The sequence below is a fragment of the Capra hircus genome, chromosome 8, assembly GCF_001704415.2.
Source record: "Capra hircus breed San Clemente chromosome 8, ASM170441v1, whole genome shotgun sequence".
NCBI classification, from domain to species: domain Eukaryota; kingdom Metazoa; phylum Chordata; class Mammalia; order Artiodactyla; family Bovidae; genus Capra; species Capra hircus.
In genome coordinates, this window is record NC_030815.1 from 22,579,336 (window position 1) to 22,651,424 (window position 72,089).

Consider the following 72,089-nt stretch of genomic DNA (forward strand, 5'->3'; position numbering starts at 1 on the left):
CCCTGCTATATCATTTGGAAAAAGCAAGAAAGTTCCAGAAAGACACCTATTTCTGCTTTATTGACTATGCTAAAACCTTTGACTGTGTGGTTCACAGTAAACTGTGGAAAATTCTGAAAGAGATGGGAATACCAGACCACCTGACCTGCCTCTTGAGAAATTTGTGTGCAGGTCAGGAAGCAACAGTTAGAACTGGACGTGGAACAACAGACTGGTTTCAAATAGGAAAAGGAGTCCATCGAGGCTGTATATTGTCAGCCTGCTTATTTAACTTACATGCAGAGTATATCATGAGAAACGCCGGGCTGGAGGAAGCACAAGCTTGAATCAAGATTGAATCAATCACCTCAGATATACAGATGACACCACCCTTATGGCAGAAAGTGAAGAAGAACTAAAGAGCCTCTTGATGAAAATGAAAGAGGAGAGTGAAAAAGTTGGCTTAAAGCTCATTGTTCAGAAAACTAAGATCATGGTATCTGGTCCCATCACTTCATGGCAAATAGATGGGGAAACAGTGGCTGACTTTATTTTTCTGGGCTCCAAAATCACTCTAGATGGTGATTGCAGACATGAAATTAAAAGATGCTTACTCCTTGGAAGGAAAGTTATGACCAACCTAAGCATATTGAAAAGCAGAGACATTACTTTGCAATTAAAGGTCCATCTAGTCAAGGCTATGGTTTTTCCAGTGGTCATGTATGGATGTGAGAGTTGGACTATAAAGAAAGCTGAGTGCAGAAGAATTGATGCTTTTGAACTGTGGTGTTGGAGAAGACTCTTGAGAGTCCCTTGGACTGCAAGGAGATCCAACCAGTCCATCCTAAAGGAGATCAGTCCTGGGTGTTCATTGGAAGGACTGATGTTGAAGCTGAAATTCCAATACATTGGCCACCTGATGCAAAGAGCTGACTCATTGGAAAAGACCTGATGTTGGGAAAGATAGAGGGCAGGAGGAGAAGGGGATGACAGAGGATGAGATGGTTGGATGGCATCACTGACTCGATGGACATGGTTTTGGGTGGGTTCTGGGAGTTGGTGATGGATAGGGAGGCCTGGCACACTGCGGTTCGTGGGGTCACAAAGAGTCGGACACCACTGAGCAACTGAACTGAACTGAAGCGTAAATTTGTTTCCTATCTAAGTCTATTTCTGGAAAACCCATCTTTTATCATTAAAATCACTATAATCTATAGATGAATAGTTTCCCTAAATTTAATGATTCTGCATCACTGCCTTCAGTGAGTATAAAAACTCTAGCAGTTGTTTGAGAATTACAGAAGTCTGGTACCCAACCTTCTGTGTCTTAGCCTAGACTTTCTCAGTTTTTATTCATCATTTAGTACTTATTAACCACATATCATGTACCAGATACATAGTACCTTGCCATGGCTTGGAGTTTAAGGAAAGAGATAACCTGTTACAAGTTTGATTGTGATGTGTGCTTAGTCACCCAGACATGTCCTACTCTTTGTGATTCCTTGGACTGTAGCCTGCCATCTCTGTCCATGAGGATTCTCTAGACAAAAATACTGGAGGGGTTGCCATGCCCTCCTCCAGGGGATCTTCCCAACCCAGGGATCGAACCCAGGCCTCCTGCATTGCAGGATTCTTTACTGTCTGAGCCACCAGGGAAGCACAAGAATACTGGAGTGCCCAACCCAGGAATCGAACCAGAGTCTCCTGCATTTTGGCAGATTCTTTACCAGCTGAGCTACCAGGGAAACTGATAGGGTAGTACTTTTCTGCATATGGAAACATGACAAGGGAACCTGATTTAGATAGAAAATGATCAAAGAATTACATTCCAAGGTAGAGGTGTTATAAGTTTAGTCAGAGACTCCTAAGAGTGCTTTGTGAAGGGAGAATGCCTGTGTTACTTCATGTGTGTCTTCACATTACCTAGTACAAAACCTTACGCATATAATACGTTTGATGAATTTGCCATGATGGTTATCAATTGTTGTGTAATGTACAAAGTACTTCCAAGGGATCACCTTTTATTAAGTTATAAAACACACATATGGAAACACTACAGTTGCTGCAGGCCGTCTGCTCAGTGAGAGCTCATTTCCTTGCCCAGGCATTTGGGGAGTGCTTTATTATATTAGCTACTGATGTGGTTAAGCTCTACCGATTTCAAGGGTCAGAGTCTCAGGTTACCTCAGGGAGAAGGGGTCCAGTGTAAGGGTTCATGACTGCAACTAGACAATGTCAAAGAGTCAAAGCAGCTATAAGGGAATGCCCTTTTCTTCACCTGTCGTATCCTGTGTGTATTGCTCATGGCTTCCTGTTCCCTCTGAAAGTCTACTCCCATTTTCTTCTTCAGTACACTTCGCAGTTTAGTCAGTTCAGTCGCTCAGTCATGTCTGACTCTTTGTGACCCCATGGACTGTAGCACACCAGGCCTCCCTGTCCATCACCAACTCCCGGAGCTTACCCAGACTCATGTCCATTGAGTCAGTAATGCCATCCGACCATCTCATCCTCTGTCCTCCCCTTCTCCTCCTGCCTTCAGTCTTTCCCAGCATCAGGGTCTTTTCCATTGAGTCAGTTCTTTGCATTAAGTGGCCAAAGTATTGGAGTTTCATCTTCAGCATCAGTCCTTCCAGTGAATAATCAGGACTGATTTCCTTTAGGATGGACTGGTTGGATCTCCTTGCAGTCCAAGGGACTCTTCAAGAGTCTGCTCCAACACTTTCCTAATTACTCATTTTTCTCTTTCTCATAGCTTTGGTTTAGAAGGGGCTGCTATGTGAGTGCCACCACCTGCTCCTACAGACTGTCTGCATCATAACCTTTTAGCTTCCCCTCCCACTGTTAATTGTAACAGGGTCTTCAGTATCCCAGTTCTAATTCCCAAGAGTGAGAAGCTGATGGGTTCAGCTCTCCTTGTACCTGACCACAACATAGGGTTCTAGTGGAGGCAGTTCTTGTGTCACATACCACTTCTGATCCAATCATCTCTAAATAAACACACGTGGCTACCTAGGACATAGACATTGTGGGCAGAGGGTCTCTTCATAAAGGGTGTGAGGAATGTCTGCTTATACTCACCAAATGCCAGGACTGAATATTATTAATGTATCTACATATGCTTAAAAGTTGAGAATTATTTTCCTACTCTAATATATCCTAATCACACTGACGGAAACACTAAAATAATTTTATTGGTTAAAAAACATATCCCTTGGCTTTCCCTTCCTCTATTTCTCCTCTATGTCATAATGAACTTTGTTCATCAAACCACCCATTTATGGGACTTCATACACTTGCAAGATTTAAGTATGCAGATACTCCAAAAAGTCTTAACCCTTAAAGATTCCTTGTCTTTCCTTTTCCTCATCTTTTCGTGATATAACCCACATCAATTCCCATTTTCTGGTGTTTGTCCTCTCTCTTACCATCCTTCATCATTGCTGTCAAGAATTTTGAATAAACTCTGAAGTACGTGTGAGACTGGAACTCTTCATGTTCTGCTTTAGATCAGATCTTCTAATGCTAAACTCAAAAATACTGTTCAGTGATTGAGTTAAAGAAATCATAGGAAGAAAAGACTTTTCTAGATTAAAGAAGTCAAGTCTAATATCTTGTGAATTTCCAAAACCTTTCAACCTTGATTTAATTCTGAAGTTATGTAATACAGAGTATTACATACATATCAGCAAATGGTATGCCCCATAGAAAAATAGCCTGTTTCTAATTTAATCTCATCTTCCACTTTTCTTCATGTGCTGAAAACATCCTTTTATGGCTATAGCCAGAAAGAGTTTAGCATTCCTTTAATTTTTTTAAGCATTAATGGACTGAGTGTAATCAAGTAGTGTGCTGATATGCAAAATCTTCTATGGCATTTCTCTTGCCTTTAGCTAATATTTGTAATTCCTTGTTAATGTATGTTGGTTTGGGGGTTTAATTCTCCAGTTGCTCTTAAAAGATGGCAAAATTACAAGAGAATCTGAAAGCTAAGAACTTAATTTTTCTCACAGGAAGGCCAAGAGGAGTGATGATTTAGAAAAACACTGATGTAAAAATCAAAACCAGTCTCAGGAATCAAGTGAAGAGTATCTAAATATCACTGCTGTTATTGACAGGCAGTCAATAAATATTTGTTAAAGTGACAATTTTCATTAAGTAGGTCATATCAAACCCTCACTGTCTAGATTTTGAAGAAGTAACAAGTACTTAAAAAACAAGTTCCTTTTAGGAGGAACATCAAGAGTGATTAATGACAGCACTGCCTTCCAGAAAAGTCTCAAAATTAACTGTGTAGTACTTACTGATACTTCAGCCTTTGAAAAGATGGCCAAGGATATCAACTTTGCCTAATGGGCCAGCCTCTTCTTTTCCACAGACAACAGCCAGAGTCCTCATTTTGTTTGAAGCACAGAAAGATGCCTGGGTACCTTTCTCTTTATTTAAGCTCAGTGGTCTTAGGCTATTGTTTTCTAATGTCTTTAAGGGAGAGAACATGTGGAGGAGTAATGGTGTTATTATAAGAACTTCATGAATTATTGCTATGACAACCTTAATTATACATTATGGACAAATCAGAAACCACCTTGAGATATCAAGATAAATGACTGCCCACACTACTGGTTTAAGACCAATTTATGATGAAGATGCTTACAATTTAGAAAACTCTGTTCATTAACATTGTATATGCATTGAGAAATGCTTGCCGTTATTTCATTTTAGCAGTAGCTCTCCTAGCTTTAACTGGCAAAATCTTTGTTCCATTGGGTCCAAGAACCAGTGGTCTTCTTTAGCTTGAAAATAAAAGTGAAAGTCACTCACTCGTGTCCAACTCTTTGCAACCCCATGGACTGTAGCCTGCCAGGCTCCTCTCTCCATGGAATTTCTTCAGGTCAGAATGTTGGAGTGGGTAGCCATTCTCTTCTCCAGGGGATCTTCCCAACCCAGGGATCGAGCCCAGGTCTCCCACGTTGCAGGCGGATTCTTTACCATCTGAGCCATCAGGGAAGTCCTTAATTATTAATAATTTTAAAATTAATGTCTAATATAAAATGTTTAGGCTTTCAGAAAATTGATTGCTTTTCTTATTTAGAAGAGTGGTTGTACCTATACTTAGTGAATTACAAAATGCTTTGTACCTATTGCCCATCTTCATGCCCTTGGTCTCCTGCCTTACTTCTACCCCACCATACATATCTGCACTTTTTCTTTTCACATCAGTGTGTGATTTTCTAATTATGGCTAAGTAGACATGAATTAGAGATGGAAAAGTTCAATTTTACTAAAATCTAAAATTAAGTACTATAGTTTTTAGCTTCATACCCTTCTTTGGGGATAAAAAAAGCAATATTTTTCGTAAACTGTGTGGGATGGTAATGTGAAAATACAAAAAATGTGGCCATGAGCTATGATACAAAATTATATGTTTTTTAAAAGTCCATGTGATGAATATGAAATAATGTGTTTCCTTGGTTTCTGAAATTCCTCCAAATAACCTCAAAGTTGTAGTAGTACAATATGTTATATTCAACTCTCTATCCCAGTAACAGCTGACTGGCAGTATTTCATAGTGTCCATTTTCCCCCTTCTATGATATAAGATGCTTTCTTTTAAAATGCTGTTTTCTGCCTTGTACATAGTATTATGAGTCCTGAGAAGGAAATCTAAAAAAGAGGCGATATACATATAAACATATAGCTGATTCACTTTGCTGTACAACAGAAACTAACACAACATTGCAAAGCAACTATAGTACAATAAAATTTAATTTTAAAAAGTGAAAAAATATGCATACTGATGCATACTAAAAAAAAATCCTAAGGACGTCAGAAACTGGTGTAACTGAACCATTTTGAAAGTATCAGTACACCGCCAGCAGGGGAGTCAGTTCATTTCAGGGTGATCTTAGTCTTGTTCTGACTTTTAGGATGGGTGAGATGAGCAGGAAGAGTCTCCATTTATATTCCCAAGGCTAATCAGTGGTTTCATTTTATGACCTGGCTGTATTTGCTACCCAGTCACAGTGACAAAGAGGACATTTGTTTCTGAGTCTGAAGACTTTTTATAAAACCTTTATTTCTACCCCAAAGGGGAGAACTGTCGCCACACAAGATGCTTATCAAAGACCCTGTCATTGTTCCAGTTTGCTCCACCCACGCCCCAGTTGCTACCTGTTGTTGGCTCTGTGTTACCATTTCTAAAGCATCTCGTCTTGAATTCCAGAGGGGCCACTCTGGGGAAGCAGTCTCCCCGTTTTATATCTTTAGAATGACCTTCCTCAGCTTGCATTCACATGTGACCCAAGGCCACACAGATTCGCTTTCCTGACTTACCAGGTTGCTTCCCTGGTGGCTCGGCTGGTAAACAATCCACCTGCAATGCAATGCAGTTTGACAGTGATAGATGGATGAAACTGAGATGCCCTCAGGAAGTTGATTATGAAGATAAATTGACCCAATGTTAATAAGAACTTAAGCCTAGAAAATTAAAATTGAATTTAAGTAAATCTGTTCAGTGTTTCTGCCTCCATGTTCTAGGCATAAATTTTCAGCTTTCATAAAGAACTTTGCAAATCTACTACTACACCTTTAGTGAGATTTTTAAGTTGCAATATCTTGTCTTAGTTTTTAGTTTATTTATTTAGAGGAGCACATTGTTTACTTGAGACAACACTTCTTATCTTAGCCTACAAAGAGTATTTTTACCTAAAATTCAGGTGAACTTGTGTTCCTGGCATGGCAGTTTATAGACCACTTAGATACCCTACCAACTCATTGGTCTTTTGATAATACTCTCACCAATCTAAGAATTTCCTGGAACCACTTTAGGTCATAACCTCTGCACTCATCATCCTTCCAGTCCTATACCAAAAGAAATGTATGGCTAGGTGGTCAGACTACATTACTCGGCAAACTCATTGATCTCTGGGCCAAGTAGACACCAGTCTTCATTATCTGCTTTTGGGTGGCTATATAAGGTAGTAGTATTGATTTCAGACAACTCTGTCTCTTGATAGTTGCTTAGAGCCTTGAAAAAATGTAGGCTGGGTTAAGAAGTCAAAGGGCAAATGTTCCAACTCTTTAGTATTTTATAGTCTCCTGGTTTATTTTTCTCTTTGCTCTACCAAGGAGTGAAGCCGACCTAGGTCTTCTTGAGACTCTGAGATTAATGAACCCCAAATGTGACAAAGCTCTGTGAGGTTACAGTGACTTCTCTGGTGTATGTCTCTTTTAATCCTTCAAATGTTGCTTCAGGAAAGGAAGAATTGATAAGCCTAGACTGAGATATTTGACATCAGAGGCCAGTGATATGGAATCTTAGTTCAGTTTCGATCTGAGGAAGAATTTATAATATTAGGTAAATATGAACTGAAGGGGGAAGAGGACTTCAGAAGGGCAAGAAATAAGTAAATATTAAATTGCTAATACTAGGCAATTTATGTATGTTACCTTATTTTAACTCTTACAACTTCCATGTTATTATTAGCATGCCAGTTTAACAAAAGAGGAGACTTACTAAGGTTAACTAACTCACCATGGACTGTACCTCTAGTTTGCTGGATTTCAGAAGCAGTCCTATTTCAGGGTGGGGCCTGACTCCACTATTTCTCTGTCTGACTCATTAACTCATTATTCTCCTAGGTATGGGTCAGACTATTTCCTTATATGTGCAGTATTTTTAATTGAATGCCAGACATTGTGATTTTATATTTTAGTATGCTGGATTTTTATGTATTTCTTATGTAAATGTCTTGGCTTTTGCTCTGTCAGGCAGTCATATTGATTGCAGATGAGTTTGGCTTTTTCTAGTCTTATTCTTAAGCTCTCTTGACAGGTCTAGAGTAGTCTTTACTTTAGGACTACTTTAGTTCCACGTATAAAAGTGGCTTTTTAAGGGGACTCTAATAGAATGCCTGATGTATTCTCCTATGTGGCTGGTGGAAACTTGAATGCTTTCCAATCCTGAATATGCTTTTTAGCTTGAAAGTTCATGGTAATTATTTTCTTCTGAAGATTGTACTTGTTGTGCTTTATAAGGTTTTACCTAACATATACATCCATTAGTAACACCCTAAGGCTCAAGAATATACCTCTCAAATTTTAGATAGTTCCACCCTGGTGGCTACTGTGCCCTGCAAATTCTAGCTCTGTTGAGCGCTACAAACTCTGATATCTCTTTCTTCAATTCAGATTGTCCAGAGAGGTTTCTTCTCCCTGCAGTCTAGTCTAGAAATTGCCTCCAAGCAAAAAGTGTCATTTGTTTCTCATCTCAAGGATCACAGTCTTCCACTACCTGTTATCCAATGACCAAAAATTGTTGTTGCATATGTTTTGTCTAATTTTCTAGTTGTTTCTGATGGGAGGGTAATTCTTGACTCTATTATTTCTTTATAACAGGAAGTACAAGTCCATGGGATTGAAAATGTTATTTAATTCTTTAAATCAAAAGTATTTTTTCCTTTTCATTTTTAAGTGGAGATAATAAGACCTCCCTCTCAAGCATATTATAAAAATTAGAATTTTTCTTTTAAAATTATATATACTTTTAAAATTTTTTCCCATTACATATTATTATAAGATACTGAGTATAGAGTTCCCTGTGCTATACAGTATGTCCTTGTTATTTACCTGTTTTGTGTAGTGTGTATATGTTAATCCCCAAATCCTGAACAAAATTTAGAAATAATATTAATGCATTTTCTTAGTGATGTACAGCATTTGTATTTAATATATCTTTGAACATCCTTGTTTGTACAATGGGGATAATAATAATACTTCATTGAATAGCGTGGATTAAATGGATTAATATTGGTAGTTTGCCTAGAACAATGTCTCCCTCAAAGTAAGAGGTATAATTGTTAGTTAAGTAAATGATTTTGAAAAATTGTGGTTGTGTTGCCTACTACTGGAAAGGAAATTGTCTTACCATTAATCAGCAGTGAACCCACTTGGCAGTCAGAGAAAATACAAGCCGTTTCTTTACTTTTCCCTTTGAGATACTTTTCAGTCCGTAGAGACCATCTTGGACAGCTGTCCAGGGTCCCATCCCATTCATTGCCCTCCTTCATTTTCTCTCGGGTTAAACCTCTCTTCCCTTCCCTGCCTAATTTCCTGGTTCACTTCTGGCCACAAGATGAAATGTCCTCAAGATTATGCCTCATACTTGCCTTTTTAAAGCTTTTCTCTTTGAAGAGCTTTGGGTACCTTTTACTGTTTATCTTATAAAAGCTTAGGTCATTTAATTTGTCAGAACATACACAGGACAAATTTCTCTCTTGTTATCTGGACCACTTCTCATAACTTTGATGTGTTATAATACTGAGATTCTCTTCATATTATTTTACCAAAAAATCCTGCTGAGGTTTGAAAGGGAGAGAAAGGAAGAAGGTTAAAGACTGACTACGTAAAGCTTTTTCAGAAGTGTTTCCTAGACAGTGTATATTCAGTAAGCAGTGGCTATTATTTGGATATTGCCTTATGTATGGACGCACAAGTAACAATGTTACCTAACCAAGTATTCAAACTAGAGAAAATCAGAAGTCAGTTGTGAAATAGGATCAGAGGGTTTTAGGAGAACTGTCCCACTCCTGAAGTTGATCACTTAGGTATATAGTCCGTACTCACCTATTAACAGTTCCAGGGTCCAATACTTCCACTACTCTCTTACTAATATCTTGAAATTATTTCATTGTCATTCAGTGGAATATCACCTGGCAAAACCCCAATCCTGGGTGGACTGTGGACATTCTCTGCTTCTGCTCAAAGCAAGGTAAAATTGATGCCATTATTAACTTAGGTTCAGCAGTCTACCTAGTGTAATAGTCAACTAATGGGATGTGTGTATGTACACAGTGACATACGCATTTGGAGGCTGGCAGATCCAAAATCTGTACAGTGGCCTGTAAAAGGCAAGTTGCTGATTCAATTCAAGTCACTGTGGAATTCTTTCTTGCTTGGAGGAGATTGATTTTTTGTTTTATTTAGACCTCTGGCTGATTAGATGAGGCCCATCCACAATATGAAGGACAGGCAGTCTCACTCAGAGTCCATTGATTTACGTGTAAGTCTCATCCAGAAATTCTCTCACAGAAACATCAAGGATAATGTTTGCCAAGTATCTAAATTCTGTTGCCCAGTGAAGTTAACACATAAATGACCACCACACCAGGTCAACATTACTCTCGTACCTGATCAGCTATCTCTTCCTCACATTCTTTGCTATCACAACCCTAAATCTTGTTCCTTCTCTTAAACCTAGAATAGCTCTCCTTTTTTTGAATTAAAAACACTTACACATCCAATTTTTAATTGAATCCCTACTCTATTCAGAGCTAGAAATATAATGTGCCAGACTTTTTCAATGTAAGCAAAACAAAGACTTGGCTAGTGCCTTCTTAGGGAGAAAGAAATTAATAAAATAATCACAAATCTTACAGACCATGATGAGAACAATGAATGGGGCCATAAGAGCATGTATATGGTGTGTGCATGCTCAGTCGTATCTGACTCTTTTCAACCACGTGGACTGTAGCCCGCCAGTCTTCTCTGTCATTGGATTCTCCAGGCAAGTATACTAGAGTGGATTGCCATTTCCTTCAGGGAATCTTCCCGACCCAGGGATCAAATTCGTGTCTGTTGTGTCTTCTGCCTTGACAGCCAGATTCTTTATTGCTAGCGCCCTCTGGGAGGCATATAAGCCCAGAGAAGAGGGGTTGGAAAATAAGAGGAACTTTTGAAGGCAGAAGAAATAGCATGTGCCAAGGCAAATATTGATCCCAAAGATGGCCCTTCAAGTGATCTAACCTCCCACTTCACCAAGAAACCGAATAGAAACCATCAGAATAAAACTCTGAACTTCCCCTTCCACACCTGCACACCTGTGTCAATGCCTGTTCTTTCCTCTTTCCTTCCTGCTGAAGACCAAGCCTGCCTTGAGCTCCATTTCCTCTCTCTCTACTGACTTCTTCTAGCCAACCACTAGTCTTTCTCACTTTAAAAACAAGTCAAAAGTTAGAAATTAACAAAACTTTTCAAGATTTAACATCCTACTCCTGCTTGTTTGTGGGCATTACTTACATTGTTTTTCCACTTCTTAAAAGCATTGAAATCTGGCTCCCACCCAGAATACCCTATTGAAAAATTCTGTTTATTAAAGTCACTGATGACTTCCAAGGCATTAACTCCAACATATTCTTTCCAGTACTTTATTTTGCTTATCCAGTCAGCAGCACTGGACACTGTTAGACCGTCCTTCTTTCCTGAAAAACGGCCTTCCGTCTACCAGTGTAGTAGTCACTCTTTAGTTCCCTCGTGGTGTCCTCTTGTACTCATTTCTTAAACACTGGTTCTCTTCAGGGGTTGATCTTATGCTGCTTGCTCTCCTCACTCTATGTACTGAAGTTCTTTAAACAGGAGGTCAATAGATGGGAACAAAAGATGCTCCCAACTGATCTTATTCTGATCTAAACTCTCAATTATTTTCTATTGTACTATATAATTTGATTATTGTTTCTCCCTCCTCAGCCATCCTAATCCAATTAAACCACATTCTGATGATCTTTATCTCTGCCTCACTGAATAATAGGTCTAAAGCAGTGATAGGAAGGCAAGCAATCAATAAAAATGTGTTGAATAAATTAGTATTGTGAGGAACAGTACATGTTATGTAAGTGCTTCTAGAACATGCAACCACTTGGTCCTTCTTTGGATTAATCGACATTTACTGAAAAACCATCCATGGAAGATAGACAGCATCTTATTTGCAGCTGTGATCGATTAATTGGGGTCTGCTTGGAGAGCTATATTGAAAGCAGTTACCTAGGGATCAGTGGAAAAGAGTGCTATAATCTATTAATCATGTCTAATACAAATACCATATTAATATTATTAATTTAGCACAGACCATGTGCCATACATTGAGACAAGCACCTTAATTGGATTATATCAATTAGATCTTACAAAAACTCTATGGGATGCCATTATGACAGTTGTCTTTACATTAGTATAACAGACACAGAAATGCTAATAGTTTGCCCAAGACCAACAGACAAATTAGATAAAGTTGGAATTAAATCTAATATGCCACATATTAGAGTTCATGGGCTAAAACATCACGCTATATTGATATATTTTTAGTGGCGAGTATAGCCCTTTTTTACCCTGCATTTTTGCCATTCTTGGCCTAAATTAAACTATGAAGAGGTGAAGAAAGAACAGTAAAGGTGATAATAATGTGTAAAAAGAAGGGTACTCTCCCCTATGATGCCTCAGTTACCACATTTCAAAAATGGGTTATTTAAGCTGGGGCTTCCCTGATAGCTCAGTTTGTAAAGAATCTGCCTGCAATGCAGGAGACCCCAGTTTGATTCCTGGGTTGGGAAGATATGCTGGAGAAGGAATAGGCTACCCTCTCCAGCATTCGTGGGCTTTCCTTGTGGCTCAGCTGGTAAAGAATCCACCTGCAATGCGGGAGACCTGGGTTGAGAAAGTCCTCTGGAGAAGGGAATGGCTACCCATTCCAGTATTCTTGCCTGGAGAATTCCATGGACCGTATAGCCCATGGGATCACAAAGATTCGAATACAACTGAGCAACTGAACTGAAGTTACCAGTCTGATGCTCTAATACTCTCAAATACTTTAACGTGTATTTCCTACAAACAAGAATGTTTCTCCAATATAACCACAATACCATCATCAAAACTGAGAAATTAGCATTGTTACATTAGTACCATGTAATACTCAGCCTTCATATTTAGATTTGTCCAGATGTACGTTAAAAGACGCTTACTCCTTGGAAGAAAAGTTATGATCAACCTAGATAGCATATTCAAAAGCAGAGACATTACTTTGCCGGCTTAGGTCCATCTAGTCAAGGCTATGGTTTTTCCAGTGATCGTGTATGGATGTGAGAGTTGGATTGTGAAGAAGGCTGAGCGCCAAAGAATTGGTGCTTTTGACCTGTGGTGTTGGAGAAGACTCTTGAGAGTCCCTTGGACTGCAAGGAGATCCAACCAGTCCATTCTGAAGGAGATCAGCCCTGGGATTTCTTTGGAAGGAATGATGCTAAAGCTGAAACTCCAGTACTTTGGCCACCTCATGTGACGAGTTGACTCACTGGAAAAGACTTTGATGCTGGGAGAGATTGGGGGCAGGAGGAGAAGGGGACGACAGAGGATGAGATGGCTGGATGGCATCACTGACTCGATGGACGTGAGTCTGAGTGAACTCTGGGAGATGGTGATGGACAGGGAAGCCTGGCATGCTGCGATTCAAGGGGTCGCAAAGAGTCGGAAACGACTGAGCAACTGAACTGAACAATAATATTGTTAATTGCAAATAAAGACTGTTCAGAATCACGCTGCGTATTCAGTTGGGATATCCTTTCATCTCACTGAGCATTCAACAACTCATCAATAACAGTTCAGGTTTTCCTACCCTGTACTGGTTCCCACAGTGGTTTCCTCCTGTGAGTCTCTGCTCTGGTGAATTCTTATTCCCTGTATTCTCCTGTCTTTCTCCATAATTTGAGGGAAAGCAATTTGCCCTGTGTCTTCCCTTGTATGGATTCTAAAAGAGTTATTGATTTATTGGCCTGTTCAGCTTTTTACTTACTATTGAGACAGAATCACTACTTCCTGCTCCTTACATGCAGAATTGAAAACTAGAAGTCCCTTTAGTTTCTTTCATTCTGTAGCAGTTCTTTGGGCTTTTTGACTTGTTTTGTTTTGTGCAGTGTTCCTCAGTTTGGTTTAAGTAATGGTGCTTCATGGTTAAAGTTATTTACACTTGACAGTAAGAGCACAAAGGGAATGTTGCATTGTTTGAGTTGCATCTTTTCTGGTCATCTATGATTTCAGTTTGTCCCATTTGGGGTTCACTTTGATCCTGTGAGTGAGGTTGTGGCTGCTGGGCTTTTCCACTGCAAAGTTACTCTTTCACTTTTTAAAACTAGTAAGTATTTACGTAATTATGTGAGGTAATGGACACGTTCATTAGCTTGAGTGTTGTAATCATTTCATGATGTACATGTATATTAAAACCACTTAAATCTATACAACTTTTACAAATAAAGAATAAAATTTTGTAGTACAGTACTGTGAAACTTTTTCCGTTGGAAACTTTGCTTTTCTCACCCGACTCAGCCTATGGCTTTTCATAGCAGCTGCCCTGCCCACTCCCTGCAGATATTTAGTCTTCTCAGGCTCCAACATCTCATGCCAGGTAATCTCTCCATTTGGAGACATGCCCCACCCTCTTTGAACTCTGCCACCCCACCATGCGATCTGGACCACCAGCGGTCCCTGCCCCCTTCCAGTGCAATGCTTCCTTTTTTCTACCCATTTTTTTGGCTTCAGAACGAGTTTTTTTCAGGAAGAGAAAGGGAAGCAGAGATTACATGCTATTTAAGGTCATTTCCAACTCTTTCATTCTATGATAGATAAAGTAATATGGTTAATTTAATTTGCAAGTTTATGCTCAGAAAATAGGGGTAGAGCAGGGGTCCCCAGCCTGCAGGCCAAGGACCAATACCTGCTGCAGAGGAGCAGTGGCATTAGATTAGAAATAAAGTGTACAATTTTCCATTCTTGTGGTGAGAATGGTCCTACTAAAACCACTTAAGAATCCATTAACTATTACATTCAAATAGTACAAAATCTCTGAAAAAGCTATTTGATCCTCACAGTATTAAGCATAATAATGACTGAGTAGCTTGTGAACCCCATAACTACATGTGAAAATGAAGGTGGGGGAACAATTGTTTTTGCTTTATCACAGGATTCTCTTCATATGTGTTCATATTCTGATATTACATATGTTAAAATTTCCTTTCTTATTGCTTCACAATAAACTATTCCCAAAAATTAAAAAAAAAGAGCACAATAAATGTAATGCACTTGAATCACCCTTAAACTATCCCCTCTACACCTGATCTATGGAAAAATTATCTTCCAGGAAATCAGTCCCTGGTTCCGAAAAGTTTGGGGACTGCTGAGAAATCACTGGGACAAATGACCTTTCCTGAAATCATCACTGAAACCAGAGCAAAGTGAGCCAGTGAGTAGTCTGGATCAGGGCTGCATGTATCATGTTGAGTCTGGTCAAAAGCACAAGAACAAACAGTAGGCAGAGAAGTCAGGATGTGTTTACCCATAGTCCCCAGAAAGGTGATGACAGTGAATAGGCAGAAAGCAATAAATGTCCATTGTAGTAATCAAGGCAAAACAGAGGGAAACATTTAACACTAACCAGTAAGTATCTCAATATAAGTTAGAGTGATTAGTAAGCTTATGCATTATGGGAACAATTCAGTTGGTCAAAGCAATAATGTGTTGTTGACCATAGTTATTAGACTACTAGATGCTGCAAACTTTATTTCTCTTGAAAACAGTGCAAGTTGATATTAGGCTATAAGTAATTGATCTTATACTGCCATGCTTTGGTTTAAATACCTTCCTTACTAATAAACTGTTTTGGTGTATTTTTAACTCAGAGAGGTAGTCAGGATTCTAATACAGCATAAATTTTTTTTTAATTTTTAAGGCTCATTTGTATTGGAGGATAGAAGCATTACAGTGTTGTGTGAGTTTCTACTATACAGGAAAATGAATCAGCTATACATACACATATATCCTCTCCCTTTTGGACTCCTTCCCATTCCGGTCACCACAGTGCATTAAGTAGAGCTCCCTGTGCTTTACAGCATGTTCTAATTAATGATCTGTTTTATACACAGTATCAGTAATATACATGTGTCAATCCAGTCTCCCAGTTCTGCCCCCTCACTTTCCCCCTTGGTATCCATACATTTGCTCTCTGTGTCTGTGTCTCTATTTCTGCTTTGCAAATAATATCATCTATATTATTTTTCTAGATTCCATATATATGCATTACTATACTATATTTGATTTTCTCTGACTTCACTCTGTATGACATTCTCTATGTCCATCCACATCTCTGCAAATGAACCAATTTCACCCCTTTTTATGGCTGAGTAATATTCCATTGTATGTATGTTCCACATCTTCTTTGTCCATTCCACTGTGGATGGACACGTAGGTTGCTTCCATGTCCTGGCTATTGTAAATAATGCTGCAGTGAACACTGGGGTGCATATATCTTTTTGAATTATTGTTTTCTCTGGGTATATGGCCAGTTGTGGAATTTATGGGTTATATGGTAGTTCTATTTTTATTTTAAGGTATGTCCATACTGTTTTCCATAGTGACTGTATCAATTTACATTCCAGCAACAGTGCATGAGGGTTCCCTTTTCTCTACACTTTCTCCAGCATGTATTGTTGGCAGGTTTTTTGATGCTGGCCATTCTGACTGATGTGAGGTGATACCTTATTGTATTTTTATTTATATTTCTCTAATAATTAGTGATGTTGAGCATCTTTTCATGTGTTTATTGGCCATCTATGTTTTCTTTGGAGAAATGTCACATTAGATCTTTAATTTATGGAAAAAGTGAATAAACAGAAACATACATTCAGATGATAAACTAAGAAGTCACTGACAAAGCCTATTTTTGTCACAACTACTCAAGTCTCCAGTTAGAGCATGAAAGTGTTATATGCGATACATAATTGAATGGGCACAGTTGTGCTCTCATAAAACTTTATTTATGAAAACGAGTAGCAAACTGGATTTGACCCATGAGTTGTAGTCTGCTAGCTTCTAATTTAGATCGTTAATATTGAGAGAACTTCAACTTCCAGGCGTGATAGATGACTCAATGCACCCTCCCACTTTAAGCTGAAAAACAAAATAAAACATATGATACAATAGCTTTCAGATATTGAGTAACAGGAAACATAGAATAATGATCCTTGAGAAAAAGGAAATAAATATAGTTAGCCCTGTTACTGCTCCTGCTTACTGTGTAGAAAATTTCTAGGCTGCAGCACGAGGAGGAGGAGGAGGAGAAAACCCAAACATGTCAGTGATCTCATTGAGCTGATTGTCAGAATCTGAAATTCAGAGGGGAAGAAAAAATAGGTGAACTTGAAGTTATAGCCGTTGAACTATCAAAAATAAAAGAGAAAAAGACTAAAAATAAATGAAAAAACATCATTGGCCCGTATGATACTACTGAATGGTCTGAGATATCTACAACAGAGTCCTAAAAAAAGATGAAAAATATTGGAAAAAGTAAGGTCTAAAACTTTTCTGATTTTGATGAAAATTATAGAAGCACAGATTCAAGAAACTCCCAAGTAGAAGACACAAGAAGAAAATTACCTCAAGGCACATCATAATCAAATTGCTGAAAATGATTACAGAGAGAAAATCTTAAAAGCTGTCAGAGAACAAGGAGAAACATTATGTACAGGGGAATAAAATTAAGAATGATAGCAATCTTCTCTTCAGAAATTATACAAACCAAAAGACAGTGGGACAATACCTTTAATACAGTTCTGAAAGGAAAAACACCTGTCATCTTAAAATTCTATACCTAGTAAAAAGTGTTTCAAAAATGAAAAAAATGTTTCAGACAAACAAAAGCCAAGAGAATTTATTGCTAGTCAAACTGAAATACAAGAAATATTAAAGGAAGTTATTCAAGAAGAAAGAAAATAATACCACATAGATTTTAGATCTATAAGAAGGAATGAAGGACAAAAAACAAGGTCATCATGAGTAGCATAGGGAACTATATTTCAGTATCCTGTGATAAACCATAATGGAAAAAAATAAAAAAGATTGTATGCATGTGTACAACTTAATCATTTTGCTATACAGCAGAAGTCAACACAGCATTCTAAATCAACTATAGTTCAATACAATTTTTTTAAAAAGGAATGAAGACCACTTGGAATGGTATCTATGTAGGTAAATATGTGATAATGGTAGGTATGGTTGGTTAGATAGTGAATATGTGAGTAAATATAGAAAACAGATTTCCAGAATCTCTCTACTATGTAATTGACTAATTTAAAGGACCAATATCAATGCATTTGAGGTTTAAAACATATGAAAATGTCTGACAACAATAGTACAAAGGGTGTAAGGGAGGAGATAGACATACATTGTAACATCCTTACTGCTGCTGCAAGTCACTTCAGTCATGTCTGACTCTGTGTGACCCCATAGACGGCAGCCCACCAGGCTCTCCCATCCCTGGGATTCTCCAGGCAAGAACACCTTACAGTATACTTTAAATGGTATATAGACTATAAACCGTAGAGAAGCTATTGTAAAAATAAAATGGCTAATAAACCAATGGTAGAGATAAAGTGGAATCACTTTTTAAAAATTAATCTAAAGGAAAAAGAACATATAGGCAATTAGAAAATAAATAGCAAAATGGTAGATGTAAACCCAGACACATTGATAATCACATTAAATGAAAATGGCCCAGACACTACAATAAAAAACTAAGATTGTTAGACTGGATAAAAAGTAAGATCCAACTATATACCATATATAAGAAACTCATTTTATTTATTTATTTATTTTTTTTACCTTTCAATATTGTATTGGTTTTCCCATACATCAACATGAATCCATCACAGGTGTACATGTGTTCCCAATCCTGAACCCCCCTCCCTCCTCCCTCTCCATACCGTCCCTCTGGGTCATCCCAGTGCACCAGCCCCAAGCATCATATATCCTGCATCGAACGTAGACTGGCGATTTGTTTCTTATATGATATTATACATGTTTCAATGCCATTCTCCCAAATCATCCCACCCTCTCCCTCTCCCACAGAGAGTGAAAAAAAAAAGTGTATAGGTTAAAAGGATACAACAAGATATACTATGAAAACACTAATTTAAAAAAAGCACAAGTATATAATATACAAAGTTGATTTAAGAATAAGGAATATTACTAGGGAAAAGAGGGACATTTTAAAATAAAAGTCAATTCATCAAGTGGACATGATAATTCTAAATGTGATGTACCTAACAGAAGAGTTTAAAGATATATGAAGCAAAAACTGATAGAAATAATAACAGTAGGTAGACAAGTCTTCTTTTGATTGAGATTTCAAGGTGTCACTTAATAGCTGATAGAACAAATGATAGAGCGAGCATAGAAAATTTCAACAACACTGTCAACCAAGTTGACCTAATTACCGTTTATAGAACAGTTCGGCCAACAAAAGCAGAATATAATTATTTTGAGTTCTCATGGGACGATCGCCAAGATAGAACATATTCTGAGCTATAAAATACATCTCAATCAATTTAATTTCTTTAACCACAAGAAATTCAAGTTAGAAATCAATAACAGAATGATACCTGGCAAATCCTCTAGCATTTGGAAATTAAACAACACAGGTTTACATTATTATAGTCAATTGGATGAAAATAATGTGAAAGTCTTGAGTGCAGATTAGCAATTTTTCTCAACTCTCCTTACAGTTTTGCTGAAGCTCTGCATTAAAGATTTATAGGTTTATCTTGAGATCAGGTCAAAAATTTATTGTCTTGATGAAGTAACTGGAGTGTTATCAAAACAGGTATTAGTCTTTTTATATGTTATAAATTACCATAGGTCTTTGTTGAGCGAGAGAAAGACCAAGACATAGAGATAGAGAAAGAAGGGGGAGAGGGGAGAGAAAGATGATGAAGAGAAAGAGAAGAAGTGGGAGAAGAAGAAATTTTTTAAAAACACTAGTGGAGTTATTGCCACAATAAAAAATATTCAGATATAGTGAGATCAGACCCTTTCAGAAGCCCAGAGCAACTCAGCTCAAAAGAGCCACAAGAAGATAAAAATGTTTCACTTTTAATTCTTCTGTTCTATCTATAAAAATATTTTACCATAACTTTGAATCCCTAGGAAGAATGTGGCTGATTTAGTATTTGTTAAGTGGAAGTCCAGTACTTTGGCCAGCTCATGTGAAGAGTTGACTCATGGGAAAAGACTCTGATGCTGGGAGGGATTGGGGGCAGGAGGAGAAGGGGATGACAGAGGATGAGATGGCTGGATGGCATCACTGACTCGATGGATGGGAATCTGAGTGAACTCTGGGAGTTGGTGATGGACAGGGAGGCCTGGCATGCTGCGATTCATGGGGTCGCAAAGAGTCAGAAATGACTGAGCGACTGAACTGAACTGAACTGAGGTGGAAGTCAACAAATATGTATTAGTTATTTATCATAATTTAGGCACCATGTTGTTGCTACTGTTTGATCGCTAAGCTGTGTCTGACTCTTTTGCGACCCTGTGAACTGTAGCCTGCCAGTCTCCTCTGTCCATGGAATTTCCCAGGCAAGAATACTGGAGTGGGTTGCCATTTCCTTCTCCAGGGGCTTTTCCCAACACAGGGATCAAACCCATGAATCCTGCATCGGCAGATGGATTTTTTACCACTAAGCCACCAGGGGAACCCTTAGGCACCATACTATATTTTTACTTATAATATTTTATCTGCTAATCCTCAAAACTGTTTTATAAATTAGAGATGAGAAAGCTAAGGCAGATAGAGATTAAGTAATTTGCACAAAGTCACACAACCGGCAGTTGGTAGAGAGAATATTCCATTCCAGGTCTTTGTGACTTCAAAATCCAAATTCCATAATTCAGCTGATAATACGTGACAGATTTCTTCTTTTTCTCTACCATTTCCTTAAGCACTTGGCTTCTGTATCAGCCAGTGGGAAGGAGCAGAGCCCTTTGGCCACTAAATCACTTTATAAAGTTACTAGTTGCCCTGAATGTGAAAACATGAATTAAGTATTCAAACATTTGTCATCCTGATGACACCAGCAAGCAGAGAAACACAAGGTACAGATGTCAAATAACTAATAACTGTAATGGAATTGGAGAAGGAAACGGCAACCCACTCCAGTGTTCTTGCCTGGAGAATCCCAGGGACGGGGGAGTCTGGTGGGCTGCCATCTATGGGGTCGCACAGAGTCGGACACGACTGAAGTGACTTAGCAGCAGCAGCACTAATGGAATTACTAGGTAATTCTTGATCCCGTGAAGAGTTTAAAAACTTCAAAGAGAACATGCTTTACAGAACAATATTCAGTGCAAACTATACATGACTTGGATGTTAAGTTTAAAGTCATTGGCACAAAGTTTAACATGACATAACTACCTTTGAATGGTTTCTACTCTGTCCAGTTCAGTGTGAAGTTTTCTTTTCTTCCCAACTCCCACTCCTTGACATCAGCTTAAAGCCTGTTTACCTTGTTAGCTCAGATAAGAGATTTCTGTAATTTGACTCTCATGGACCTGGATCTGAAAGTTCAAATTCCACAGCACCCAAAATGTTTGAAACCTTTGATTGATGTAGTTGAACTTTTGAACAGGAAAAGATTCCTCCATGGAGCATGTTGACTTAATTTATTAAGATCAGACTGACTAAATGACACCAACATATAATTGAGCTGGTGGATAATGAGGCCACGCATGTTTATATTCTCTTTCCAGCGCTTGTGATCTCACTCAATGACCTGCAAAAAAAAAAAAAAAAAAGGTCAAATATGAGATGTAACATCTTGTATTTCTTTGTGGTAGAGCACATTGTCAGTCCAAGACAACATGGGTTTATTAAGCTCCTACTATAGTTGTGTAGCAGAGAAGGCAATGGCACCCCACTTTAGTACTCTCCTGGAAAATCTCATGGGCAGAGGAGCCTGTTAGGCTGTAGTCCATGGGGTTGCTAAGAGTCAGACATGACTGAGCGACTTCACTTCCACTTTTCACTTTCATGCATTGGAGAAGGAAATGGCAACCCACTCCAGTGTTCTGGCCTGGAGAATCCCAGGGACAGGGGAGCCTGGTGGGCTGCTGTCTATGGGGCCACCCAGAGTCGGACATGACTGAAGTGACTTAGCTGCAGTAGCACATAGTTGTATAGACAGTAAAAATAGGAGTGTTTATTACACATTCATAAGAGGTCTTAATGTTAGAAGGTTGTAAGACAATTAAATAAATAACCATTTATAAGACAGACCAAGAAAAGTGTCTTAAAAGGTGCAAAGTTCTGTGAGGATCCAGAGAAGAAATTATAGCTCCCTGGGAGCAGTCTAGGCCCCAAAGGAGAAGTAGTCCTAGTCCTTGGACAGACAGGTACTGGGAATGAAGGAGGCAACAAGTGATGTTTTAGGGAAAGGAAATATTACTAAACACACACACACAAGTCCAGACAATCCCATGGACAGAGGAGCCTGCCAGGCTACAACCCATAGAGTCACAAAGAGTCAGACACGACTGAAGCAACTGAGCGTGCACAAATATACCACATTTGGAGCAACAGTGAGAGATAAGATTGGAATGGTTGATTGGGGGTTTATTCTGAAGAATTTAGAATATGGAACTGGAGACTTCCTGGTGGTACAGTGAGTGAGAATCTGCCTGTCTGCCAATGCAGGGGACACAGGTTCAACTCCTGATTGGGGAAATTCCACATGCCGTGGAACAACTAAACCGGTGCCCCACAACTACTGCGCTCACGTGCTGTGACTGCTGGACCCAGGGGCTGCAACGTGTAAAGCCTGTGCACCGAGAGCCCGTGCTCTCTAACAGGAGAGTCCACCACAGTGAGAACCCCATGCACCAACAAAGAGGAGCCCCAACTTACCTCACCTAGGGAAAGCCTGCATGTAGCAACAGAAGCCAGCACAATCAAAAAATGGATTAATTTAAAAGGGAATTGTTAAAAAAAGGAATATGGGACTTGTAATTCAAGAAGCATTACTGACGTAAACTAGTCACATTGATTTTCTTTAGTTATTGGCACCCTAGGGAATATAGACTAACCAACTGCCCCCAAACTCTTTCCACATATGATGTTATTTATAATGTTTGCATAGCATTTCATTACGTGGATTTCCCAACATTTATTTAACCATTCCACTGTTGTTGGACCTATATGGTGTCTCTCATGTTCTTCAGTTGCAGTAATTTTACAACAATCTTCCTTTGCTAATGTTTTCCTTTTTATATTACTTCCATAGGCTAGAATCTTGGATATTGAACTGCTTGGCTAAGACACAAAGCTGATACATATCTTAAGGTTAATCTGTTCAAGCATTTGTGCAAAGATACAGTTCTACTTGAGGTTTTAAATTTAGTAGTGTAAAAAGGACACAACAGACCCAAAATGGAATTACTTATGCTAAACTCCATGCCAGTAAACCAAGACTTAATATTTAACTTAATTGCAATTTCAACACCCCAGGAACGTAACCTTTAACCAGTCAACCTAGAATTACCTGGTTAGCAGTAGTGAAGTAATCTGCGTATAGGCACCTCCATCCCCCTTAGGAGGGCAACTGTGCCTGAAACAGTACTTTTTTTGTTAATAATTTTCTTTTTTCTGCCCAGTTTCTACTTTCAAAACCTTTCCTTTTCTATAGCTTGGTGGAACCAATTTGACCTTTAAATTTACTCAGTTAAATTTTTCTTGTTTAATTTTTGCCTGACTGTGTTATGGCTTCCCAGGTGGTGTTAGTGGTAAAGAACCCACCAGCTAATGCAGCAGAGGTAAGGGATCTGGGTTCGATCCCTGGGTCAGGAAGGTCCCCTGGAGGAGGGCATGGCAACCCACTCCAGTATTCTTGCCTAGAGATTTCCATGGACAAGAGGAACTTGGCAGGCCCCAGTCCATAGGGTCGCAAAAAGTCGGACATGGCTGAAGTGACTTAGCACACTCGCACGCACGCCATATAGGTGCTGTTAAGCCTCTGATAAACATAACTCCATGAAAGACCATTCCTTTAAAAAGAAAAAGTTACTGTCAGTAAAAGAACTTTAATAAGCTTGACCAAATATTTAGAAAGCATATTGTGTTGAGTGAAACTTTGTGTGTAATAAATAATGAGAGTAACAGAAGATCATTTTGCATGACTGGTCTATTATTGTCTCAAGGAACACATGCAAAGAAAACAAATTCTTTGGATTACTTCCTCAAATAAGCCAACACAATGGAAAGTGGAAAAAAAAAGTCCCATAAACCTTGTGAAAAGGGAACCAGAAAGCTTAACATGTAAACTTGGAGAAATGACAACATTAGGAAACAAAACTACAAAAGAGAACACTTTCCAGAATAAGATGCACAAAACAAATAATCACTAGAGTCGGAGCTTTATCCAGTCTGTGCAGAGATAAGTGGAATATTTGACCTTCACCATGATTAACAAGGCTTTCTTTGAAATTGTGTTGGTTCTGTTGGCTTCTTCCACTGTTTGCTCCCAAGAGCTGAAACTGGTTCTTTGCCAGCAAAGGAGAGTGAACCAAGAGAGTTTAAAACTTTTGAATGAACTGCAGACCTCGTCAATTCAGCAGTGTCTACTGCACAGGAAAAACTTCCTGCTTCCCCAGAAGTCTGTGAATCCTCACCAGTATCAGAAAGGACAAGTACTGGCCATTCTTCATGAGATGCTTCAACAGATCTTCAACCTCTTCAGGGCAACCTCTTCTCTTGATGGTTGGGAGGAAGGTCACACAGAAAAGTTCCTTGTTGAACTTCTTCAACAGCTGGAATACCTAGAAGCACTCATGAGACTGCAAGCAAAGAAGAAAAGTGACACCTTGGGCAGTGAGAACCTTAGATTACAGGTTAAAATGTATTTCCAAAGGATCCATGATTACCTGGAAAGCCAGGACTATAGCAGCTGTGCCTGGACCATTGTCAAAGTAGAAATCAACCGGTGTCTGTTCTTGGTGTTCCCACTCACAAGAAAGCTGAGTGAACAGGGCATGGAAACTTGAACCATTTGAAGGAAGAGCCAACTGCAGGCTTTAAAAGCATAGCACGGAGGAGTAGTAGGATTTCTCCAGGCACTATTATTTCTTTTTGTTTTAAAGTAGTACTATTCTTTGGTTTTTGTGTGTGTGTGTGTGTGTGTTGTATGTATATATATATATGTATGTGTGTATGTATATATATATACAAATATGTATCTTTGCTTTAAAGATGATGCGCATTGACTACAGTTGTTTTTATTCTGTAATGTCACTTTGTATTTTCTGTCCATCTGAAATTTTTATGAGTTGAAGCGATTCATTAATATTTCATAATTGTTCTTCAGATTGGTATATTTTCATAAAAACTGGCCAAGTAGATATAATGAACTTTATCTTCACTGTCATACTTTGCTTATCATTGAATATTCATCCCAGTGATTTCTTTTTGTTAAATTAACTTGCATTGGAGTATAATTGCTTTAAAATGTTGTGTTAGCTTCTCCTGCACAGCAAAGTGAATCAACCATATGTATACATATATTCCCTCTTAGGTTTCCTTCCCATTTAGGTCACCGCAGAGCATTGAGTAGAGTTCCCTGTGCTATAGAGTAGGTTCTTATTAGTTATCTATTTTATACCTGAAAGTGAAAGTGTTAGTTGCTCAGTCGTGTCCGACTCTTTGCAACCCCATGGACTGTAGCCCACCAGGCTCCTCTGTCCATGGAATTCTCCAGGCAAGAATATTGGAGTGGGTAGCCATTCCCTTCTCCAGGGGATCTTCCTGACCCAGGGATTGAACCCAGGTCTCCTGCATTGTAAGCAGATGCTTTACCATCTGATCCACCTCCCTTTCCCTATTGATATCACATCATATATTTATTCTTTATGTCTGTGTCTCTATTTCTGTTGTGCACATAAGTTCATCTGTATCATTTTCTAGATTCCACATGTAGGTGACAATTATATAATGTTTGTTTTGTCTTTCTGACTTACTCCACTCTGTATGACAGTCTCTAGGTCCATCTATGTCTCCGCAAGTGGCACAATTTCATTCCTTTTTCTGGCTGAGTAATATTATGTAATTATATATATAATAGAATATTATCCTCTTTATCCATTCCTCTGCTGATGGACAGTTAAGTTGCTTCTATGTCCTGCTATTGTAAATAGTGCTACAGTGAACATTGGGGTGCATGTATTTTTTTGAATTATAGTTTTCTCCAGTTATATGCCCTGGAGTGGGATTGCTGAGCCATATGGTAATTCTATTTTTAATTTTTGAAGGCACTTCCATACTGTTCTCCATAGTCCCTGTGTCAGCTTACACCTCACCAACAATGTAAAAGGTTTCTTTTTTCTCCAGACTCTGTCTAGAATTCATTATTTGTAGGTTTTTTGATAATGGTTAGTCTGACTGGTATGAGGTGATACCACAATATAGTTTTGATTCCTCTACTTAGTGAATGTTGAGCATCTTTTTGTGTGTTTGTTAGCCATCTGTATGTCTTTGTTATCCATCTGTATGTCTCTACTCATGTTTTGATTGGGTTGTTGTTTTTTTTTTTTTTGATACTGAGCTGCATGAGCTGTTTGTATATTTTTGAGGTTAATGCCTTGTCATTTGCTTCATTTGTAAATATTTTTTTCCCATTCTGAGTGCTGTCCAATGATTTCTTTGCCAGAAATTGCTAGCAACAATCAGAAATATTAGGAATAATTTATATTGCAAGTTCTGAAAATAACATCGCACACTGATTATTTGTTATAGGCAACACAATAGAAGTAAGGCCAAAGGACATGAATAAGCAGTTTGCAGAAGAAAAAAAAAATGCCTGAAAAGAGGTTCAACCTCACACATAATAAAAAATAGAAATTAAAAGTGAATAATATGCTATTTATAACCTATCAGATAGATGAGACTGTAGAATTCAATTTTTTAAACACTATCATGGAGATTTTGGAAGAGGGATGCTTTTATAATTTTCCAGAGCACCAGAAATTGGCACAATCACTGTGGAGGCAAATTGGTGAACTCTGTTAAAATCACAGATGCATGTATTCCTTTATTCATCAAGTGCAGGTCTGCAGTATGTCCTGTAAAAACATTTGCATCCATGTGAAGTGACTTACATACAGCATTATTCATTGCAACATTATATATGATATCAAAAGACAGGAAAACACCCATATCCTTCCAGTTAGAGACAATTAAGGCATATTCACACAAAGGAAAACTATTCAGCTGGAGGAAAGAATGAAGTGCTGTTACCATACTGGGAAAAAAAAAAAACAAACATAAAAATAGGCAAGAGGCAGACTTAAAAAAAAATACATAAAAAATAGGCATGATACAGACTGTATATAAAATGCTGCATTTGAGATTAAAGTGTAATACAAATTTTTTATATTTGACCTTACTTATATATGGATAAATCACGAGTATACAAGCAATAAATTACAATGATGTTAACCTGTATTTTGTGGAGTGGGTTGGGGAGAGAAACTAAGGGAAGAGGACAGGGTAGAAGAGTCTTTACCACAAATTTTTGTATTTTGATTTTTAGTCGTTTGAAAGGTACAAATTAAAAAAATATATCTAACAAGTCACAGTTATCAGAAATATACATGGAGGAGTCCTGTTGGTGAAAGGAAGTGTTAGATGAAGGCTAGAAGAAACAGGAATGAGCCAGCCTGCCCTTGGGTTGGCCCGGAGCAAGGGCTGGGTGGGAGGAGAGCTAGAAAGAAGGGTACTAATGCCAAAGGAGAGGAGATGCTGATGAGGAAGGGGTTCTAGCTCTTCCACCCAGGAGCTCCCCAAAATCATCATGGAACAAATGTGAGGCTGGAGAAACTGAAGGTCACTAAGGCTTGGTGACTTTCCCACAGTCATCAATGTGAGACGCATAGCTGTGGCCCAGAAATTTGGTGCTCATTCTATCACTTTATGTCATTCTCTGCTTTAGGTTCATCGTATAATTCTAGTTAAAAGTCATCGCTGGCTGCAAAAGCTTGCTGAGGAGCATATTCCTTTTCAGTTTAATTCCTGTGGTCATGTATGGATGTGAGAGTTGGACTGTGAAGAAAGCTGAGCGCCAAAGAATTGATGCTTTTGAACTGTGGTGTTGGAGAGGACTATTGAGAGTCCCTTGGACTGCAAGGAGATCCAACCAGTCCATTCTGAAGGAGATCAGCCCTGGGATTTCTTTGGAAGGAATGATGCTGAAGCTGAAACTCCAGTACTCTGGCCACCTCATGTGAAGAGTTGACTCATTGGAAAAGACATGCTGGGAGGGATTAGGGGTAGGAGAAGGGGACGACTGAGGATGAGATGGCTGGATGGCATCACGGACTCGATGGACGTGAGTCTGAGTGAACTCCGGGAGATGGTGATGGACAGGGAGGCCTGGTGTGCTGCGATTCATGGGGTCGCAAAGAGTTGGACACAACTGAGCGACTGAACTGAACTGAACTGAACGTGTGTTAACTGTCGGCCAGTACTTCCAGATTTGGCTTGAAAGGAACGAGGAAGAACCAAATAGGATCCTAAGACCTAGGCAGGGTGAGCTGCAGCAGTGGCAGAGGGCAAAGAAGCAGAGGCTGGGCAGTCAGGAGGAAGTCTGTCAGCTTCATATTTCAGCCCAGTTACCTTCAAGTTCATGCAGAGATAGGGAAGTGGAGAAAGAAGAAGTATTTATCAATTCAACTGTCCTTACAGGTTATTTGCTTCTCGTGTCTATAGAATTTTTGTTGTTTTCTTTAAACCAGGAACTTTGTCAAAACCAAATCCATTATTTAACATGTTATTCAATTCTCCGGTTAATCTTGCAAGGTAGTTTCTGATATTATCTTCTTTCCTCAGGTGAGAACAAGACTTTAAAAGTCAAGTATATAACTGATTCAAAGTAATGTAGCAAGCCACAGAGTGAGCAAATGCCAGAGCAAAGATGGCCTCTCAAGTCTGCCTGACTCAAAAGCTTGCATTGTATTCTAGACACTACAGACCTGAACAGCATTATAAAATATTACTGGCAAATATAAAGATGACAATAATGATAATAATTTCCTTTTGGATTTCTTTATTCAAGTTCCCGTAGTGTCAAAATCTTGAATTACTTGATTACAGTGTATCTTCACCCCTAGACATTTCTTTCCTCAGAACTAAGGTGAACAGAACACTTCTCCATTTGGAAGCTGCCAACTGGAAACTTACAGCAGATAATATTTAGAAGCTAAAACCAATACTTTACGTACTAATGTTTCCCCAGACATTTAGCTTAAGTTGACATCCTGCTTGTATAACTGCCTTAGCTGCCTAATACAAACTAATCATGAGAAACGCTGGGCTGGAGAAAGCACAAGCTTGAATCAAGGTTGCCGGGAGAATTATCAATCACTTCAGATATGCAGATGACACCACTCTTATGGCAGAAAGTGAGGAGGAACTAAAAAGCCTCTTGATGAAAGTGAAAGAGGAGAGTGAAAAAGTTGGCTTATAGCTCAACGTTCAGAAAACTAAGATCATGGCATCTGGTCCCATCACTTCATGGGAAATAGATGGGGAAACAGTGTCAGACTTTATTTTTGGGGCTCCAAAATCATTGCAGATGGTGATTGTAGCCATGAAATTAAAAGACGCTTGCTCCTTGGAAGGAAAGTTGTGACCAACCTAGATAGCATATTGAAAAGCAGAGACATTACTTTGCCAACAAAGGTCTGTCTAGTCAAGGCTATGGTTTTTCCTGTGGTCATGTATGGATGTGAGAGTTGGACTGTGAAGAAAGCTGAGTGCTGGAGAATTGATGCTTTTGAACTGTGGTGTTGGAGAAGACTCTTGAGAGTCCCTTGGACTACAAGGAGATCCAACCTGTCCATCCTAAAGGAGATCAGTCCTGGGTGTTCTTTGGAAGGAATGATGTTAAAGCTGAAACTCCAGTACTTTGGCCACCTCATGCGAAGAGTTGACTCATTGGAAAAGACTCTGATGCTGGGAGGGATTGGGGGAAGGAGGAGAAGGGGACGACAGAGGATGAGATGACTGGATGGCATCACGAACTCGATGGACTTGAGTTTGAGTGAACTCCGGGAGTTGGTGATGGACAGGGAGGCCTGGAGTGCTGCAGTTCATGGGGTTGCAAAGAGTCGGACACAACTGAGCGACTGAACTGAACTGAAATATGTGTACCATTTTAAAACTTTAAATCCGAAGTTCTAAGTTGAGAGATATTGAGAAAGGGAAATACTTTAAAAAAAACTAGATACCCTTCTAGCAATACATGAGTGAGCTCAGAGTAAAGGTAAGTTCATTCATTCAGTGAGTCATCTGAATTATTGTTACATCTACATGTCCTGAGCTAAATAGATTACTAAATCAAATAAAAATTGGTTACAAAGTAATAAGTACAGTAGCATCACATTTTTAAAAAATATGTGTGAAAAATGTCTGAAAAGAAATTACGCTATAATGTTCATAGCAGTGCCATCTGGGTGATAGAATTTCCATTCTCATCAGTTCAGTTCAGTCGCTCAGTTGTGTCCAACTCTTTGCGACCCCATGAATTGCAGCACGCCAACACTTTTCTAATTAAATAGTTCTCTCATAAATATGGATTCATTTTAGATCCAAGACAAATAAAGTTATTTTATTTTTGAGATTTAAACAAAGAACAAATAGGAAATTCCCAGGTTGTCCAGTGGTTAGGACTCTGCACTTCCACTGCAGGGGGGTATGAGTTCAGTCCCTAATTGGGGAACTAAGGATACTAAGATCCAAAATGCCATGTGGTGTAGACAGAAGATAAGTTAATTAGTTAATTAAAATAATTAAATTTAAAAAAAGAAGTTGGCCCCTTGTAGAGATTTGGCTTAGAAAACTCATCACATGCAGTAAATTAAACACCACCTCTAGCACATCAGAATCATGTGAAGGACTTGTTAAAACACAGATCACATGGCTCCATCCCCACTGTTTCTGATCCAATAGGTCTGTGGTGGGGACTGAGTATTGGCATTTCTAACAATTCCTAGATGAAGCTGATGCTGTTGATCCTGTGACTACACGTTATTAACCACATTCCTATTTCTCGATGGCCGTGGTAGACTTTTAACAGATAAAGGCATATTCTCCTTGAAATTCCTGACCTCACGTTTTCCTGCAGTACCTGGAGAGAAGTGAGCACCCTATAGATGGTAAGGTAGTTGTTAGATAGTAGTTGGCTTTTTTGTCATTACCTTTTCACAGCAGCAGATTAGATAGTCTTTTTCTCTCTTAAAGAAGCTGTATTTAGAGACTTCAGTACCCCAGTTACACCCCATAGTAATAACTGCCTTTTAAGGAAAATGGTCCAAACCAAATTTCTTTCCGTAAGAGTTTCTGATTCTCATGCCTGTGGTTGAGTGAAATAAAAACGACAACTATAGCACTCACTACAGTTGGACAAAGAATATTCTGCAGACACAAAAGAAACCAAACTTCTAAAAGATAGAGGATTCCGAGGTGAAAGATGGCAAGTGGTTCAGTAATCTCTGTTGAGGTGTGTAGATGTTTGGTAAATAAAGAGATCAGGGGTTCATTCCTGGAATTGCTTTTGGCATTTAGCCCAAGTTTTCTCTCCCTTCCTGAGGTCTGCCTATATTCAGTGACTGGCTGATGTGGAGGTATAAAGGCTCAGACCCCTCACTCCATCTCTGAAGGGTCATCTCGCCTTCAGAGCTCCTCACTGTAATTGGCCAAGGCCACTTTGTGACTACATGGCAACTCAGCATTCCCTGTCTCCATCCTCCTGGTTTTTCTTCCCTGAAGTGTTGATCCCATAATACTCCCTAGTAAACTCCTTGCATGGTAAATTGTGTCTCAAAGTCTGCCTTCTCAGCACCTGACCTCCAATGCCATAGCATATAGAACTTCCCTTTGGGCCATAGGAAACCCAAACTCACATTCTGTTTCCTTGACTTGGTGCATATTCTTTTCCTAATATGTGTTAATGTCTCGTTTTTGCTATTCATGACTCACTTAAAACTTTTTCCTTCACTGAAAGCCCTAATAGTCTGATTTCTCTGAATCTATCTGTGCCCCTCCAGATCACAACTTTTACCGTGTCCCAGACTACATTGTAGTGTAATCAGTTACTTCTCTTTCTTCCAACTGGAGTGTGAACAATTAACGCTTCACAGTAGGCAAATGAAATCTTATCTCTTTACCTGAGCACCTAACAGGGTCAATCTAAATATTGAATGGATGAAGAAATTTAAAATATAGTATTAAAGAAGGAATATCAATACCATATTGTCATGGGCGTTTCTATATGTAAGGGGATTCTGTCTAGAGATAAGGCTCAGCGGTAAAGAATCTGCCTGCAGTTCAGGAGATCCAGGTTCGATCCCTGGTCAGGAAGTCCCCTGGAGGAGGAAATAGCAACCCACTCCAGTACTCTTGCCTGGGGAATCCCATGGACAGAGAAGCCTGGCAGGCTGTAGTCCATAAGGTTGCACAGAGTTGGACACAACTGAAGTGACTCAGCAGCAGTTAAGGGGTAAAGTTTTTCATTTTGGTTTTTCAATTTCTCTATTTTTCCTAGATGGGATATTGGATAAACTGCTTCTTGGAGTAAGAAGTGAAGTATCTATCTTTCTCTGATGAAAGAGTGGTTTCTGTCCTTGTATATTTAGGGCACAGTAAAATAGTGGCACGATATGTAAGGCAGAAATCCAGGTCGGAGCCTCTCTTCTGGTTGCTCTGATCTTCCTAGACAATCCTTTTCTGAATTCACTCTTTCTGGGCCTTTGGCCCCATCAGTCTGGTGATGGTTAGTCATGTTTTCAATTGCCAAGTAATATAGAAACCACTGGTACCAGCTTGAAATTATTGTTCAGTTTATAGAAGGCTTAATATGTTGGAAAAATTATGAAAACAATACATGCAAATGGTGTACATGGCTCAGGTTTATAGTTGTTGTGTAACACTTTTTCCCACTGTTCTTTTCGAAAGCTAGCTTGTTGTCCAAAATGGGGGGCTACTGGATCGGTTTTTCTGCCAACTATTAGTGAAGACTTGATGGCAGTTTTCCTCATCTCTTTGGATTGTATACGTTAACATTATGGGTAGACAGGAAATAGCCAGCATGTAATGAGTATTTAGAGACAAATAGCCAGAGTCACATTACAAGTATGCAGGGAAAGAATCATAACGCAGAAACAGTCCCATGGATTTTCATTAAATGGAAGAGGAATCCAGTTTCTTAAAAGTATGGAAACCTGTTCAGCTAAGTTCTCATCACTGAAGGAGGAGATTATGTATTCTTGGTAAGGGTGGAGCAAGGTTTGAGTAAAGCAAAAGGCAGGTTCCCTTGACTCATAAATCATGTAACTTTTTCTTTGTAAGAGAGCTAAGTGCACGTTGTTTTAGTGAAATTTATTCCAAGTTAAGTTTCAGTATAAGCATTGTACTAAACAAAGCATAGACCCCTGGGGAAATTTATTTATTTGTTCTCAATAACAGATTCATCTGGTTTCATGTCAGATGAACAAAGTGATCATAAATCTGACCAAAACAGTTAATTTGAGAGCATTAAGAACCGAAGTCTTAGCTAGTGTATTATTCCATATAGCTGACATTTTAAAGTAACATCTTCTAAACTATTCTCATTGCTTGGGAGGGAGAAACTGGTGGAGGAGAAAAAGGACGGATGGAACTGGGAAAGAAAGAAGCATAGTTCCAGTGCAAATTGTGTAGTTACAGGAAAAATACCTTAAAGGACCCATTTGTGTCTAGTAGAAAGACTAGAGATCTCTTCAAGAAAATTAGAGATACCAAGGGAACATTTCATGCAAAGATGGGCTCAATAAAGGACAAAAATGTTATGGACCTAACAGAAGCAGAAGATATTAAGAAGAGGTGGCAAGAATACACAGAAGAACTGTACAAAAATGATCTTCATGACCCAGATAATCACGATGGTGTGATCACTCACCTAGAGCCAGATATCCTGGAATGTGAAGTCAAGTGCACCTTAGGAAGTGTCACTACGAATAAAGCTAGTGGAGGTAATGGCATTCCAATTGAGCTATTTTAAATCCTAAAAGATGATGCTATGAAAGTGCTGCACTCAATATGTCAGCAATTTTGGAAAACTCAGCAGTGGCCACAGGACTGGAAAAGGTCAGTGTTCATTCCAATCTCAAAAAAAGGCAATGCCAAAGCCTTTGACTGTGTGGATCACAATAAACTGTGGAAAATTCTGAAGGAGATGGGAATACCAGACCACGTGACCTGCCTTTTGAGAAACCTGTATGCAGGTCAGGAAGCAACATTTAGAACTGGGCATGGAACAACAGACTGATTCCAAATAGGAAAAGGAGCACGTCAAGGCTGGATATTGTCACCCTGCTTATTTAACTTATATGCAGAGTACATCATGAGAAACGCTGGACTGGATGAAACACAAGCTGGAATCAAGATTGCCAGGAAAAGTATCAATAACCTCAGATATGCAGGTGACACCACCCTTATGGCAGAAAGTGAAGAAGAACTAAAGAACCTCTTGATGAAAGTGAAAGAGGAGAGTAAAAAAGTTGGCTTAAAACTCAACATTCAGAAAACTAAGACCATGGCATCTGGTCTCATCACTTCCTGGCAAATAGATGGGGAAACAGTGGAAACAGTGGCTGACTTTATTTTTCTGGGCTCCAAAATCACTGCAGATGGTGTTTGCCGCCAAGTAATTAAAAGATGCTTACTCCTTGGAAGAAAAGTTATGATGAACCTAGACAGCATATTAAAAGCAGAGACATTACTTTGCCAACAAAGGTCCATCTAGTCAAGGCTATCATTTTTCCGGTAGTTGTATATGGATGTGAGAGTTGGACTGTGAAGAAAGCTGAGCGCCACAGAATTGATGCTTTTGAACTGTGGTATTGGAGAAGACTCTTGAGAGTCCCTTGGACTGCGAGGAGACCCAAGCAGTCCATCCTAAAGGAGATCAGTCCTGGGTGTTCACTGGAAGGACTGATGTTGAAGCTGAGACTCCCCAATACTTTGGCCACCTGATGCGAAGATCTGATTCATTTGAAAAGCCCCTAATTCTGGGAAAGATTGAAGGCAGGAGGAGAAGGGGATGACAGAGGATGAGATGGTTGGATGGCATCACAGACTCAATGGACATGAGTTTGGGTAAACTCTGGGAGTTGGTGATGGACAGGGAGGCCTGGCATGCTGCGTTTCATGGGGTCACAAAGATTTGGACACGACTGAGCAACTGAACTGAACTGAAGAAGAGGAAAGGAGAGAGAACACACTCTTGTAGGTGGGATAGCATTCAGGAGCTAAAATAAATAAGAAAAGTGTCCCCAAAATGCCTCTAGCTAGGCAGATTTCAACCATAGATTGAAATTAGAAGGACAAAGAGATGAGTTTGGACATATCAAGGATTCAGTTGTAGCATTCTATAGGGAAAAATCTGATAAAGAACAAAATAGTTTGCTGATGGTTGGGATAAGAGCTGACACCTATACATAGTAGAAACAAAAAACTTTTCAAATATCAGTAATTAATTTGGTAAAAATTACCAGCATTTTTGAACCACTGGACTCACCAAATGCAGTTCTAGGTACTTATATTCCCTACTCAAAAGGGAATACAAATTTATTTTTTGCAGCCCTACTTATATAAAGAGTAATTTTAGTCAAATGTGCTATTATAGAGGATTTGGTTAAGTAAATACTGACCCCTTCATACTGTGGAATACTACACACCAATTAAATTCTCTAGGTAAAGAGTATTCACGTAAATCCAAGCTCGTTCATAACATGTTGAATGATATTACAAGGATTACACTGGGGAAAACTGATGTCTCATTATTTCTAGGGAGTAGAATTTGAGGGAATGGAGGGTAAGAAATGAGATCTTTAAACTCCCTTTTAATTTTTGGAACATACGTACCATTCCATTTTTTTTCTTCTTAGCTATGTGCTTAAAATTGACTCTTTTAAATTGTGTCCAGTATTTCCATTTTTCTGAAGAAAAGGAAGCTTGTCTTAGCTCAGTCTCCCAGAGTTGGTACTGGAAGGTGATCACTCCTGCCTTTGTATCACCAGGAACAGTATGAAGGAACCAAACAATTCACTACACTCTGTTAAAAGACAAAGATGGGACAGACAGAATTTTGGATAAAAATCATATTTTTCTGGAAATATATAAATAGAAAATTTTAATATATGTTTCTCATTTAATGAACAAAAACATTGATATAACTTTAAGAGTAAGTAACTGACTCCTGAATTCTAATGTCTTCTTTACTATATGGCTTTTCATAGTAGTTTATGGATGAATAAAGTACATCCTGATTGTTTTCTCCAGCACTATTCTAGATCTTATATCTATGTATCTGCGCCTCTTGGTATAAACTTATTTTCTCTTTAGTGCAAATATTTTCACTAAAAAGGACTCCTAAAACTCAGTATCTTGCTTTAAACTTACCTTTAACACTTCCAGCAATTGTTGAATAAGTTACAGCAGAAATTTCTGTACATGTATGTAAGATTTCTCTTAGATAAAATTAACATGAAAGAAGAACTTCTAGGATGCAATTTAGGGAAGAAAGACAGTTGAGAAAAGGACTTCTATACAGAATTAGCCAAGATCTCTTACCTGCAGGGAGTATGAATCTACAGTGAAACTCTACTAAGGACGCATTTTGAATGGGTCAGAACAATCCCATGCCAATCCCGAAGACAATCATGATGTTGTCACACCAGCCAGGTTGAAAAAACTCCAAAGATTATGAACTTACCTGCATTTCTAGCTTATTCATGTCTGTGTCTTTCTTACATATTTTTTAAATATGCATTTCAGTATCAAGAAGAAAATGAGAATCTTCATATTTTGTGAAACCACACTTAACAAAAGAGAATCTCCAAATGATCAATAAATTTGAAGAAAAGTGATCAACATCATGACTGCTCATGGGATGCAAATTAAAGCCAAAATGTCATACCACAGCACACACACCAGAATAGCTAAAACTAAAAATATTAAATTAAAAAAAATAAAAAGACATACAATTGTTGATGATGGAAGTATAAACTACTAAAACTTTTGGAAAGTGGTTGGTACTATCTATAAAGATAAGCATGTAAACACACACCTGTGACAAAGCCACTCCACCCACCCCTGGTCATATATCCACAGAAATTATTGCTTAGACCCTCCAAAAGAAAAGTCCAAGTATGCTAACAGAAGCTTTCATCATAGTAGTCCCAACACATGCCAAAGAAACAAAGCTAAACTATATTAATAATAGAACTGACACGCATATTTTGATCTATTCTAACAACATATTACATAATAACAACAATGAATTATTGATACACAAAACAATATGGATGATGTCACACACATAATATTGAACAAAAGCACTAGACATAGATAAAGTATTTTAACATTATTTTCATTTATAAGAAGTTCAGAAACTGGCAAAGCCGATCCATGGTGATAGAGGAGTGAAGAGCGGCTAGATTTATGGTGGAGTATTCATTAACAGAGTTCAAAGTTAATCATACTTTTGCCTTGGAAACTATTTTCTACTTGCTGTACTAATTTTGCTTCCTTGTATTTGCTTCATATATTTTTAACTTGTTATTATTCCAGCACAGTGTTAAATACTAGAAGGGAAGGTAGGCATCGTTTTTTTCACCTAATTTTTAGCAAGAATACAGGTATATCTTCTTTTATTGTGCTTTGTAGATAGTTGCATTTTTTATGAATGAAAGGTCTGTGACAACCCTGCATTGAACAAGTATATCAGCACCATTTTTCAAACTTTGTGTCTATGTCACATTTGGTAAGTCTCATGATATTTCAGATTTTTAAATTATTATGGTATTAGTTATGGTGATCCACGATCAGTGACCTTTGATGTTACGATTACCAAAAGATTATGACTCACTGAAGGCTCAGGTGATGGTTAGCATTTTTTAGCAATAAAGTATTTTTTAATTCAGGTATGTGCATTATTTTTTAGCATAATGTTGGACACTTAATAGACTACAGTATAATGTAAATAGAAATTAGATGCACTGGAAAATAAAGTTTGTGTGACTCACTTTATTGCAATATTAGCTTTATTGCAGTAGTCTGAAACTGAACTTGCAAATATCTGAGGTATACCTGTATTCCACTTTATCATTTCTCCTGTTTATAAAGAAACCTGATTGATATTATTCTCATGTTTCTGTTATTTCTCACTAGTTTGGGGTTTTAAAAGATGATGCATATATTACTAATTTCTTTTTTAATATCACATCAAAATATTTGAGGTGAAAGTTTATTTTTTTCATATTAAATACTGATGAATAGGTTGTTTTGAATTGTTCCCAGTAGTTGGGTCAAAAATCCACATTACTGATTGCCTTATCGATCGTGGTAACTAACTTACAAAAAACACTGCAAAAATCTTCCATGTACCATCCTATTGAAATAAATCAAGTATATTTACAGAAATCTAGAATAAGTAAATAATGCAAAATGAAGAGGAAAAGGTAAGGTTTAAAATGGGGATATCAGCCTAACACCAGTCCTCTGTGGTTATTTACTATCTAATCTGAAAGTATCAGACATCCAATATCATTATTTTTTAAAAGAAGTGGAACTTTTTCCATTCTGATTTTAATAACTTAGCTTTGTCCTCTGGTGTCTCTTTGCTAAGAAGCATATTTGAATGGATAACCACTGGTAAAAAATGTGTTAATTGTATTCCCTAAGGCTGAGTATAACATTGTGTTATGTTAGCTAACCGAATGTACTAAGACATGAATACTTGCAGTTAATTCATTTGTTTACATTGACTCAATGAGCAAGTGCCTTCTGTGACTAATGTTATTCTGCCCTCTACTGTTTCAAATTGAAATTTTGGTTTTTTTCCCAGTGGTCATGTATGGATGTGAGAGTTGGACTGTGAAGAAGGCTGAGCGCTGAAGAATTGATGCTTTTGAACTGTGGTGTTGGAGAAGACTCTAGAGAGTCCCTTGGACTGCAAGGAGATCCAACCAGTCCATTCTGAAGGAGATCAGCCCTGGGATTTCTTTGGACGGAATGATGCTAAAGCTGAAGCTCCAGTACTTTGGCCACCTCATGCGAAGAGTTGTCTCATTGGAAAAGACTCTGATGCTGGGAGGGATTGGGGGCAGGAAGAGAAGGGGACGACAGAGGATGAGATGGCTGGATGGCATCACCGACTCGATGGACGTGAGTCTGAGTGAACTCCGGGAGTTGGTGATGGACAGGGAGGCCTAGTGTGCTGCGATTCATGGGGTCGCAAAGAGTCGGACACGACTGAGCGACTGAACTGAACTGAACTGAACTAATACATCCCAGATGGAGAATAAAATGGCAACCCACTCCAGTATTCTTGCCCGGAGAATCCCATGGACAGAGGAGCCTGGCGGGCTACAGTCCATGGGGTTGCAAGAGTCGGACACGACTGAGCAACTAAACGAACAACAATATATTCCAGGAAAACAGCTTCAAGGTAGAATTTTCATGAAATTTTCCTCTTAAAAAGAAAACAAGCAAAAAATAAAACAATATAGAAAACTTGATGTGTATCCATCATCAGGTAATCAGCAGAAATATTTTGACTCATATAAGATTTCAGATTTACATTGTTTAGCACATTATGTCATTTAAAAGGTTTCAAAGCTGTAACATTTCAACTCAGTTTTAAGCTTTCACAACCAATAGTTTCAACAGTAGAGTTCAATGATAGCTTCCCCATGCCGTTTTCTGAGCAGAGTAACTTATCTTCACACCTTAATAAACATTTCTCAAAGACATAAAAAATAATGGAACATACAACATATTCAGACATTAAAAATAGCTGACAAAGTCTTAATATTCTAAGTGCTCTTTATACACTGTTTCCTTGTAGACACTAGGATTTTTGCTACTGTAACCCAGTAGCTTCCAAAACAAACAAAAACGAAGGCACACACATAAATTCCCCAACACACACACACACATGTGTAACCATTCACTCATATTTGAATGATACTGACTGGCTGCTAGACCAACTAAACCAAGTTCTCCCAATACGCAAACCTGTTTCCACCCAGGTTATTTGTTGACCATCTGAATCGTCAGGTGGAACTGACAGCGTTTCCCCCACTTTCCAGTCATTATCTCTGCAGGATGTTTTCCTGTTCTAACATTTCTACTTGGGATGGATGTGGCTATAAACACATGTGCCTTTTAATGGTGCTTTCTAAACTGCAGCTGCCTGTACATATTTCTAGCTTTCTTTTATACATATAAGCAAAGGCATTATTTTAGATACAAGGCAATATCAGAACAGGATCAGTATACAGTGGAGGAGCACTCCCGGGATCTGTGACTCAAGCACTACTGATTTATTATTGCAGTCTCCTTTCTTAGTTCTTGTCTATAAAAGCACGTCCAGCTCTTTATTGGTCCATATCCTCAAGTTTGTTACCTAAATGTGTGGACTTAATCATTCTTTGACTTACGTCATGTGTCCAGAGATTCTCCCTCATCCCAAGAATTTAATATGTCGATGGGTCATGAACAAAGATACCTCACTGAGATTCAGCCCAAAATCAACCAGGGAAATACAGGTATTCCTTGTTTCCAGCGTAGATCTCACACAGAAAAACATCAACTTGATTGCAGTTTTTGTGTGCATTAAAAACTGAATACATGAGCACATTACATTCGAGAAATTGCATGTATGTTTACAAAGTAAATTTTTATACATGGTAATGAAAACACTTTGTTCCGTAAGATATAAATACCATATACGAAATAAATACATGGTAACTGATTTAAACCTGTCAGGCTTAAATCACTGAGTATAATTCATATTTCTCTGCTTTTAAGGTCACCATTGCTGATTCTAGAATTCAGTTTTCAGCTGGTAAAGCAACTTCTAAAATACGTGAAAACCTGAACTTTGTAAGAATCATTTTGCCACTGTTTTGTGAAAGCTTAGTTCTCTTTCTTTTTTTCCCCTTGATTTTACAAATTTGTTAATGAAGAGAAAGTATCTGTTGATTTCCACTGTGTTAATTTCTTAAACATAGAGCTCTGTATCCTTCCCCCTTTACAGAAGGGTTCATTCCTTGAAAGTAGATCTTCACAACCAGTTTTGAATCCTCACTTCTAGCAAGTTCTCTTCTAAATTGCTCTCTTGTCTCAAACACATCTCCAGCTGTTCCAGCTACTGATGATGTTCAATGTGGAATTTCTCCAAGAGGGTCTTATCTCAAACATCCTGGGCCTCTGTATTGAAGATGCTGCAGAGACATCTCAGGGAAGACAGCAGGGTGTGGGCTTTCCTGAAACTGCCCAGCATCCACTGGATCCCAAATATCAGTCAGGCCTGTTTTCCAGAAATTAACGATGCAAAGCACTTGGGTTTTTTTGTTGTTGTTGGAGAAAGATTAAAATATGCCACTTGTCCCTACTATGACGTGCAACACCTCACTACTCAGGCAAAATTTGCGGCTGTTTTTGTGTAGACTTGTAGGCTATGTTGGTGTTGCACCTGCCTGTATTTACTGCATTTCTGTGTGTTGCTGAATTTCAGGAGCGTCTTGATCTCTGCAGAAGCAGACATGGCAGATAGGGAGGACTGAGTTGTGGCCACGTTCCTAATGGCACACCTGCCTCTCCCTGACAGTGCCCCATGATCCCCCACTGAAGCTCATGGTCAGCCTAGCTGCAACCCTGTCTTCCTTCATCCTTTCCACGTTTGACCACGTGTGTCTTGAGCTGCTGGCAGCTCAGCACAGGCAGCCGCTCAGTCACCCCTAGTTCTGCTTTAACAACCCAGCTTCTTGGTTCTCCAAAAATTTAGAACCTACAAGTTAATAACATCTGACCATTAAATAGGATATGACTACAGAGGTTTTAGGGCCAGGTGACAGTACTAAATTAACTGAGAGAAGTTTTTCACATTAAATAGAATTTAAAATTTTAAAAAGAAGAGTATACATATATATGCATACCAACCAGCCAAATGGGTGGGTCATTTGTGAGGTATGTATGACTCTTTAAGTCTCAGACTATGAATTTCTGCCATCATTTCTTAAATTTGAATTTATGTGACCACTAAACTCTCTTGCTCTGTTGTTTCCTGGCTAATGTTATAACTTTCCCATATATTATTTAATAAAAGTTCTTAGCCTTAGGTTTTGGGAGAAAGAATCTTTGATTCCATTTCTTTCTTTCATTTTTATTGAATGTCTCTTCTTTGTTAGTTCAGTTCAGTCACTCAGTCAGGTCCTGACTCTTTGTGACCCCATGGACTGCTGCACACCAGGTTTCCCTGTCTATCACCAGCTCCCGGAGCTTGCTCAAACTCATGTCCATTGAGTCGGTGATGCCATCCAACCATCTCATCCTCTGTCCCCTTCTCCTCCTGCCTTCAATCTTTCCCAGCACCAGGGTCTTTTCCAATGAGTCACTTCTTCACATCAGGTGGCCAAATATTGGAGTTTCAACTTCAGCATCAGTCCTTCGAATGAATATTCAGGACTGATTTCCTTTAGGATGGACTGGTTGGATTTCCTTGCAGTCCAAGTGACTCTCAAAAGTCTTCTCCAACACCATAGTTCTAAAGCATCAATTCTTTGGCGCTCAGCTTTCTTCTAGCGCTCAGCTTTCGGCACTTAATTAGCCATTTGGGGATCCACAAATGTTTGTGATTCTCATTAAGTCAATGTTCTTAACCTTAGAACAATTCTAAAACTAATCAAGAAATAATGCAAGCAACAATATTTAAAAACAGAAAGGAATATTTGACTTTGACTTCCTCAGTCAGAAGCATTAAATGAGTTTTAAAGTAGCTGTAATAAAACCGTGTAGCAGTGAGTAAAGTTCAGTAACCATATTGCTAAGTCTCTTCAGTCGTGTCCGACTCTGTGCGACCCCGTGGATGGCAGCCCACCAGGATCCTCCGCCCATGGGATTTTCCAGGCAAGAGTACTGGAGTGGGTTGCCATTGCCTTCTCTGAAGTATTAATAAAGCAAAAAAAAAAAAAAAACTCAAAAATTGCCATATTAGCAGAATTAATTAGATGCTGATCATTAGCTAAAGATTTATGCAAAAGGTATACCTCTTGTTAATGAGGAAAGAAATGATATTTCAATAAAATATTCCAGGAAACTTGCCTGACACTCAAACAAAAAGCAATTTAGATTCTCATATCATAGATCAAAAAAGAAAAAAAAAGTTAACGAAATACTGAATTTAATGTAAAAACAGATGCACAAGAAAGGGCACCAAATACATACAAGTTCAAAAGAGGAATGAATGTGACTAGGGAGAGGCTTGATTCTATGTCCTAAACAGCGCTTGGCAAAATATACAAGAGACTGTCTAGCTCTGTGTACACAGGAGAAATGAAAAACACATATTCATCAGAAGAAAGTGGCTATAACATAGAGAACATGTATATGTCAATGATTAGAGATTATAAAATGATAAATAATGTAAATTACCAATATAAAACGAAAGGAAGTAGCAGATAAAATGAAGCTTGACTGTAAAACTTGACTGAATGAAGAGTTTAAATCAGCAGCCAAATAGATTACTGTTGAAATCACTACAAAATGACTAATTAGAACAATGCTAAATCAATTTTTAGCCAAAAAAAAGCAATGTGTGAAATCGAGTATCTAAATAAGCAATTGTTTAAATCAAATAAGTCATACATTTAAAATGTTTTCGGCAATTCATCCATCCTTTGAAAATTATTATTAGAAAACATGAGAAAAATGTGCACAGGCATTTTAACCCATAATCTCCTCAATGTGCCATCTTGTTTCACTGCTCCACTTCACAAAATTTAATTTTCTGTACAGTGTTCCTAATTCTCATTCTTGTGTTTCCTTTTCAGCCTACTCCCATCTGGTTTCTGCCCCGTTAATTCTGCTAAACCAGATCCTGCTACGGTCACTGGTGGCGTGTGTTTCAGGGCTGCTGGCACAGCTCAGTCCTCACCCACCCTGCAGGCCCCACTGTGTCTCTGAAGCACACGCCTTCCCTTCAGTAGTCTCTCCCCGTTCATCCTTGTGTCCTTCTCCCTGGCCTGCCCCCTGCCTCAGTGCCTGTTGCAGGTCACTCCTCTGCCTGACCCTTAGTACTGAGCGTCCTCTTCTCATTGTCCATTCTATTTATAAGTGACCACATCATCCCCATGCCCTCATTACAAGACACACAGTAAACAATTTAAAACTAATAACAATTTAAAACTTTGTGGGAAGCCCCACAAAGACAGCCAGATGAGTCCAAAAATTACCTATGTAGTCTTGCCCCCCAAAAGTGTCTCCAAAGTATTGATGGAAGAAAGAAAAAAAAGAAACAAAACTTACTTAACATACAGGAGAAGGAAATGACAGATCACTCCAGTTTCCTTCCCTGGAGAATTCCATGGAACGAGGAGCCTGGCGGGTACAGTCCATTTCAGTTCAGTCGCTCAGTCGTGTCTGACTCTTTGCGACCCCATGGACTACAGAACACCAGGCCTCCCTGTCCATCACCAACTCCCAGAATTTACTCAAACTCATGTCCATTGAACTGGTGATGCCATCCAACCATCTCATCCCCTTCTCCTCCCGCCTTCAATATATCCCAGCATCAGGGTCTTTCCCAAGGAGTCAGTTCTTCGCATCAGGTGGCCAAAGTATTGGAGTCTCAGCTGCAGCATCAGTCCTTCCAATGAGTATTCAGGACTGATTTCCTTTAGGTTGGACTGGCTGGATCTCCTTGCAGTGCAAGGGACTCTGAAGAGTCTTCTCCAACAGCCCAGATCAAAAGCGCTCAGCTTTCTTTATGGTCTAACTCTCACATCCATATATGATTACTGGAAAAGCCATAGCCCTGACTAGACAGATTTTGTTGCCCTGCTCTTTGATATGCTGTCCAGGTTGGTCATAAGTGACTAAATGTGGTCCCCTGGAGAAGGGAGTGGCAAACCACTTCAGTATTCTTGCCTTGATAACCCCATGAACACTATACAAAGGGTATAGTCCACGGAGTCGCAAAAGAGTCATACTTAAATGAGCAACTGACATGTGTTTCACCCAGAAATTAGAGATCTCTGAGCGTGTCAATTCCCAGGCAGATTGATAAGAAGTCTGGAGGTCCCCAAGGACGAGAGAGGGGTCTGGCACTATCCAGGAGGAGATAGGGTTCTGGAGTTCTCAAGGAGGAGAAAAGAACAAATTTTTTTTCTACATTGCTTTGTCTTAGTCAATAGAACAATGTATCTTGCTCGAGGTCATGTTTCTCCTTAACAAGACCTTGTGACTTATCTTAAGATGTATATTATTGGAGTGGGTCTGGTAAGATCTTTCTATTGTTAGTTCTAATCTCATTATCTTAAAATGTATTTGGTGGGAGTGGGTCTAGTAAGCTCTTTAAACTTTGAGACAGTCTTTTGATTTATTTTAATAACCAATTTAAAAAGTATATAACTCTCTCGCTAAGGCTACGAGCGGGGCACTGTCCATCCCCCTTCTGATGTCTATGTCAGAAGCTTTCTCTGTCTCTTTTTATACTTTAATAAAACTCTGCTATACAAAAGTTCTTGAGTAATCAAGCATGGTCCCTGCTCCCGGAGCTAAATCTTCGGAGATCACGAATCCGATATTGTTCACCATAAACTATTAGCCCTCTCATTCCTTAATTGGAGAGAAGCAATCTAAAGACGCAGTCTGTAACCTGAAGCAGAGATCTGCAAGATCTAGTCTATAGTGAAGCCCTTCCCTGCTTAGTTGATCAGTAAACACACACACACACACACACACACACACACACACTCGCTCTCTTCCTGATTTACTAACTCAGTTACTGTAGTTCATTACCTTACTAGTTCTCAATTCTACCCAAGTAGGTACACCCAGGTTATTGGTTGCCAACAATTGTATTTTCTGAAATACCCTTATTTGTGTCTGTGTTCTCTCTTACTACTGAGTCAAGGTGGAAGGTGGATGCAAGTGCAGTTATTATTCAAAGGGACATGGGGAGTTTTCTCCTGAAGTCAAGCAACGAGCAACGTACTTACTGTTTAGGAAAGAGGTAATGCACCTTCAAACAGGAGCTATTTCCTCTGATTCCCCGTGCATTTCCCTACCCAGCATGCCATGGTGAAGGCTCCAAGGGTGTTAAAGTAGGGAAAGCAAATGATGAATGTGCCGCCTTGGCCGGATGAGCAGCCTGGAAGCAAAAAACACATCCTGACCTTTCTCTCCACGCAGCTTCCTTAGGCCAAGACATGTCCTGCCTGAAGCTGGGAGTATTTTCCTCTCTAAAATACGAAAGCTAAGGAAGCAGGCTTTTTCAAGTTATTGGTGTCAGTTCTTTCCAGGAAAGATCCTCCCCTAGCTCTGAAGAAAATGCTAATAAGAAGACAGACTTCTGCCTAGAAGAGCAAGAAGCCTGTTCTACAGACTCTATCAATGTCCTAGTCCATCTTGGCCAGTAGGTGGCACGCTTCTTCCATAATTATTTTTAAAGGCTCCAGAGGAAAAGGGATCCTGCTTTCTAGGTCATTTTGGCCAAGGCTGTTGTTACAGTATTGTAACAAGGACATTCTCTCATTCCCAAAGTATTCATCTCAAGAAAAACAATAACCCCTTACATACATTTCTAAAAAGCCTAGAATTTTGACTCAAACTTTTAAGAGGTGGCTTTGCACTGTCAGGGCTTCTTTGTGGCTCAGACAGTAAAGAATCTGCCTCCAATGTGGGAGACCCAGGTTTGATCCCTGGGTGGGGAAGATCCCCTGGAGAAGGAAATGACAATCCACTCCAGTGTTCTCTCTGGAGAATCCCATGACAGAGGACCCTGGTGGGCTATGGTTCACGGGTGCCAAAGAGTCGGCACAGCTGAGTGACTATGCTTTGCACTCTTAAGGGCAAATCGGTAGCCAGAAGCACAAAGAAACAGGAAAGAGCTGTATGAATGGGTTGTGCAGGGGAAGGTTGAGTGAATCTGGAGAGCATACTGGGAATTGCTACATTGTGAAAAAGAACTGCAGTGTTGGAGGAGACTCTTGAGAGTCCCTTGGACTGCAAAGAGATCCAACCAGTCCGTTCTGAAGGAGATCAGCCCTGGGATTTCTTTGGAGGGAATGATGCTGAGCTGAAACTCCAGTACTTTGGCCACCTCATGCAAAGAGTTGACTCATTAGAAAAGACTCTGATGCTGGGAGGAATTGGGGGCAGGAGGAGAAGGGGACGACCGAGGATGAGATGGTTGGATGGCATCACTGACTCGATGCACATGAGTCTGGGTGAACTCCGGGAGTTGGTGATGGACAGGAAGGCCTGGCGTGCTGCGATTCATGGGGTCGAAAAGAGTTGAACATGTCTGAGCGACTGAACTGAACTGAGGAAGTACGGACATACTTTGTTTTATCCCATTTCCCAGATAATTGCATTTTTACACACTGGAGGTTTGTGACAACCCCGGGTCAGGCAAATCTATCAACTGCATTTTAAATAGCCCTGGCACATTCCGTGTCTCTGTGTCCCACTGCAGTAATTCTCAGGATAGTTCAAACCTTCACCAGCAAAAAACTCTGAAGGCCCAGATGATCACTGGTCACTTTTCGCAGTAAAGTCTGTATGGTCAGGCCAAACAGGATGGCTGTTCTCTTATCTCTGTACAAACCCTGCCCCACCAGTACACCCTATGCACCCTATACACCCTATGACTGGCTTTTCTCTGTACTTGTCCCAGGCCCCGGATTTCATCTTTTCTTTATCAAACAGTTGGTGAGGGGTGTGTCCCTCTACTGCTTTCCATGATAACTAATGAGCCCACCTGATCTCACTGCCCCAATGACCAGCAATCTCTCCCCCATCTCCCTCTCCCCTCTTCCCCATTCCCCGCTTCCCCACCCTCTACTCCCCACCCCTCCATTGCTCTCAGCATGAAGCCTAATACTTCCCACCCCCAGTGCACTCCAGGACCTTGCTTCAGACGGGTAAGCGCCTCCCATCCATTAAACCATCCATGCCTCTTCTTGACGGCACATTCTTTCTTTGGTCTTGAAGCTGGGCAAACATAGGTCTTGTAAGCCTGCTGGGTACAACCCAATGATCCGTGGCAGCCAGGAGGTGGAAGAAACACCTGTGAGAGCCAAGAGACAGGATGGGGAAAGGAAAGTTATTGGGGGCATCCACTAGCATGTGGGGCCCAAAAGTTACTGGCTGATCCTGAGGTGGCTGTCCACTAACCCAGGAGGCCCAAAAGTTGCTGGCTCCAATCCAAAAACTGTAGGGTATTCCTGAGGTGGTCATCTGCTACTATATGGTGCCCAAGAATTGCTGGGGGAATCCCAGAAGCAACAGGGAAATCCCTAGTGGCTGTCCACTAGGACATGGGGCCTTTGGGTGGCTGTCCTTGTTGAATGGGGGCTGCCCAGTGATCTGGAGAACAATGGCCTCTGCTAGCTCAGCTACTGCATCAAAGTGAGCGTTTTGTAATTGATTAAGCCAGCTTTCTGGAAGGAATTGTTATTTCTCTTGTGCCTTTGCCATGTAAATGATCTACCTGGCTCTCTAGAACTTTAATGTTCTCTGATTTCTAAGAGTAAGGAGAAAAAAGAGCTTTTAGGTAACCTCTGTAGAAATAATTATGTTTAGGTAACGTCTATCTAAACTTCTAAACGTCTAAACTTCCCTGGTGGCTCAGATGGTAAACGGTCTGTCTATAATGCAGGAGACCTGTGTTCGATCCCTAGGTTGAGAAGATCCTCTGGAGAAGGAAATGGCAATCCCATCCAGGACTAATGCCTAGAAAATCCCATGGACAGAGGAGCCTGGTAGGCTACAGCCCATGGGGTCGCAAAGAGTCAGACACGACTGAGTGACTTCATTTCACTTAACTTCAACATCTATCTAAGATAGCCTCCCCGAATTTTGGTAATTTGAAACTAGGTTAAGAATTCATTGACTTTCTGTGCTGTGTGCTGCTTTGTGGTGGCCTCTTTGGGACCCCATGGGCTATAGCCCTCCAGGCTCCTCTGTCCATTGGGTTTCTCTAGACAAGAATACTGGAGTGAGTAGCCCAGCCCTCCTCCAGGGGATCTCCTAACGCAGGTCTCCTGCATTGCAGGGAGATTCTTTAGCAACTGAACCACCAGGAAAGCCCAAGAATACTGCAGTGGGTAGGTAGCCTATCCTTTCTTCAGGGGATCTTCCTGACCCAGGAACTGAACCAGCGTCTCCTGCTCTGCAGGTGGATTCTTTACCAGTAGAGCTACCAGGGAAGCCCGACAGGTAGCTTAGAAATTATATATAATATTATTTGTATCCAGCATCATATGTACCTACGGCTCCCATGTGAGAACATTCTTTTCCTTTACTTCTCTTTGCAGTCTTTAGTATAATTGAAATAAAATAATACTGTTTTTATGTCCTCTTCTCTGTAAGACTGAGAGTTTCCATGCAGTAGGAACTGCATTTGCTTTACTCACTTGTATTCCTCGGTGACAATCACACAGTCTGTCACGTAGGTACTCAACGTATGTGTATAATATGAATGGAACGAATGAGTAAACAAATGTAAACACCCATTCCTTAATAATATATTAAATGGAGGTTTGGATTTAATTTTTGAGTAAAGAAACTCATTTTCTTTCATAAGAATTAATAAATAGAACAAAGTACAAATTTAATAATACAAAATGATAAACATGTTTTAAAAAGTTTAATATGATGTATAGATGAATTGTAATTTTACAAATATTTTAAGTATGTTAGGAGCAGAAAGGAATAAGCAAATCAGCAACGGATAACATCACGGCCGGCATGACTTTAGGACTCATGCCCCTAGAGCTGAATACTTTTATAACTACTTGCTTATTACTGCTGACAAAGTATCGGCTAAAGTAATTCAATGAATTTGGTGGCTAAAGCAGAAATCAGTCAACTGAAATGAACACAGGTGAGTGCACAAGGGTGATGTGGCATCTTAGTCGATGAGAGTCATGTCAAGGTGAGTTCAGATCTCCATCCATCTTTCTGAATCGTTTGTACAAGCTGCTTGATGAAGAGAGGGCTCTCATCATCTCCACTCGGACGATTTTCCAGGCGCAGTCACTGTATTCTTTCTCTTTCAGGTAGACATGGATTCCATGGAAATACCTCTTCAAGGCCAGAGTAGGGCCCATCCTTCCCAGGGCAGAGGCTTCCTCTCCCATCACCTGCCCCAGGCAGGCATGGAAGTCCTCCATCTGCTCATGGAGTCCAGTGAGGAGCTGCTCCAGGAAGGTGATGTCCAGGGCAGCAAAGGAGCGCTCTGTGTGGAAGAGGTGGAAGCTCTGCTGGAGCATCTCGTGGAGCACAGAGATGGTCTGGACCTCCTGGAGCTGGTCACCCTCTGCCATCTGCTGGGGAAAACCGAAGCCTTTTCTGTCCTACAGACAGGAGTGAGGGGAGAGTCTGTTCTTTCGGGCCAGGAGCCTGAGGTTCTGCGTGCCAACCAGCACGTGGTTCTGAGACAGATCACAGGCCAGAGATCCTCCCAGGCTCTAGCTGACCAGCACTGGGCTCAACAGTAGTGGGAGCACAAAATCCATGGGGAGGATGAGGCTGTTGCTGGGCTGGCTGAGTCGGCATCTGGTGTAAACTTGGAGGTAGGGTGTCTGATGATAATCTTTCTAATAAGGCTTTTAAGTAGGGAAGATGGTACTCATTGTCTGAAAATTTCTGTCTCACTTCCCCTGTGTGTTTTCATTTAGATATTTTCTATTTGACCTAGAAAATGTGATCAATCTAAACTCTTAATGTTTATGGTAGAAGGTTAATGTTCCCAATAAAGTTTGGATTTGTCAATGCCAATGTATATCACTTATATGAGAAACTAAGAAAGGCTGAAAGTATGTAAGTATGTAAAGACTTACAGAGGTGTACATACTTATGTACACATTTAAGTATAATATATATAAACATTCCTTGTGTTCGTGCTATGTCAAAACAAAAGTTTCCTTGATTCTTGACTGCATTTCCCCCCTCCTTATCTTACCCATAGGAATTCAGAGTCGCTCAGGCCATATTGGTTTCTGTAGTTTGTTTTCTGTTTCACAGAGCAGAGGCTTGTGATCAAGAGTGAATGAACTACTCTGTTGTTTCTGTTCTTTTGAGAACATTCATTCAGGTTCCTGAGATTACATTGCACTGGGGCCACAAGATCATGAGGAGTGGAGTATCTCCTGCCATATCAGTAAACTGGGATGACACAGTCATCAAGAGTTTCCAGCCCTCCAGCGTGCTCAGGAAGGGGGAATACACCTGTGGCTAACAGCTGCCAAATTGCAGCTGCTCCCTAAGGTGAGCCCAAGGCAACTCAGGAAGTGAAAAAATGCAAGATGCAAGAAAATGCAAGTAAAAATGCCCCAGGAGAGCTGAGGTTCAGGAAGGGAATGTTTTCACTGAGCCCAGGCACTTGTCTCTTCCCATACAAAGGAAAAGTGCAAAATTCCTTAACTTGAGATAGCTGGTTTTCTTAAATTCTCAAAAATATTTTGATGTTCACACTATATCCCCTTTCTTGCAAATTCCTATATAACCTGACTCTGTCCCTCTCCTCCTTGGAGCAATCACTCAGGGTGAATTGATTTACTGCCTCCCGAATTCCCACCAAATAAAACATAACTTCAACTTTTAAGTTGTCATTATTTCTTTATTTTTTAAATTAACTTACTTAATTTAATTGGAAGCTAATTAAAATATTGTAGTGGTTTTTGCCATACATTGACGTGAATCACCCTTGGTTGTACATGTGTCCCCATCCTGAACGCCCCGCCCACCTCCCTCCCTGTCCCATCCCTCAGTGTGGCTCCAGCACACCAACCCTCAGAGCCCTGTCACATTCATCGCACCCGGACTGACGATCTACTTCACATATGATAAATTACATATTTCAATGGTATTCTCTCAAATCATCTCACCCTCACCTTCTCACACAGAGTCCAAAATTCTGAACTTTACATCTGTGTCTCTTTTGCTGTCTCACATATAGGGTCATCGTTACCATGTTTCTAAATTCTGTATATATGCATTAGTATACTGTATTGCTGTTTTTCTTTCTGACTTACTTCACTGTGTATAATAGATTCCAGATCAACAGTCAGGAAAAATATACAAGACATGACAGTTCTTTCCACCTGCTTTTTATGGTAGATCTATTGGAGAAGGAAATGACAACCCACTCCAGTATTCTAGCCTGGACAATCCCATGGATGGAGGAGCACAGTAGGCTACAGTCCATGGGGTTACCAAGAGTCGGACACGACTGAGAGACTTCACTTTCAATTTCATAGTCTTCCACAGGCTGTGCCAATATCCTCACCAGGAATCCTGCTTCTTTTCTGGTGCATGTAGTTCTGAAGATTCTAATTCCAAAAAAATTGTCTTTCGAGCACCGCCTTACTCAGAAGGTGGTGCTCCACCACCTCCAGTTGCACTTTTCCTCTGGAATGAGATAGTCCTCAACGCAACCTCTCAGGGCCTCACCAGCAAGGGCACGCTAACCACATCCCGAGAACTTCAGATTTCTACTGCGGAGGGGCTTGTCTCTTTGTTTGCAAAATCATTCATCTTCAAGCATCTCCACCCTCTCCCGTGCAGTGTTTGTGTGAAGGAGGGGAGTTCTCAGTGATGACCTCCTCTTCTCCTGATCCATGTCCCCAGATATCAAGTGTCAGCAGCCCTCAGATGCTGAGAGCTAAAGTGTGAAGAGCTAAGTAGGTGGAGGCATTAAGCAATGGCAATTGTTACACCTTTGGTACACAATTTTTATTTTGCCACTACAGCTTTTATCGTTCAAGTCTTTTACTTAAAGTGTTCAAGATTTGTTTTGCTCAGAATTTCTGCGTCGGGCATAGGGAATTCAGGGAGGGTGTGATGTATTGTTGAAAGCCTGTGTCACAGAATCAGTGCCCTGTAGCTGTTCATTCAGTCCACACCCTTCTGTTGGGCTGACTTGTCGATGCATCTCTGTCTCGTGCTCAGAAGGCAGAGCAGTGAGGCCCAGGCTGTGACAGGGAGAAATAGCCTTGTTTCTTTACTTACTCATGATGTTTTGTTTTAAATTTAAAGAACAGCAAAAAAAACATTTAAGAACTTATTTTTTGCATATTGATTTACTGGCCAGTTTGTCTCTCTCCTGCTGCATTCCTAAACATTTCATCCTAGGGTTCATACAAAAGGAAGGAACAGAATGGCAAGGGGCGTCATCATATTTTCTGTGATTTTTAACACTAGAGATTTTTTGTTTCTCGTGTCAACTTTCCTGGAATGCAAAAGTTGATAGTTGTTTGTGGACAAAAATAAATATAATTTTCAATGTCATGAAAGAGAATATAGACAAATGTATTTTTGCTGACAGTATGGTAATGTAAGTTGAAGAAAGGTCAATGAAAAAATGGAAGGAATGAGACTATTTGAAAGTTGTCAGACAGTCTCAAAGACAGCCATGTGCACGTGCTAAGTCGCTTCAGTCATGTCTGACTCTTTGTGACCCTGTGAACAGGCTCCCCTGACCATGCGATTCTCCAGGCAAGAATGCCTGAGTGGGTTTCTATTTCCTCCTCCTTGGAATCTTCCCGACCCAGGGATTAAACCATGGACTCTTATGTTTCCTGGATTGGCAGGCGAGTTCTTTACCACTGGAGTCACCTGAGAAGCCTCCACAAAGATGGCCAGGTGAGACCAAAAATTGTATATATATGCTTGACCCCAAAAGTGGCCCCAAAGTGTTGAAGGAAGAAAGAAAAGGGACAAAACTTATTCAAGAAATGAATTAGAGAGCCCTCTCATTTGTCATTTGGAGAGAAGCAAACTAAAGACAAGCCTGTCAATTGAGGCAGAGATTTGATAGACCTAGGCTAAATTGAAGCCCTTCCCCACTCACTGAGCAAACACACGTGCACACACGCAGGCATTCCCACGCACACATGCACGCACACACTCATGGGCACATCCTTGTTAACTTCCGAATTGAAACTGGATTACCTTAATAGTTCTCAATTCTACCCAAATAGGCACACCCCAGGCTATTGGTTGGCCACAGTTGTCTTCTCTGGAATCCCTTTATTGTGGCTGTGTTCTGTGTTACTACTGAGTCAAGGTGGAAGGGATGCAAGTGCAGTTATTATTCAAAGGGAAGAATAAATCTAAAGCAAGGCTTTAAAATGGGAAGACAGTACTCACTGTCATAAATTTTCTCTCACATCCATTTTGTGTTTTCATTTAGACATTTTCTATTTGACCCAGAAAATGTAATCAATCTATTCTTATAAATTTAACAATAAGTTTTTTCTTTCCAACTAAACTTTGGATTTGTCACGCCAAATGGATATCAAATAAATGAAAAACTAATTAAAGGCTGAGGTTATATAGGGATTTAAAGAATTATGCACATGTATATACTTATGTACACATTTTAATATACATAAAGATTCCTTTTCTTTGTATCAAGAACAAAATTTTTCCTTCAGACTGAACTGCATTTTTCTCTCCTTACATTATACATAGGAGGTCAGAGTCCCTCAGCCCATATGGGTTTCTGTATTTTGATTTGTTTTAATCAGAGCTGCTGCTGCTGCTAAGTCACTTCAGTCATGTCCGACTCTGTGCAACCCCATAGACGGCAGCCCACCAGGCTCCCCCATCCCTGGGATTCTCCAGTCAAGAACACTGGAGTGGGTTGCCATTTCATTCTCCAATGCATGACAGTGAAAAGTGAAAGTGAAGTCGCTCAGTCGTGTCCGACTCTTAGCAACCCCATGGACTGCAGCCTACCAGGCTCCTCTGTCCATGGGATTTTCTAGGCAAGGGTAATGGTCTGGGGTGCCATTGCAGAGGCTTGTAATTATGAGTGCATGAGCTAATCAGTTGTTTCTGCTCTTTTGAGAACATTCATTCGGATGACTGAGGTTACATTTCACTGGACCGCAGGCCATGAAGAATGGAGTATTTCCTGCCATATCAGTAAACCAAGATGATAAAGTCATCAGTTTCCAGCCCTCCAGGGTGCTCAGAAAGGAGGAATATACACCTGGTCTAACAGCTATCAGATTGCAGCCACTCCCTAAGGTGAGCCCAAGGGAACTCAGGATGTGAAAAAGTGCAAGGCGCATGGCCCCAGGATAGGTGAGATGCATGAAAAGAATGATTTCTGTGAGCCCAGACTCTTGCATCTTCCCATACAGAGCAAAGTGCTAAATTCCTTTACTTGAGAGATCTGGTTTTCTCTACTTCACAAAAGTACTTTTGAGGTTCAGACTACCTGCCCGTACTTGGAAACTTCTATACAACCTGGCTCCACCTCTCCCCCGCCAACCTCCTTGGAGCACTTCTCTCAGGGTGACTTGAAATACTGTCTCCTGAATTCCCACCCGATAAAACATAACTCTCACCATTTAGGTTGTGACACTTTTCTTCAAGTCGACAGTCAGGAATGATGCACTAGACGTGGCTGTTTCTTTCCACCGGTGTTTTATGGTCGATCTACAGTCCTCTGCAGGCTGTGCTCACACCCCCGCCAGGAAGCCTGTTTCTTTCCTGTGCACTTAAGTGTGAAGATTCTAAACTAGGGTAATTAATTATATTTCCAACACTGCCTCACTCACAAGGTAGTTTTCACCTCTGATAGCACTAATCGTCTGGAATGACACTGTCCTTCGCCCAAACTCTCTGGCACTCACTCGTGAGGGCAGGCTTACCACATCCTGAGAAGCTCAGGATCTACTGTAGAGGGAGGGCCTTGACTCTTTCTCTGCAAAATCATTCATCTTCCAGGATCCCCACCCTCTCCCTGGAGTGTTTCTGTGAAGGACCCAAGTTCTCAGTGATGACCTCCTCTTCTGACCTGTGTCCCCAGGTATCAAGGGTCAGCAGCCAAGATGCTGAGAGCTAAAGTGTGTTTTTGTCTACGTGTGTGTGTGTCAGTCGCTCAGTCGTGTCTGATTAGTTGTGTCCCTATGGACTGTAGCCCGCCAGACTCTTGTGTCTATGGGATTTTCCAGGTGAGACTACTACCCAGGTGGTGGCATTATCCAATTGCACTAGTTACACTTTAGTAGGCAATTTTTATTTTGCCACTGCAGCTTCTTTCATTGAAACCTTTTATTTAAACTGTTGAACATTTGTTTTCCTCAGAATTTCTGAGTTGGCTATAGGGAGTTCAGAGTTGGTATTGCATATTCTTAGAAGCTTGTATCACAGGAATCAGTGACCTTTAGTTGTTCATGAGGTACATCCGCATGTTGGGCTGACTTGTCTATCTCTGTTTCGTGCTGAGAATTTGGAGCCATGAGGCCAGGCTGTGTCAGGGAGATATAGCCTTCTTTCTTTACTTTCTCATGATGTTTCTTTTAAAATTTAAAAAACAATAAAAGATTTAGGAACTTATAATTAATTATATAGTGATTCACTGGTCGAAGTTTGTCTCTCTCCTGGGTTATGTTCCATTTCATTCTACGGTTAATACAAAGGGAAATAAAAGAATGGCAGAGGGGCTTCACCTCACTTTCTATTATTTTCAAGGTTTGGATATTTAGTCACTCAATTGAACTTTCCTAGAAAGCAAAAGAGTAGATGTTTCTGGGCAAAAATAAAACATACGTATATCTGAATGTGATGAAAGTGAAGAAAGATAAGTGACATTTCTGCTGACAAAATGGCAAAGTGCAAGTTAAATCCAAAAAAATCTCAGCCAAACAGTGGAAGAATTGTAATATTTAAAAGATGTTAAACTGTCACAAAGACAAGCATGTGTGCGTGCGAAGTCACTTCAGCCAAGTCTGACAGGCTCCCTTGTCCATGGGATTCTCCAGGCAAGAATACAGGAGTGGGTTGCCATTTCCTCCTCCAGGGGATCTTCCCAACCCAGAAATCAAACCCAGGTCTCTTATGACTCCTGCAGTGGCAGGTGGGTTCTTTAGCACCAGTGGCACTTGGGGAGGCCCCACAAAGATAGCCAGATGAGTCCAAAAATTATCCACATAGTCCTGCCCCCCAATATTTCCCTGAAGTATTCATGGAAGAGAGAAAAAAACCCAAAACTTACTTAATATACAGGAGAAGGAAATGACAACCCACTCCAGTTTCCTTGCCTGGAGAATTCCGTGGACCTGGAGCGTGGGGGTACAGTCCATTTCAGTTCAGTCGCTCAGACATGTCTGAGTCTTGTGACCTCATGGGCTGCAGCACACCAGGCCTCCCTGTCCATCACCAACTCCCTGAGCTTATTCAAACTCATGTACATTGAGTCGCTGATGTCATCCAGCCATCTCATCTTCTGTCACTCCCTTCTCCTCCCGCCTTCCGTGTTTCCCAGCATCAGGATGTTTTCCAAGCATCAGTTCTTCACATCAGGTAGCCAAAGTATTGGAGTTTCAGCTTCAGCATCAGTCCTTCCAGTGAATAATCAGGACGGATTTCCTTTAGGATGGACTGCTTGGATCTCTTTGCATTCAGTGGGACTCTCAAGAGTCTTCTCCAACACCACAGTTGAAAAGCATCAATTCTTCAGCATTCAGCTTTCTTTAAGTTCCAACTCTCACATCAATACGTGACTGTTGGAAAAAGCATAGCCTTGACTGGATGGACCTTTGTTGGCATAGTGATGTCTCTGCTGTTTAATATGCTGTCTAGGTTGGCTGTAAGTGACAAATGTGGTCCACTGGAGAAGGGAATGGCCAACCACTTCAGCATTCTTGCCTTGAGAATCACATGAACAGCATGAAAAGGATGCAGTCCACGGAGTTGCAAACGGGTTGTACTCAACTGAGCAACTGACATGTATTTAACCTAGGAATTAGAGATCTCTGAGAGTGTCGGTTCCTAGGCGGGTTAATAAGAAGCCGGGGGACCCCAAGGAGGAGAGGGGGGTCTGGGGCCCTCCAGGAGGATATAGAGTTTGGAGTTCTCAAGGAGGAGAAGAAAAACAAACTTTTTTTTCAACATTGGTTTGTCTTAGTCAATAGAACAATGTATCTTGCTTATCTTAGATGTTTATTATGGGAGTGAGTGTGGTAAGATCTTTCTATTGTTAGTTCTAATCCCATTATCTTAAAATGTCAAAGGGGTGGTGAGAGGCCTGTCCCTCTACTGCTTTCCATGATAACTAATGAGCCCACCTGATCTCACTCCCACTAGGACTAGCAATCTCCTCCCCCATTCCCCTCTGCCCCCTTCCCATTTCACACTTCTCCACCCTCTACTCCCCACCCCTCCATTGCTCTCAGAATGAAGCCTGTCATCATGTATTAATACTTCCCACACCCAGTGCACCACACATGGTGGGCTGTTGAAACAGGACCTTGCTTCAGACATGTAAGCGCCTCCCATCCATTAAACCATCCATGCCTCTGTTCTTGACGGCACATTCTTTCTTAGGTCTTGAAGCTGTGCAAAGGGTCTTGTAAGCCTGAAGGATACAACCCAACTATTGGTGGCAGGCAGGAGATGTCAGAAACTCCTGTGAGTGCTAAGATATAGGATGGGGGATGGGAAGTTATTGGGGTCATCCACTAGCATGTGGGGCCCCAAAGTTGCTGGGTGATCCTGAGGTGGCTCTCCACTAACCCAGGGGGCCCATAATTTGGTGACTGTAATTCCCAAAATGTAGGGTACTCCTGAGGTCACTATCCACTACCATAGGGTTCCCAAGAATTGCACGGCGAATTGCAGAAGCAACAGGGAAATCCCTGGGTGCCTGTCCACTAGGACATGGGGCCTTTGGGTGGCTGTCTTGTTGAATGGGGGCTGCCCAGAGATCAGGAGAGCAATGGCCTCTGCTAGCTCTACTACTGTATCAAAGTGAGCCTTTTGTAATTGATAAACAAGCTTGCTGGAAGGAATGGATATTTCTCTTGTGCTTTTGCCACGTAAATGATCTACCTGGCTCTCTGGAACTATGGTCTGTGATTCTAACAGTAAGGAGAAAAAAGTGCTTTTCTGTCAACTCTATAGAAATAATTGTGTTTAGGTAACATCTATCTAAGAACATCTCCCTGAATTTTGGTAACTTGAAACTAAGTGAAGAGAATTCTTTCTGTGCCGTGTGCTTAGTGGTGTTGCACTCTTTGGGACCCCGTGGGCTACAGCCCTCCAGGCTCCTCTGTCCTCGGGGATTCTCCAGACAAGAATACTGGAGTGGGCTGCTTAACCCTCCTCCAGGGGATCTTGCCAACCCAGGTCTCCAGCCTTGCAGGCATTTTCTTTTCCAACTGAACCACCAGGGAAGCCCAAGAATACTCCAGTGGGTAGGTAGCCTATCCCTTCTCGAAGGGATCTTCCTGACCCAGTAATTGAACAGGGGTCTTCAGCTCTGCACGCACACACTTTACCAGCTGAGCTACCAGGGAAGCTCTGTAGGCAGCTTAGTAAGATAGATAATATTATTTGTCTTTCCAGCATTATTTGGACCTAAGGCTTCCCATGTGAGGACATTCTTTTCCTTTACTTCTCTTTGCAGTCCCTACTATAATTAAAATAAAACAATACTGTTTTTATGTCCTCTTCTGCGTAAGACTGAGAGTTTCCATGCAGTAGGAGCTACATTTGCTTTATTCTCTTGTATTCCTTGGTGAGAATTACACATTGACAACGTAGGTACTCAGTGTATTTGTATAATATGAATGGAATGAAGGAATAAACAAATGTAACCACCCATTCTTCAATAAAGTTTTAATATGGGGGTGTGGATTTTCATTTTTGAGTAAAGAAACTCATTTTCTATGATTTAATAAATAGAACAAAGTACAAATTTAATAACACAAAATCATAAACATGTTTTAGAAATTTTAATATGATGTACAGATGAAATGTAACAACTAATTTCCTAATTTTTAAGTATGTTAAATGTAAGAAGGTATACATAAATCAGCAACAGATAACATCAGGGCAGGCATCATTTCAGGACTCATGCCCCTACAGCTGAATACTTTTATATCTACTTGCTTTTTACTACTGACAAAGTATCAGCTAAAGTAATTCAATGAATTTGGTGGCTGGAGCAGAAATCAGAGTCTTCTGAAATGAACACAGGCGAGTGTACGAGGGTGATGTGGCATCTTAGTCGGCAAGAGTCATCAAGGTGAGTTCAGATCTCCACCCATCTTTGTTAACCTTTTTTGCAAGGTGGTTGATGAAGTGAGGGCTCTCATCATCTCCACTCTGACGATTTCCCAGGCGCAGTCGCTGTATTCCTTCTCTTGCAGGTAGTCATGGATGCCCTGGAAGTACTTCTTCACGGTCATAATGGGGTCCATCTTTCCCAGTTCAGAGTCTTTCTCTCCCATCACGAGACCCCTGCAGGTGTCCAGGTCCTCCAGCTGCTGTTGGAGTCCAGTGTGGAGCTGCTCCAGGAGGGTGGTATTCCAGGCAGCAGAGGAGCGCTCTGTGCGGAAGAGGTTGAAGGTCTGCTGGAGCATCTCATAGAGCACAGAGAAGGCCTGGTCCTTCTGGAGCTGGTCGCCCTCCACCATCTCCTGGGGAAGACCAAAGTCTTTTCTGTCCTGCAGACAGGAATGAGGGGACAGTCTGTTCATTCGGTCCAGGAGCCTGAGGTTCTCCCTGGCATCCAGCATGAGTCTCCGAGATAGGTAACAACCCAGAGATCCTCCTGGGCCGTAGCTGACCAGCACCAGGGCCATCAGTAGAGAGAGCACGAAGGCCATGGGGAAGATGCGGCTGCTGCCGGGCTGGCTGAGATGGGGCCAGGGGGAACCTTCAGGTAGGTTCTCTGATGACGATCGTTCTAAGCAAGGCTTTTAAATAGGGAAGACGGTACTCATTATCCGAAAATTTCTCCCTCACTTCCTGTTTCTTTTCATTTAGATATTTTCTACTTGACCTAGAAAATGTAGCCAATCTAAACTCTTAATTTTTACAAAGGAAGTTTAATTTTCCCAATAAAATTTGGATTTGTCAATGTAAATGTATATCAATTAAATGAGAAACTAAATAAAGGTTCAAGATATGTACGTATGGAAAGACATAGATGTGTACATAGTTATTAGGCACAAATTTAGGTATAATATATACAAACATTCCTTTTGTTTATCTTATGTCAGGAATATAATTTTCCCTTGATTCTTAACTGCATTTTTCCCTCCTTATCTTACACATAGGAATGCAGAGTCACTCAGGCCGTATTGATTTTTGTATTGTTTTATGTCTCACAGAGGATAAGCTTGTAATTAAGGGTGAATGAACTACTCAGGTGTTTCTGTTCTTTTGAGAACATTCATTCAGGTTCCTGAGATTACGTTGCACTGGGGCCACCAGGTCATGTGAGTGGAATATCTCCTGCCATATCAGTAAACCAGGATGACACATTCATCAAGAGTTTCCAGCCCTCCAGGGTGCTCAGGAAGGGGGAATACACCTGTGGGCTCAGTTCAGTTCAGTCGCTCTGTGGTGTCTGACTCTTTGCGAGCCCATGAATTGAAGCACACCAGGCCTCCCTGTCCATTACCAACTCCCAGAGTTCACCCAAACTCAGGTCCATCGAGTCGGTGATGCCATCCAGCCATCGCATCATCTGTTGTCTCCTGTTCCTCCTGTCCCCAATCCCTCCCAGCATCAGAGTCTTTTCCAATGTGTCAACTCTTCACATGAGGTGGCCAAAGTGTTGGAGTTTCAGCTTCAGCATCAGTTCTTCCAGAGATCACCCAAGATTGATCTCCTTTAGGTTGGACTGGTTAGATCTCCTTGTAGTCCAAGGGACTCTCAAGAGTCTTCTCCAACACCACAGTTCAAAAGCATCAATTCTTCGGCACTCAGCTTTCTTCACAACTCTCACATCCATACATGACCACTGGAAAAACCATAGCCTTGACTCGATGGACCTTTGCTGGCAAAGTAATGTCTCTGCTTTTCAATATACTATCTAGATTGGTCACAACCTTCCTTCCAAGGAGTAAGCGTCCTTAAATTTCATGGCTGCAGTCACCATCTGCAGTGATTTTGGAGCCCCCCAAAATAAAGTCTGACACTGTCTCCCCAACTATTTCCCATGAAGGGATGGGACCAGATGCCATGATCTTCGTTTTCTGAATGCTGAGCATTAAGCCAACTTTTTCACTCTCCTCTTTCACTGTCATCAAGAGGCTTTTTAGTTCCTCTTTCCTTTCTCCCATAAGGGTGATGTCATCTGCATATCTGAGGTTATTGATAGTTCTCCCCGCAATCTGGATTCCAGCTTGTGGTTCGTCCAGCCCAGCATTTCTCATGCTGTACTCTGCGTACAAGTTAAATAAGCAGGGTGACAATATACAGCCTTGACGGACTCCTTTTCCTATTTGGAACCAGTCTGTTCCATGTCGTTATAACTGTTACTTCCTGACCTGCATACAGGTTTCTCAAGAGGCAGGTCAGGCAGTCTGGTATTCCCATCTCTTGAAGAATTTTCCACAGTTTACTGTGATCCACATAGTCAAAGGCTTTGGCATAGTCAGTAAAGCAGAAATAGATGTTTTTCTGGAACTCTCTTGCCTTTTCCATGATCCAGCAGATGTTGGCAATTTGATCTCTGGTTCCTCTGCCTTTTCAACAGCTACCAAATTGTAGCTACTCCCTAAGGTGGACCCAAGGCAATTCAGGATGTGTAAAAAGTGCAAGATGCTAGAAAATGCAAGGAAAACTGCCCCAGGAGAGCTGAGATGCAGAAAGGAATGTTTTCAGTGAGCCCAGACACTTGAGTCTTCCCATACAAAGGAAAAGTGCTAAATTCCTTAACTTGAGATACCTGGTTTTCTTAAAGTCTCAAAAATACTTTGATGTTCACACTATGTCCCCTTTCTTGCAAATTCCTACATAACCTGACTCTTCCCCTCTCCTCCTTGGAGCTATCTCTCAGGGTGAATTGATATACTGCCTCCCGAATTCCCACCAAAGAAAACATAACTTTCAACTTTTAAGTTGTCATTATTTCTTTATTTTTTTAAATTAACTTGTTTATTTTAATTGGAAGCTGATTACTTTACAATATTGTAGTGGGTTTTGCCATACATCGACATGAATCATCCATGGGTGTACATGTGTCCCCCATCCTGAAACCCCCTGCCACCTCCCTCCTTGTCCCATCCCTCAGTGTGGTTCCAGCGCACCAGCCCTCAGATCCGTGTCACCTTCATCGCACCCTGACTGGCGATCTACTTCACATACGTTATATTACATAATTCAGTGCTATTCTCTTAAATCATCCCACCCTCACCTTCTCACAGAGTCCAAAATTCGGTTCCTTACATCTGTATCTCTTTTGCTGTTTTTCTTTCTGACTTATTTATTTCACTGTGTATAATAGGCTCCTGAACAACTGTCAGGAACAGTATATGAGAGAGCATGGTTTCTTTCAACCTGATTTTTATGGTAGATCTAGAGTCTTCCACAGGCTGTGCCAATACCCCCGCCAGGAATCCTGCTTCTTTTCTAATGCATGTATGTGTGAATATTCTAATTCCAAGATAATTAATTGCCTCTCCAGCACCACCTCACTCACAAGGTGGTTATCACCTCTAGTAGCACTCTTCCTCTGGAATGACAGTGTCCTCAACCAAACTCTCTGGGCCTCATCCATGAGGGCAGGCTAACCACATCCTGAGAACTTCAGAATTCTACTGTGGAGGGGCTTGTTTCTTTGTTTGCAAAATCATTCATCTTCCAGCATCTCCACCCTCTCCCGTGCAGTGTTTGTGTGAAGGAGGGGAGTTCTCAGTGATGACCTCCTCTTCTCCTGATCCATGTCCCCAGATATCAAGGGTCAGCAGCCCTCAGATGCTGAGAGCTAAAGTGTGAAGAGCTAAATAGATGGAGGCATTATGCAATGGCAATTGTTACACCTTTGGTAGACAATTTTTATTTTGCCACTACAGCTTTTATCGTTCAAGTCTTTTACTTAAAGTGTTCAAGATTTGTTTTGCTCAGAATTTCTGCGTCGGGCATAGGGAATTCAGTGAGGGTGTGATGTATTGTTGAAAGCCTATGTCACAGAATCGGTGCCCTGCAGTTGTTCATTCAGGCCACATCCTTCTGTTGGGCTGACTCGTCGATCCATCTCTGTCTCGTGCTCAGAAGGCAGAGCAGTGAGGCCCAGGCTGTGACAGGGGTAAATAGCCTTGTTTCTTTACTTACTCATGATGTTTTCTTTTAAATTTAAAGAACAGCAAAAAAACATTTAAGAACTTATTTTTTGCATTTTGATTTACTGGCCAGTTTATTTCTCTCCTGCTGCGTTCCTAAACATTTCATCCTAGGGTTCATACAAAAGGAAGGAACAGAATGGCAGAGGGCGTCAGCATATTGTCTGCGATTTTTAAGATGAGAGATTTTTTGTTCTTCATTTCAACTTTCCTGAAAGGCAAAACTTGATGGCTGTTTGTGGACAAAAATAAAACAAATGTAATTTTGAAGTAGTTGAGAGAGAATATAGACAAATATCTTTTTTGCTGACGCTATGGCAAAGTGTGACTTAAATCTAAATAAGGTCTACCAAAAAATGGAAGAAATCATATTATTTGAAAGTTGTCAAACAGTCTCAAAGACAGCCACGTAAAGTTCAAACATGTCTGACTCTTTGTGACCCTGTGGACAGGCTCCCCTGTCCATGGGATTCTCCAGGAAAGAATACCGGAGTGGGGTACCATTTCCTCCTCCGGGGAATCTTCCTGACGCAGGGATCAAACCCTGGTGTTTATGTCTCCTAGATTGGCAGGCAGGTTCTTTACCACCGGTGTCACCAGGGAAGCCTCCACAAAGATGGCCAGGTGAGACCAAAAATTGTACATGTAGTCTTACCCCCAAAAGGGGCCCCAAAGTGTTGAAGGAAGAAGAAAAGGAAGAAAACTTATTTAACATAAGAATTAGAGAGCCCTCTCCTTTGTCAGTTGGAGAGAAGCAATCTAAAGACAAGTCTGTAAATTGAGGCAGAGATTTGATAGATCTAGGCGGGTTGGGAATATCAGACCACCTGACCTGCCTCTTGAGAAATCTGTATGCAGGTCAGGAAGCAACAGTTAGAACTGGACATGGAGCAACACACTGGTTCCAAATAGGAAAATGGGTACGTCAAGGCTGTATATTGTAACCCTGCTTATTTAACTTATATGCAGAGTACATCCTGAGAAACACTGCACTGGAAGAAACACAAGCTGGAATCAAGATTGCCGGGAGAAATATCAATAACCTCAGATATGCAGATGACACCACCCTTATGGCAGAAAGTGAAGAGGAACAGAAAAGCCTCTTGATGAAAGTGAAAGAGCAGAGTGAAAAAGTTGGCCTAAAGCTCAACATTCAGAAAATGAAGATCATGGCATCCGGTCCCATCACTTCATGGGAAATTGATGGGGAAACAGTGGAAACAGTATCAGACTTTATCTTTTTGGGCTCCAAAATCACTGCAAATGATGACTGCAGCCATGAAATTAAAAGACGCTTACTACTTGGAAGAAAAGTTATGACCAACCTAGATAGTATATTCAAAAGCAGAGACATACCTCACTTTGCTGACTAAGGTCCATCTTGTCAAGGCTACGGTTTTTCCTGGGGTCATGTATGGATGTGCGAGTTGGACTGTGAAGAAGGCTGAGTGCCAAAGAATTGATGCTTTTGAACTGTGGTGTTGGAGAAGACTCTAGAGAGTCCCTTGGACTGCAAGGAGATCCAACCAGTCCATTCTGAAGGAGATCAGCCCTGGGATTTCTTTGGAAGGAATGATGCTAAAGCTGAAACTCCAGTACTTTGGCCACCTCATGTGAAGAGGTGACTCATTGGAAAACACACTGATGCTGGGAGGAAATGAGGGCAAGAGGAGAAGGGGACGACAGAGGATGAGATGGCTGGATGGCATCATGGACTCGATGGATGTGAGTCTGAGTGAACTCCAGGAGATGGTGATGAAAAGGGAGGCCTGGCGTGCTGCGATTCATGGGGTCGCAAAGAGTCGGACATGACTGAGCTACTGAGCTGAACTGAACTGAAGGCTATACTGAAACCCTTCCCCACACTCTGAGCAAACGCACGCACACACACACGCGTGCACACACACGCACATACACATCATGGTAAATTCCTGCATTACAATTAGATTTGTTTAATACTTCTCAATTCTACCTGAATAGACACATCCCAGGCTATTGGTTGGCCACAGTTGTGTTCTCTGAAATCCCTTTATTTGTGTCTGTGTTCTCTCTTACTCCTGAGAAAAGCGGAAGGGATCCAAGTGCAGTTATTATTTAAAGGGAACAATAAATTTAAAGCAAGGCTTTTCAATAGGGAAGACAGTACTCTTTTTCAGAAGTTTTCTCTCTCACACCCATTTTGTGTTTTCATTTAGACATTTTCTATTTGGCCCAGAAAATGTAATCAATCTATAGTTTTAATTTTTACAATAGAAGTTCAGTTTTCCCACTAAACCTTGGATTTGTCACTCCAAATGGATATCAAATAAATGAGAAACTAATTAAATGCTGACATTATACAGGGATGTAAAGACTTCTACACATGTACATACTTATGTAAATGTTTTAATATATGTAAAGATTCCTTTTCTTTGTGTCAGGAACAAAATATTTCCTTGACTCTGAACTGCGTTTTTTCTCTCCTTACATTATACATAGGAGGTCAGAGTCCCTCAGCCCCTATAGGTTTCTGTATTTTGTTTCCTGTTTTAATCAGAGCAGAGGCTTGTGAGTATTAGTGCATGAGCTAATCAGGTGTTTCTGCTCTTTTGAGAACATTCATTCAGGTTCACGAGGTTTCATTTCATGGGACCACAGGTCATGAGGAATGGTGTGTTACCTGCCATATCAGTCGACCAGGATGACACAGTCCTCAGAGTTTGCAGCCACACTGGCAACCCACTTCAGTACTCTTGCCTGGAAAATCCCAGGGATGGAGGAGTCTGATGGGCTGCAGTCCATGGGGTCGCTCACAGTCAGACACGACTGAGCCATGTCACTTTCCCTTTTCACCTTCATGCATTGGAGATGGAAATGGCAACCCACCCCAGGGTTCTTGCCTGGAGAATCCCAGGGACAGGGAAGCCTGATGGGCTGCTGTCTATGGGGTCACACAGAGCTGGACATGACTGAAGCGACTTAGCAGGGTGCTCAGGAAGGAGGAATATACTCCTGGTCTGACAGCTACCAGATTGCTGCCACTCCCTAAGGTGAACCCAAGGGAGCTCAGGATATGAAAAAATGCAAGGCGCGTGGTCCCAGGATAGGTGAGATGCTTGAAAAGAATGATTTCAGTGAGCTCAGACTCTTGCATCTTCCCATATATAGCAAAGTGCTAAATTCCTTAACTTGAGATATCTGGTTTTCTCTACTTCACAAAAATACCTTTGAGGTTCAAACTACCTGCCCTTTCTTGCAAACTTCTATATAACGTGGCCTCTACCCCCCACCTCCTTGGAGCACTTCTCTCAGGGTGACTTGGAATACAGTCTCCTGAGTTCCTACCAAATATAACATAACTCTGAACTTTTAGGTTGTAACTTTTTTCTTCAAGTCGACACTCAGGAAGAATACACTAGACATCACCATTTCATTCCACTTTTTTTTGTGGGTTTTTTTTTTTTTTTCCCAGTAGATCTATAGTGCTCTACAGGCTGTGCCAATACCCCCACCAAATAAGACATAACTCTCAACTTTTGGGTTGTGACTTTTTTCTTCAAGTTGGTAGGCAGGAATAATATACTAGACATCACTGTTTCTTTCCACCAGTTTTTTACTGTCTGTATGGGTGGAGGCATGATCCGCTTGCAATAGCTACACCTTTCGTAGACAGTTTTTATTTTGCCACTACATCTTTTATCGCTCAGCTCTTTACTTAGAGTGTTGAACCTTTGTACATCTCAGAATTTCTGAGTTGGCTATAGGGAATTCAGGGATGGGGTTATGTACTAATAGAAGCGTATGTCATGGAAAAAAGTGACCTTTCCTTGTCCATGTGGTACATCCGTCTGTCGGGCTGACTTGTCTATCCATCTCTGTCTCATGCTCAGAATGCAGAGCCATGAGGCCCAGGCTGTGTCAGGGAGAAATAGCCTTGTTTCTTTACTTACTCATGATGTTTCATTTTAGATTTAAATAACAAGAAAAGATGTAGGCCTTATATTTTACATAGTGATTTGCTGGTCGGAGTTTGTCTGTCTCCTCCTGGGTTGCATCCCATTTCATCCTAGGGTGAATACAAAGGGAAATAAAAGAATGGCAAAGGGGCTTCACCTCATTTTCTGTGATTTTCAAGGCTTGAGATATTTTGTTTCTCCTTTCCACTTACTTAGAAAGCAAAACGATAGTTGTTTGCCGAGAAAATAAAACATATGTATATCTGAACGTCATGAAAGTGAAGAAAGATAAGTGACTTTTCAGCTGACAAAATAGCAAAGTGTAAGTAAAATCTAAAAAAAGCTCAGCCAAACAGTGGAAGAATCATAATATTTGAAGGATGTTAAACAGTCACAAGACAGGCATGTGTGCGTGCTGAGTTGCTTCAGTCATGTCTGACTCTTTGAGACCCAGTGGACAACCTCCTCTGTCCATGGGATTCTTCAGGCAAGAGTACTGGAGTGGGTTGCCATTTCCTCCTCCAGAGGATCTTCCTGACCCAGGGATCAAACCCAGGTCTCTTATGTCTCCTGCAGTGGCAGGTGGGTTCTTTAGCACCAGTGCCACCTGGGGAGCCCCCACAAAGACAGCCAGATGAGTCCAAAAATTATCCTCGTAGTCTTGCCCCATAAGTGTCCCCAAAGTGTTAAAGAAAGAAAAAAATAATAATAACAAAACTTACTTAATATACAGGAGAAGGAAATGACAAATCACTCCAGTTTTCTTCCCTGGAGAATTCCATGGAACGAAGAGCCTGGGGGGTACAGTCCATTTCAGTTCAGTCGCTCGGTCGTGTCTGACTCTTTGCGACCCCATGGACTACAGCACGTCAGGCCTCCCTGTCCATCACCAGCTCCCAGAATTTATTCAAACTCTTGTCCATTGAATCGATGATGCCTCCGACCTCTGTCATCCCCTTCTCCTCCCCCCTTCAATCTTTTCCAACATCAGGTTCTTTTCCAAGGATCAGTTCTTCCCATCAGGTGGCCAAAGTATTGGAGTTTCAGCTTCAGCATCGTCCTTCCAATGATTATTCAGGACTGATTTCTTTAGTTTAGACTGGCTGGATCTCCTTGCAGTCCAAGGAACTCTCAAGAGTTTTCTCCAATAGCCCAGTTCAAAAGCATCAATTCTTCGGCGCTCAGCTTTCTTTATGGTCGAACTATCACATCCATACTTGACCTCTGGAAAAACCATAGCCTGACTAGACGGACTTTTGTTGCCCAAGTAATGTTTCCTGCTTTTTGATATGCTGTCTAGGTTGGTCATAAGTGACTAAATGTCCACTGGAGAAGGGAGTGGCAAACCACTTCGGTATTCTTGCCTTGAGAACCCCATGAACACTATACAAAAGGTAGAGTCCACGGAGTCGCAAGAGAGTCATACTCAAATGAGCAACTGACATGTGTTTCACCTAGAAATTAAAGATCTCTGAGCGTGTCAATTCCCAGGCAGATTGATAAGAAGTTGGGGTCCCCAAGGACGAGACGGGGTTTGGGGCTCTCCAAGTGGAGATAGGTTCTGGAGTTCCCAAGGAGGAGAAAAGAACAATCTTTTTTTCTACATTGCTTTGTCTTAGTCAGTAGAACAATGTGTCTTGCTCGAGGACATGTTTCTCCTTAACAGAACCTTGCGACTTATCTTAAGATGTATATTATTGGAGTGGGTCTGGTAAGATCTTTCTATTGTTAGTTCTAATCTCATTATCTTAAAACGTATTTGGTGAGAGTGGGTCTAGTAAGATCTTAAACCTTTTTTGATTTATTCTAATGACCGATTTAAAAAGTATATAGCTCTCTCGCTTAGGCTACGAGCGGAGCACTGTCTGTCCCCCTTCTGATGTCTATGTCAGAAGCTTTCTCTGTCTCTTTTTATACTTTAATAAAACTCTGCTATACAAAAGTTCTTGAGTGATCAAGCATGGTCCCTGCTCTTGGAGCTAAATCTTCAGAGATCACGAATCCAACATTGTTCACCATAAGCTATTAGCCCTCTCATCCATTAACTGGAGAGAAGCAGTCTAAAGACTGTAACCTGAAGTGGAGATTTGAGAGATCTTGTCTATATTGAAGCATTTCCCTGCTCCTTAATCAGTACACGGACACACACAGACACACACAGACACACACTCTCTAGCTCTCACTTCCTGGTTTACTTCCTCAATTACTGTAGTTCATTACCTTACTAGTTCTCAATTCTGCCCAAGTAGGTACACCCAGGTTATTGGTTGCCAACAATTGTATTTTCTGAAATACCCTTATTTGTTTCTGTGTTCTCTCTTACTACTGAGTCAAGGTGGAAGGTGGATGCAAGTGCAGTTATTATTCAAAGGGACATGGGGAGTTTTCTCCTGAAGTCAAGCAACGAGCAACGTACTTACTGTTTAGGAAAGAGGTAATGCACCTTCAAACAGGAGCTGTTTCCTCTGATTCCCCGTGCATTTCCCTACCCAGCATGCCATGGTGAAGGCTCCAAGGGTGTTAAAGTAGGGAAAGCAAATGATGAATGTGCCGCCTTGGCCGGATGAGCAGCCTGGAAGCAAAAAACACATCCTGACCTTTCTCTCCACGCAGCTTCCTTAGGCCAAGACATGTCCTGCCTGAAGCTGGGAGTATTTTCCTCTCTAAAATACGAAAGCTAAGGAAGCAGGCTTTTTCAAGTTATTGGTGTCAGTTCTTTCCAGGAAAGATCCTCCCCTAGCTCTGAAGAAAGTGCTAATAAGAAGACAGACTTCTGCCTAGAAGAGCAAGAAGTCTGTTCTACAGACTCGATCAATGTCCTAGTCCATCTTGGCCAATAGATAGTACGCTTCCTCTGTAATAATTTTTAAAGGCTCCAGAGGAAAAGGGATCCTGCTTTCTAGGTCATTTTGGCCAAGGCTGTTGTTACAGTATTGTAACAAGGACATTCTCTCATTCCCAAAGTATTCATCTCAAGAAAAACAATAACCTCTTACATAAGAGTTTCTGAGAAGCCTAGAATTTTGACTCAAACTTATAAGAGGTGGCTTTGCACTGTCAGGGCTTCCCTATGGCTCAGACAGTAAAGAATCTGCCTCCAATGTGGGAGACCCAGGTTTGATCCCTGGGTGGGGAAGATCTCCTGGAGAAGAAAAGGGCAATCCACTCCAGTGTTCTGCCTGGAGAATCCCATGGAAAGAGGAGCCTAGTGGGCTATGTTTCACAGGTGCCAAAGAGTCAGCACAACTGAGTGACGTTGCTGTGCACTCTTAAGGAGAATTCCATAGCCAGAACCACAGAGACAGGAAAGAGCTGTATGAATGGCTTGTGCAGGGGAAGGTCGAGTGGATCTGGAGAGCATCCTGGGAATTGCTACATTGTGAGGAAGTCCCGGCATATTTTGTTTTATCCCATTTCCCAGATAATTGCATTTTTACACACTGGAGGTTTGTGACAACCCTGGGTCAGGCAAATCTATCAACTGCATTTTAAATAGCCCTGGCACACTCTGTCTCTCTGTGTCCCACTGCAGTAATTCTCAGGATAGTTCAAACCTTCACCGGCAAAAAACTCTGAAGGCCCAGATGATCACTGGTCATTTTTCGCAATAAAGTCTGTATGGTCAGGCCAAACAGGATGGCTGTTCTCTTATCTCTGTACAAACCCTGCCCCACCAGTACACCCTATGCACCCTATACACCCTATGACTGGCTTTTCTCTGTACTTGTCCCAGGCCCCAGATTTCATCTTTTCTTTTATCAAACAGTTGATGAGGGGCGTGTCCCTCTACTGCTTTCCATGATAATTAATGAGCCCACCTGATCTCACTCCCCCAATGACCAGCAATCTCTCCCGCATCTCCCTCTCCCCCCTTCCCCATTCCCCACTTCCCCACCCTCGACTCACCACCCCTCCATTGCTCTCAGAATGAAGCCTGTCACCATGTATTAATACTTCCCACCCCCAGTGCACCACACATGGTGAGGTGTTGCTCCAGGACCTTGCTTCAGACAGGTAAGTGCCTCCCGTCCATTAAAACATCCATGCCTCTTCTTGACGGCACATTCTTTCTTTGGTCTTGAAGCTGGGCAAACATAGGTCTTGTAAGCCTGCAGGGTACAACCCAATGATCGGTGGCAGCCAGGAGATGGAAGAAACACCTGTGAGAGCCAAGAGACAGGATGGGGAAAGGAAAGTTATTGGGGGCATCCACTAGCATGTGGGGCCCAAAAGTTGCTGGCTAATCCTGAGATGGCTGTCCACTAACCCAGGAGGCCCAAAAGTTGCAGGCTGTAATCCAAAAACAGTAGGGTATTCCTGAGGTGGCCATCTGCTACATATGGTGCCCAAG

General features: G+C 40.7%; 2 protein-coding genes and 1 pseudogene across 2 annotated transcripts; 1 reads left to right on the top strand and 2 right to left on the bottom strand.

Annotated features, from left to right (window-relative positions):
• On the top strand, positions 23,993-24,653 carry IFNE (interferon epsilon). The gene has a single exon (XM_013965868.2). The coding sequence runs from the start codon at positions 24,072-24,074 to the stop codon at positions 24,651-24,653; it is 582 nt and encodes a 193-aa protein (XP_013821322.2). The 5' UTR covers positions 23,993-24,071.
• On the bottom strand, positions 49,410-51,283 carry LOC108636543 (annotated as a pseudogene).
• On the bottom strand, positions 59,751-60,338 carry LOC100861164 (interferon-tau 2a). The gene is given in 1 exon segment (NM_001285756.1): positions 59,751-60,338. A coding segment is annotated over 1 exon segment (588 nt).

What these genes read in the sequence shown, in the direction of transcription:
- IFNE (XM_013965868.2), top strand. Translation starts at nt 24,072, where the DNA reads ATGATTAACAAGGCTTTCTTTGAAATTGTGTTGGTTCTGTTGGCTTCT.